Genomic DNA, 72,089 nt, shown 5'->3' with positions numbered 1-72,089 from the left:
TTGAGGGGGAACGATCCCAGCGCCTATGGCTGCAGCAAATCTAGCCATAATTCACAAAGAAGGTTGGGACTCGCTCCAGTGTTGCAGCTACTGCCCAATATCCTTACTAAGTACGGATATTAAGATCTATAGTGAAATCCTTGGAAATAGACTAAACACTATCTTGCCTAGATTGATCCATATAGACCAGGTAGGGTTTATCACGGGTAGGCAGGCCTTAGACAATACCCGGAAAATAATTGATATTATTGAGCATGTGCATCTCACCGGTACTAAGGCGGTCTTGTTGAGCCTTGATGCGGAGAAGGCATTCGATAGAATACATTTGCTATTTTTAGATAAAACAATACAAACATTTGGATTGGGGGGCCAATTCTTAGAGTGTGTCAGAGCCCTTTATCAGAGTCCTACAGCCTCAGTCAAATGCCTGGGAAACAACGGAGACTCAATAAAAATAAAAAATGGCACCAGACAGGGCTGCCCCCTTTCTCCCCTTCTCTTCGCGCAGTCAATAGAACCCCTTGCCTCAAATATTAGAAACAATCCAGACATCCAAGGTATTACCATAGGTGAAATAGATTACAAAATATCCCTATTTGCGGATGATATTATTTTATCAGTATCAAACCCCCAAATAACCTTACCCAACCTCCAATCCGTATTAGCAGAATTTGGCACAATCTCATAATATAAATTAAATAATGACAAATCTGAACTGAAGCCCTAAATTTGACCCTGCCGTCACAAGAAATTAAATGACTACAAACAAATGTTAAGTATAAATGGAGTAATTCTCATATAAAATACCTAGGAGTCAAGATATCCCAACACTATGGCTCCCTTTTCCAATGCAACTACCCTCCCCACACCCTATTTAATATGATTAGGAAAGACCTACACAGTTGGAACAAATACCAGTTCTCTTGGATTGGAAGGATAATATCAGTTAAAATAAACATTCTTCCTAGACTGTTATATCACTTCCAGACTCTTCCAATCCAAATCCCAAACCTAGAGTTTAAAAACCTGCAGAGGCTAATATTCCAATTTATATGGCAAAATAAAAGGCAGTGGAAGGCGAGATCAGTCATGTTGGCATCGAGAGCAAGGGTAGTCATGGGTGTCCCAGTTATACTAAAATACTATCAGGCTGCTCAGTTGAGACATATAGTGGTCTGGAATGCTGATCCGAGGCTGTTTTGCTGGCTGGGTATTGAATCCCATTATTCAGGGAGTACCCTGAATAAAACTCCCTGATGTCCCCCGGGGGACAGGACTCAGTGGCTAAAAGATTCAAATTGGGCTAGATAGGATGCACATGAACCATCTGGAATAGAACCAAAGGGAAATATAAACTCACCTCATCACCATCCCAATTTAACGCCTCTTTTCCATAACCAGGATATCCCACTGGGATGTGAACCACGACAGTATGACCATTATAATACAAAAAAAAAAGATACGTACAGTAGCAGACCTTCTGAGTAAAGGGAAGATTCTTAACTTTCAGAACTTATGCAGCAAGTATGAGGCCCCTGATCTGAATATATTCAAATACCTTCAATTACGACATTTTGTGAACAAAATATTACACAATACATCCTTTCGTGTGATCACCAGCCTTAAGTATACTGTCAAAGGGGAGTATATCAGAAAGGGCTGATTACGAAAAATTACCTCGGAATAGAGGCATCACGAAACACCCCTGACCATAATTACATGCTTAAATGGGCCGAAGATCTACAGGTCACCATAGACAGAGATGAATGGGAGGATATATGGGAGTACAGGGCTAAAACGTCAATCTGCACCACGACAAAGGAAAACATATATAAAATCCTTGAATACAAAATTACTATATCCCCGGCGCTTTTGATAAAGAAATACCACTTATCAATCGAAATGTCACTTGACTGTCCAAAAGCAATGTCCCAACAGTGTGGATTAACCCAGCAGAGTCCAAAATAGTAGGGTTCCTTGGGAGATTTCAGAAGCAATTATCCTCCTATTATAGAAGAAAAAAAACAGCAGAACATTGCGCAGCACTTGGGCTTGTTGTTGGTATATTCAAGAAAGGAAAATAAATTGCCTACTTACAAGATGTACAAAAAAGGGATCTAATATTTTGGTTGCGAATAGTGGGAATTTTTTAAGTAAACCAATTGGGAATTACCGTTGTGGTAAATGTGTTATGTGCAAATACATGTCACAGGATAAGATTTTTGCAGACCATTTTACAGGGCTACAACATACAATTATGCAATTTATCACATGTCAAACAAATTTTATAGTTTATGCTATTGATTGCCCATGTAAGAAGTGTTATGATGGGAAAACCATTTGACCTTTAAAGGTGCGAATTGGTGAACATGTGAATGGTATTAAAAATGCCAAACGCCTTGTAGAACAGGGACAGCAAATACACAATTTAGCACACCCTTTTTTGGAATATCACTACGGGGTTCCGGAAGGGTTACGCTTTAGAGGCCTTGAGGTGGTACCAAGGGATATTAGGGAGGGTGACAGGGAACTCAAACTGCTACAGAGAGAACAATATTGGATTTATACACTAAAAAGTAAAATAACAGAAGGATTAAATGACATGATAGAGCTTAACCCCTTTCTTAGATAACTTGATTTTTGGGGATTTTAAAATAAATAAAATAACACAACATTTAAAGGAATATTAAATAATTTGGTCTATCTAGATATCGAGAGGCTAATCAATAGCATTCAATTATATGTTTTTTTTCTTGTAACGCATATTTTAGTGGTGTATGGTGAGGTGGTAAGGTTAAGAAGAATTTTTGAGGGCAATCACTTGGATCATTTAGTTCCGTTCTAATGAGTATGTAGGTGTGTCATAGTTACATAGTAGATAAGGTTGAAAAAAGACATAGGTCCATCAAGTTCAACCTATGCTAAATTTAGACAACAGATACTTTATCCTATATCTATACTTACTTATTGATCAAGAGGAAGGCAAACAAAAAACCCCATAAAGGGGGAAAATTAATTAATTCCTGACTCCAAGAATTGGCAATTGGATTAATCCCTGGATCAACAACCTTCCCATATATACTTATTTGGTATATTCCTTATACCTTTCCCATCTAAAAAGATGTCCAACCTTTTTTTGAACAAATCTATTGTATCTGCCATCACAGTCTCCATGGGTAATGAATTCCACATTTTAACTGCCCTTACTGTAAAGAACCCTTTCCTTTGTTGCTGGTGATATTTCCTTTCCTCCAACTTAAGGGATGGCCCTGAGTCTTTAGTACTGCCCGTGGGATGAATAGTTATTTTAAAAGCACCTTATATTGTCCCAAATATATTTGTATATAGTTATCATATCCCCTCTTAGACGCCTCTTTTCTAATGTAAATAAATCTAATTTAGCTAGCCTCTCCTCATAATTTGGCAAGATCTATCCTTCATAAATCCATGCTGACTATTACTAATAATTTTGTTTTCCATTAGGTATTCCTGAATATTATCCCGTATTAAACCTTCAAGTAGTTTCCCTACTATTGAAGTCAGGCTTACAGGTCTGTAATTTCCCGGTTGTGATCTAGCTCCCTTTTTAAATATAGGCACCACATCTGCTTTACGCCAATCTTGTGGTACTGAGCCTGTGGAAATGGAGTCCTTTGAATATTAAATATATTGGTTTGGCTATTACTGAGCTTAACTCCTTGAGAAATCTTGAATGTATGCCATCGGGGCCAGGTGCCTTATTTACTTTAATTTTTTCAAGTTGCTTATGAACTTCTTCCTCAGTTAACCAAGTGTTTATTAATATGGAGGTTGTGGCTTCCTCCTGCAGCACTACTATTGAACTTGATTCTTCCCTGGTAAACACAGAGGCAAAGAATTTGTTTCATACCTCAGCTTTTTCCTTATCTCCAATAATCTGCCTACCCATCTCACACTGAAAGGGTCCTATATTTTCTTTTCTCATTTTTTTGTTATTAAGGTACTTAAAGAACTTTTTGGGGTTGACCTTACTTTCTATTGCAATCCTTTTTTCATTATCCATTTTTGCTAATTTGATTGCCCTTTTGCAATTTTTGTTACATTCCTTATAATTCTGATACGATGTCTCCGTCCCTTCTGACTTAAAGAATCGAAACACCTTCCTCTTCTTGTTCATTTCCTCCCCTACCTGTTTATTTAGCCACATTGGTTTTGACTTATTTCTTTTATACTTATTACCAAGGGTATTGTAATGCCTGCATGGCCGCAGACCTGGCCAGTCCCAAGTACTGAGGTGGGCAAGGGTATAACACGCACCCACAGCTGTGAGGGCGTGCCCGGAGTGTGGTAGTTTTGTTGCCGGGCCTGGTGAGTAAGGGTTAACGTTATACTTGCTGAGTCCGGGGCGCCAGAGATCGGCAGATATTGTCCAAGAGCCAGAGTCCAGGGATAGGAGAGAGCAGCGTAGTGATGTCTGAAAGCCAAGGTTCAAGGGCAGGAGAAGGCAGCGTAGTCAAAGTCCAAAGCAGAGTTCAAGTTCAAATCAAGGGAATCCAAACAAGGGCAGGGATCGGAACCAGAGCTGAAATAGACAAGGGAGCTGGGCATAGACACTGCACACACAGGAGCTACAAGAAAGCTATGCAGAGCAAGGAAAGAGAGGACAGACTGGGGTTATAAAGGAGGGAGGACAAATAGCAGGAAGGGGTGGAGCAGGGGTTTGTCTGGGAGCTTGCAGGTATAGGTGTGTGAGAGTAGGGGAGGAGACAGGGATGTAATCTAGGGTAATGGCCTGTAAGCTCCGGGGGGTGGAGCCAGTACCTGAGGAGGATTGGTAAGTAGAGCGGGTGCGCGCGCCCTCTGTAACATGGTCACGCGCGAGCGGTGCGCGAGCACTAGAGTGTGGGGGTAGCATCGTGGAGGAGGTGCTCGGCTGGAGGGTAAGAGAGGGGGAAGGAGCGGAGGAACAAGGTAAGGAGACAGAGGTATGCCGGTAGGCGTGAGCCCCTGACAGGAGTCCAGGGACCGGGAACGTGCACGCACAGTGAGAGGACCGCGCATGCGTGTGGGACGCGAACCGAAGCGCGCAGACCGCACCGAGAGGGAATGAGGCAGAGAACGGGAAGGTAAGGAAAGGGAAGGGTTAAATGGAGGAAACAAGGTGACGGGGACACGCTGGAAAGAGCGAGTCCCCCGATCCGTTACAGTATCCCCCCCTTGAGGATCGGACTCCGGACGATCCTGCCAAGGTTTATGAGGGAACTTCCGACGGAACTGTCTGAGGAGTTCTGGGGCATGAACATGGTGAGATGGTATCCAGGAGCGTTCCTCCGGACTGTTTCCCTTCCACTGTACGAGGAACTGAAGTCTGCCCCTGGACCAACGTGAATCGAGTAAGGATTGAATTTCAAATTCTTGCTGCCCTTGTATGATGACAGGATTAGGCCTCCGAGGACGGTCCGGAAAATGAATATTCTGGATCACAGGTTTCAGTAAAGATACGTGGAATACCGAAGGGATCTTCATGGTAGAAGGAAGTGCAAGTCAGTATGCGACCGGGTTGATCCTTTCGAGAATTTTAAAAGGACCTAAGAATCTTGTTGCCAGTTTCTGGGAAGGGTTCTTGAGTTTGATATTCTTGGAAGATAGCCAAACTCTGTCTCCGGGTTTGAACTCTGGGCCCACTTGACGTCGCCGATCCGCTTGCATCTTTTGTCTTTGAACGGATTTTTGCAAAGCTTTTATGATCCTTTTCCAGGAGTTTTGAAGACTGGATATATGAGAATCTGGTGCGGGATCACCAGAGGGGAGGGAGGAGAGGGGAATACTGCTGGGGTGGAATCCATAGTTAATGAAAAAAGGCGACTCTTGCGTGGATTCGTTTTTTAATGAGTTAATAGCAAACTCAGCCCAGGGTAATAGGTCCACCCAATTGTCTTGAGAATCGGACACAAAGCATCTGAGATACTGTTCCAGAGTCTGATTCATTCTCTCCGTCTGACCGTTGGTCTGTGGGTGATAACCCGAAGAAAATAAATGGAAAATGCCAAGTCTTTGAGAAAAAGCTCGCCAGAACTTAGAGATGAATTGAGTACCTCTGTCAGAAACAATGGAAATAGGTACACCGTGTAATCTGAAAATTTCCTTGGAAAAAACGTTGGCTAAAGTAGTTGAATTAGGAAGACCCTTGAGGGGAATAAAGTGTGTATGCTTAGAAAACCTATCTACTACCACAAGGATCGTATTCATCCCTTTAGAATTGGAAAGCTCCACAATAAGGTCCATGGAGATATGTTTCCAAGGTTGTTCCGGAATAGGAAGAGGTATGAGGAGACCAGAAGGTTTGTGATGAGCGGATTTGCTCTGGGCACAGACCGGACAAGCCCTGGTAAACTCGAAAATGTCCTTATTCATTTTAGCAATATCACATGAGAAGCTACACACCACAAAAAAACAATTAAGATACTTGCTGATACCGGTGCTCCTGGTTCAGGGATATCTGCCTAGAACATCCAGCATTGGAGAAAGTAGAAAGATCCAGGGCTACTTCGGATTTCTTTAGAAAAATTTATTCAGCACAAAAACACAATGTTTCATCCCTCCTATGGGACTTTATCAAGTGACTGGCTTGCAGAGACTACAAAAATGTCCAGTATAAATAGCCACAAACACCCAGGTGAAAACACTTAAAATACCACCAATTACCCCCCAGTAGTCACATGATTGTCAGCATCTTGATCCTCCATGCAATGTGTGCTCCGGTCCGGTCACGCTGACGTCATCAATTGGTTCCCACGCGTTGACGTCATCAGCATGTCCCTCCGCGATCCGGCTGCCTGAAAATGCATTGGTAGAGCAATAGTAGAGAAGTTACGGATGAATTTCCGATAGTAATTTGCAAAACCAAGGAAGCGCTGCACGGCCTTTAGAGAGTTCGGTAACGGCCAATCGAGTACAGACCTCAATTTCTCAGGGTTCATGGTAAAGCCTTTGTCAGAAATTATATAGCCCAAGAAGGCTGTGGAAGATTGATTGAACAAACATTTCTCCCTTTTCGCGTAGAGGCGATTAGCACGAAGCCGAGAGAGAACCAATTTGGTATGGCGAATGTGCTCCTTCAAGCTTTTGGAGAAAATGAGGATGTCGTCCAAATATACGATGACGAACGTACCCAACATGTTCCGGAAGATATCATTCATGAACTCTTGGGAAACAGCAGGGGCATTGCAAAGGCCGAACGGCATCACTAAGTACTCGTAATGTCCTGAACGCGTGTTAAACGCGGTTTTCCATTCGTCCCCCTCTCTTATACGAATGAGATTGTAGGCTCCTCTTAAATCGAGTTTGGAGAAAATGGAGGCTCCTTGTAAACGGTCGAAAAGTTCTGAAATCAGAGGAAGGGTGTACCGTTTTTTTACCATGATTTTGTTTAGCCCATGAAAGTCGATACAGGGTCTTAAAGAGCCATCCTTCTTCTTCACAAAGAAGAAGCCTGCCCCGGCGGGGGAGGTAGAATTCCGGATGAACCCTTTCTTAAGATTCTCCTGGATGTATGCTGTCATCGCTTCTGTCTCGGGCACAGATAAGGGATAAGATTTAGATTTGGGGAGAATGGTTCCAGGAATTCAATCAATGGGACAGTCATAAAGGGGATGAGGAGGTAATACTTCGGCCTGAGTTTTATTGAAGACATCTAAGTATTCATGGTATACCTTCGGCAAAGCAGAGAGAGAAGATGAGAAGGTGTCGAGGCCAGCTAGTACAGCAACAGAAGGAGAAACCGTCTTCTCTGGGGAGTCAGCCCATTGGATCGGCAAAACATTGGTCCAATCAATACGTGGGTTGTGAAGCTGCAGCCACGGCAATCCCAGTATAACCTGGACAGTAGGGGAATGGAAAACATCAAAGACTATTACCTCGGTATGACCATCCGCGGTGGTCAAGGTAAGTGGAATGGACTCCCAAATGATGAATGCTGGTTGAAACGGTCGACCGTCAATGGCCTCGAGGCCGATGGGTGACTTATTCTTGACTAGTGGAATCTGGCCTTTGCAAGTGAAGGCGTGATCAAGAAAGTTGCCACCAGTCGCTAATATCTTATGTGAATTTCTCTTCCACAGTATATACTTACTCTTGCTGCTGCTGCTGTTCTTGAACAACCACTGCGCGCGCAGTGAGAGGACCACGCATGCGTGCGGGACGCGAACCTGAGCGCACCGACCGCACCGCGAGGGAATGAGGCAGAGAACGGGAAGGTAAGGAAAGGGAAGGGTTAGTCGGAGGAACCAAGGTGACGGGGACACGCTGGGAATAGCGAGTCCCCAGATCCGTTACAGGTATACACTGATAAGTGTGCTTTTCTAACAATGTTTTAAACACTGCCCATTTATTTTCTACATTTTTCCCTGCAAAAACATCATCCCATTGTATTACTACTAGATTAGACCTCAGTTTATTAAAATCTGCCTTACTAAAGTTTAAGGTCTTCGTTGAACCCAGGAAATCTATTTTTTGATAATTTATTTCAAATGAGACCATGTTATGATCACTGTTACCTAAATGTTCCAGGACTTGAATATTTGTTATTACTTCTACATTGTTATGATATGATATGACTATTGTGTCAATAGAATTGCATATACAATATGTTGTTAATGTTTAAATAGATTATTATCTTAGAATGGGTTTTAAATATATATGTCCATTAATGTTTTAGAGTGTTTTAGAGTGTTTTAAATGGTATGTTTTAAATGTTTTAAATGTTTCTTTGTTTATATTACCATCAGAGTATGTTTTACATTTTTAGCATTAGGGGTATTTAGGGGGTGTTAGCCTATTTAAGGATACATCCCAACATGCCCCATCAACTCCTGATGAAGCGCTAATTAGCGCGAAATGCGTTGAGGGTTTTCAAGGTTCACACGTCCAGTCCAGGGTGTGATACCTGTTCGTTAGAGGAATCACTAACATAGATGGTCTTTTTAGGACTCACGCATTGAGTACTCAGCCCCAGCTAAGCTGTGCACTCTCGCGAGATAGCCCACCTATCCTCCAGTCACTCACTGGTTTCGCTTCCGGTTCCTGTATCCGGCGGTGATCCGCGGTGTATCGTGAGGAGGTCTGTGTAGTGGCAGCGTCGGATGGGTGTGGGGTCCCTATCGTACATGCAGGAGCTCTTGATTGTAAGTTTGTTAATGTGAAGTGTGTTATTAAAAGTGGATTGTTGCCTAACATCTTGTCCTCTCTTCGCTCCTACTTTTTTGTATTTTTTGAATGGTAATTGCCCGGCTGATCACCGGGAGCAGAGGAGCTGTGGGAGGAAGAAGTAAATCGGAAGTGAACAGACGAATGCAGCCTCAACATTTGTGGAACTGTGCTACTTACAAGATGATCTTTAGTACATTCAATGGAGAGAATCTGTACTTTAATTCCAGTATTTTTCTCCACTGACCCCACGTGGTGTTTTCAATCTTCTAAGACGCTGAACTCCACACTTTCTTAGGGCTCAGAATCAATAGAACATCCACCTCAAATATACCCATAAAGAAATGAGCAACAATAGTGCAATATAGCCACACACTTTACTAAAACAATTTAAAATGAAGGTAAGATACACTTACAATGTATCCCTCCTTACCATATAGTTACAATGTGCCGTCCGCCACTTGCATACAGAAGCACAGCTCACGTCATTTGCCAACTCATGGTACAAATAAGAATTAAAATATTATTATTTAATTCATTATTTTAATTGTTATTTGTACCATGAGTTGGCTAATGATATGACACTACAGATTTTCATTATTAAGGATCAGATAGACCCTTATATCCCTTTAAATTTTGTGGGGGTATACTGACCAATAAGGAAATGAGGGGGACAATTGATTTTGGATCCATGGGTATAAATAGTAAGCACGAACAGACAAGTTCCAAACCCCTGAGGAAGTGACAGGTGTGGAGCTAAACAGTGCCGACGTCAAGTGCCCATCCACCTGCAGCCTGGGGAGACAGAGAGACGCTGAAACTACATTGTTGTGAGCTGTGCTTGTGAGCGCAGGCGGGCTATCGAAGTTGCTTCTGTGTGAATAGCAGAGCAACCGATTTGATTTGATTTTGAGCCTGAAAAGCCTGTTCACCAGAGTCTAAGTCCAACTTTTGTGACCCAGTTTTCAGAAACGAACATAGCGGTTGCGGCTGGGATTTTATAACAATTTGAGTTCCATGAGATTTGGACTAGCTCGCGGTCAGGAGCGACCGAGTTCTCAGAAGAGAACGCAGCGATGGCGTATGGAATTTTATGCCGATTTGGGTTCCAGGAGATTCCGGGCTGTCCCATTCAGGGTAAAACTCTCCCATAGAGTTCTGCACCTAGGAAAGTCTAGTTTTCGAACCAGTCCCCAAGTAAGTGTGTCTTTTTGTCTGTATTTTGTGTTCCATTGTGTTAAGCGAATTTATGCCGAATAAATTACAATTTATTTAATTATCTTGTTTTGCTAAATGAATTATCCTGGTAAAAAAGTGTAAATAACCTGGTCTCACATGACACTTGGCTCATTGAAATCGCCTTTCCAAACACCAACTGATTCTTCGCTCCACCTTTGGAGTTTTTAAAAAGTGCATAGGAGCAGGGTTCGCTCTGTGTATGCGCTATACAAGACATTGAGATAGATAGAGATAGAATAACACCATGTAAACATGTTTGCACAGACTTTATCCTTTTGGGTCACAGGACATATAGTAATTCATTGTATGTGTTTTTTGATCCTCTGGGTGAAAACTGGAAAATATATTTCATACAGTATAACATTGGATACAGTACAGTATACAATATGCATTAATGTAATCCATTATATTTTATATATTTACATGAAAAATGTTCCCTAATACTATTTCTCCGGAACTGAATTTTACTGTAAGTGCTCTTCTTATGCCCAACAAGCTCATGGTCAGGGTCAATCTTGGGATGTATGTCCTTTGAAAGGTTATTAGTGACTACTATCTTGTGTGGAATACTGCAAGCCACTATGATACACTGGCGACACACTTTATTCGAGCTCGGCTAGTCCCACGAATTCGGGTATACCCGGGTGTATTGAGGTTTGTGACTGTTTTCTGCCCGAGTGCATTGAGTTATTTTCCAGGCAGGGATTGAAGCATTTTATTCCTGCTGGCTGCAATACTGCACAGTATATATATATATACTGCATTACAATTCATGAATCTATGCCATCTGGTAGATACGCGAAGCATTGCAGCCTATTAAATCCTAATCATTATCATTTAACAGATCAAGGCCCATCAGCCAGGCATGAACCCAGGCTGGGAAGGCAAATGCAACGGGGCTTGTCAGAGGTGAGGAGCAGCGCATTCCAGGTATCTGCCAGGTACATACTGGGTATTTGCTCGAATAAAGTGTGTCGCAGCAGTATCATAGACTTTCCCAGTTGAAAATTGGGAAAACGGCTTCAACTATCCAAATGGTTTCTGAATGACTGAATAAGTAGGCTTCATATAACCTGTGGTCTGCTGGACCAACATGATTAGCAACTGGTATTAGATGCCAGATCATGCTTCCATACAATGCGTAACCTCAATACTTGTTCTTTTAACAACACATATCAAGAAATGTTTAATTCAATTGAATGTGAATTAACTTAGCTACAGTATGGCAAAAATGCCTCTGATGAAAGTTCCATATGGGAACTGAAACATTGACTTTCCACTGTTCTTGGCTGTCACATTAAATGTGAATTTCATTATGAACTTTGTATCGCTATCTTTGAGGAAACATGCACTTTGAAGAAATTGTTTGTCTGTGTTGTGTTGGCTGCACACACAGGTTTCTCCTCTTTCCCCATACTGTTGGAATTGTGCTTCCATTTCCTTAGTCAGCTATAGATGAAATCTCAAACAGTCCCAAGATACTACTAGAGCTCTATCCGTACCTTATAGGACCTCCTGTTCAGGAGGCATAGGAGGTTTTGGTGGGGGCGGTAAACCCGCCAGTCTCACAAGCCTCCTCCTACTCCTTGGTCCATCAATCTCCTGCTGCTGTGGCATCCTCTTCCTGTCTCTCTGACTCACTATGTATCTCTCACTCTCTCTGTTTACATTATTGTTTATATCTCTCTCACTCTCAAATGGAACCATTTCATCAACTCTCATATTAATACAATGTCTCTCGCTTTCTCTCTCATTCTCTCTCTCTCTCTCCCCCATCCTCACGGCCTCTTTAATCACCATTTTTGCTCACAGACATGCTCTTTTTCCTCATATGCATCTTCCTAACAATCCTTGATTTCTTAATTTTTAGCAAATGCATTGTGGGATACAGTATGCATACCATATAAAGGCTCTCTAATTGATGTGTGCAATGAATCTCTTGTTTTAAATTATCTATTTGGATGGCATTGCATTACTATGCCCCTGGTTATTTTCCTTAGTGACATTATAAGTTATTGTCAATGACTGTCAGCTATTTTAGTTGCTTCTCAGTTCTCTTTGGCTATTTTTTTTAATTAATTTAATTTAATTTTTTAATAGTTTGCTTAGGTGACTCAGGTGAAACATAAGCATGATTTGCCCATATTTTGATTTAAAAACAAAAGTATTTTTGCAGACAGTTGAGTTCTGTGTGCATTTTCTAATTGACCATAATTCCGGGACTTTTTATTTGGTTGGATGTCTTCAGTGATCCATTTACCATAGTATATTAAATTAGGAGAAGACAGCTTCATGCTTTCACATTTCTGCTTGGTTGATAAATTGAAACATTTAAGGTTAATGTGTCTTTTCCAAGACTTTATCCCAAACTATAGCAACACAATCAGATAACATGACATGAATTTCAAAAGCATGCCATAAGGTACTATTGTTTTACTTGACAGATAAAATACATTGAAGTAAAGCACAAAATAAGATCTACAGTATAAAAGAAGTGTCTATAGGTGGATGATGTTTGACGTATATATTGATGTTATAGACTGAAAATAAACCTTATATCATCACCACTATACAGTTCTTGGTAGTAGGGAAGAGTGGAATTGTCAAAATCCATTCCATGGAATTTTCTGGGTTTTCCCTGCACAATCCGATCTGTGGTGTAAAATCAATCGACAGATTGTTCCAGTTTTAATCCGTATTGATTAATCCAAAACCGCTATTGGATACAATCCAGACGGATTCTTAAGGATCCAATCTGCGGATTCCACAATCAATTACGGGATTGTTAAATCAGACTTTGGATTATTAATCTATTATCAATGATAAAAATAATCCGGAAAAGACAAATCACCCAATTTGAGACTGATCCGCTGAAATCTGCTGACCAAAGGAACCGTCCTGTGAGATGTGGATCAAAATTCGCGAATTTTTTTTGCCCATCTCTACTTAGTAATTTCTTTATTATAAAGGGCACTCAGGGGCGCAATCAGAAAATATAATTGGGGGGGTTCAGTCATGGCATCATAAAGTAGTGATGCGACGCGTGGCCATGACAATGCACCATTATGTGACATAGCAACGTCATGTGGAGACACTTTGTCATGGCAACATGTCACTGTGTGATGCTGTGGTCATAGAAACATGTTACCATGTAATGCCAAGTTGTCATGGCAATGCATCACCACGTGATGTGTCTACGTCATGGCAATGCAGCATCACCTGACGCCACAATGCGGATTGAAAAGGGCTGCTTTCTTACAGAGGCCCCACTCTTTCCCATGGAGGAGTGCGGGACCTCTAAGAGTGAAAGCAATTCTTGGGGGGTGCAAATGCACCCTTGCACCCCCCTTGATTTAGGACACCAATAGCATAAATCCAGCATTGGATTACCAACATATTTTTCTGTAATTACTTTAAAACATAAACCCTGTTTAATCTCTGCCATTTTACCTTTTTATGGACTGTTCCTATATTCACTTGTATATGTAGTTTTTATGACACTCCACATACGTCCATATAACTGCCCTTGGTTACATATAGGTCATTACATTTGTTATGGGAACACATAGAAAAGAAATAGTCACTTATCTAGATAGCGAGAAGGAGCAGCTCAGTGATTAAAGACACTGACTCTGGCACTGAGGGGAACCTGGTTCCATTCCTGGTGTTAGCTCCTTGTGAACTTGGGTAAGTCACTTTATCTCCCTGTAGGTCTACAGAGCAGGAACTGCAAAATGTCTCAAGCACTATGTAAAACTAGCAGTACTATACAAGAGCAAATTATTATTATTATTATTATTATTATTATTATTATTATTATTATTATTATTATGTTCTATGTGAATACCAAAACTTTAAATCCCCTCCAAAATAATTTCTTACACTGGTTTATACCTAATGAATGAGTGTTGTCTTCTCATGTATCTATTGGTATCTATTTGTCATAAAGTAATCAATCAATCGTCCCTAGAATAGAATCTAACACATTGTTAAAAAGACTGTCCTTTTTCCCAAATTATGTCAGAAATTTCTTCTTTGGAGCCTTTGCTAAGAAATATATTTAGAAGCTCAGAGGAAATTCAATCTGTAGTTAGTCTTTCTTTCTTTAGAGTTAAAAACCTTTCCTGGAAACTTTATTCTCAGTCAAATATTTTAATCAACTATTCTGACTATGAAACTGGAATTGCATTAATAGGGAGAGACACATTTAGAGAAGCTTGAAACAGTAAACGATTATTTGCATCATAACATTAAGAATGGGAATGTAATGCAAATTAAAGCATGGTTTGATTCTATTCATTTCTACAATTTTGTTAAAAGTTTATATTTTAGTAATATATGTTATTAACAGAACATGTTAAGACCTCAGAAGGTCTGAAATGGTCAATAAATTAAGTACTGTACTTTCATGGAATAATTTTCTATTATCTGTAGTATATATATATATATATATATATATATATATATATATATATATATATATATATATATACACATACAGTACGAGCTTCTAATTATATTGCAACAGAAAAATCTTATACATGTATAACTAGACAATTGATTTAATCCAAGCTTGTAGAAAGTCTAACAAATTGTAAGTCCTGCTAATGAATAGAGCTATTTCTTGTATGTACTGTATTACTTTTTTTTGCATATGCAAGTGCCATAGCTGCAGTACAGAAAAAATAGTTATGCAGATACAGATGTGTTTTTCCTTCCAATGGTCTTCTGCTAATATAGCCTTCTTTTCTTGGAATTGCCATGGACAAATAGAAGTACAGTTGAACCCCATTATAACACGGTGCTTGGGGTCAACATAATGCGACTGTGTTATAACCTGGATAGTGGGGAAAAAATGTCCGCCATGATCAGGGGTTCCGTGTCTGCCAGAGGGGGAGATCTGGGATAACTCTCCCAGCTGTCCCAGATCACCCACGTTTCCCCCATTAGGTCTCACTCTCTCTTGCCCCTATATCGCCCCGCCACCCCCCTGGTCTCCCTGCTGGAGCCTGCAGCCTGAGATCTCACCTGAGTTGGACTGTCATGCGCTTTGTGGCCGTGTCTTACATAGCAGCTCAGCCTGGCTTACCTGGGGGGAGGGTGAGTTAGCAGGACAAGGCTGCGGCTCCTGTGGGAGAGAGAGACAGGAAGTGCTGGGTCCTAAAGACAAGTCGGAGCCGCGGGGAGTGGAGTGGGGGTGTCTCCCTGTGTGTGTCTTAGCAATAAAGCATTGAATATTTGTATTTAAAAAGGTGGATAATAGCCTGTAGGGGTTCCCTCTTGTTACACTTATTATATATGTAGGGGGTGGGATAATACCTTGTAGGGTTTCCTTCTTGTTACACTGTATTATATATTGAGGAGAGGGGGATAATACATTGTAGGGTTTTCCCCCCTTGTCACACTGTATATTACTGGGCCGTTATTTCATTAATTATATGAGCACTCATTTTTTTTTTTTTTTTTTTTTTTTATTGACATCAATAAAGTTATTTCCTTTGTACTACTACTACTACTAATTATTATTATTATTATTATTATTATTATTATTATTATTATTATTATTATAGTCACTTCTCAGTATATTCTCCATAGCACTTTCCCTGGGTCAGTTTTGTGGCAACATATTACCCCATTACCCCATTATCACATCCTCCTTATAATGATAAAAAAAATCCTAGCCTGCAGGTGTGTGCTGCTCCTCCTTAGCCACCTGCCAGCTCAGGTTCTCTGATGTGTTTGTATTTTTGGACGGGAGGAGTATACAGCTAGAAAGTCTCACACTGAGAGAGTGCTGCATGGAGGAGACGTATAGATAGGTATATCCTGTTAACAAACAGGTATGCATATTCCATATGATATATACATATGTATTTTTATTTAATTTGTAATATATGATTACCATTAGAGACACATCCCCCCTCTATACAGTGTGTGTCTTTCTCCCCATGTGTATCTCCCCGTGTGTATCTGTTAGCAATAAAGCATTGAATATTAGTATTTTTTTTTAAAATGCAGCTTAGCTTTTAAAAACAGGAGCCACGCTCAGAACGTGTTAAATGTGGATCCGCGTTGTAGCGGATCATGCTATAATGGGGTTGAGCTGTATTTACTGTATAAAGGAAGATACATATCTTATCTTAAAATTATAACTTGACCAAGAACACTATTTGGTGGGTGTCTAAAATGGCAAGATCCATTTAATGCTGAGACTATAAATATGGTATAAACACCATGTTTCGCTCATTATCTGGTGATATTCACTGATGAAGTTGCCAAAAGCGAAAGGCACAGATTTCAGTCGAACCTTGCAGAGGGACTGTGATGGGCTGGCCTTGTAGTGAGGTTAGTTAGGAGTCTTTGCCAACGTAAAGAACTTTATTTGAAGAACTGGAAAAACAATTTATCAAGGCACTTAGATATGCACTGCAGTGCAAAATAAACAGTCTATTAAAGTGTTTATCTTGGTATCACGTAAGGGTCTCAGCTATCTCCAGCCAACCTTCTGTTGCAGGCTGTGAAGTCCTGATGTTCACAGGAAATCCCACTGGGCAACTACTGTTATTTTTCCTTGCAGGCTTCTCTGTGATGTGGGTTTTGAGTTCCTGCTATCCCCAGGTAAGCCCCTCTGGGAACAAGAAGCCTGGGTCCCTGAAAACTTGGAGCGTGGTTATGGGTTTCAAAATCAACTGTTTAGAGCTTGGATCGTTTGAGTCTCATAAGTACCAGCAAGAGGATTCACATGAAAGGAAAAAAAGTAACGCGTGGAACTTGCTGCTCTCTTTCTATTGCATGTTGAGTGCCAGCATATTTTTATGTACTGTATCATGTACATTTTTGTTGTTCTTTTTTTATTTTTATAAAGGGCTACGGGATACTCAAAATAACCACAATTTATATATGCGTATAGGTGTCAAAGAGGAGTGCTACTGAGCATGGCAATATATATTTAAAACCAGAGACAGAACATGAAACACAGACAGAGCTCAGTGCTACATCCATTAACACAGATACACGGTACAGTGCCTATATATTCTTAATAACCTGTACATTACCAGGAAGAATGATTTATAATAAATCTGTCAAAATTAGTTGCATAGTTCTAAGTCTGATTGAAGCTCTTATTAACCTGTACATTACAAGGAAAAGCACTCTGTATTAGATTTGTCACAATCAAACTGTATGCAGGTTCCCATGAGTGTGGAGGTGAAGTGGAGTGAGCTTTTAACCATTTAAAAGTGGGAGGGAGTGAGCTTCAAAACTGGGAAGGAGGTGCCACCCTCCAAATCAGCCAGGACCAGCTGAACAGAACTGCAACACATACAGAACCCCAATAAGCTCATATTGAACCCCCAAAATAAACACAATATATATGCGTATAGGTGTCAAAGAGGACTGACTAATTTTGACAGATTTATTATAAATCATTCTTCCTGGTAATGTACAGGTTATTAAGAATTTATTTGAGTGTTAGGACCCTTGAGACGTGGTCTCCCTTGGAGGGGCTCAAGGGCTTACAACACTTTGGCCAAAGGGTTAAACTAAAAGACCATTTTATTCAAAAGATATCTTTATATATATACAGGTAAACCCCGTTATAACGCGGTCCTCGGGGTCCACCCAGAGACCACCGCGTTAGTAACGGGGTCGCGCCAATTTAAAAAAAAAAATGGCCGCCGCATTAACACATATTCACCCCGCGGGACAGGAGATGGGAGGGGGGATGTCCCTCCGGTCCCAGCTTCCCCCTGTCACCGCGGGACAGGAGATGGGAGGGGTGATGCCCCTCCGGTCCCGACACGGTCACCGCTTGCTCATCCTCCTCCTCCGCCGCCCGCTACAACCCACAACAACACCCACCGGCCGGTCTCCAATGCGGAAGCGCAACCTCTGGCCGCTCTCCCTCCTCTCCTCCGCTGCCGGGGAGCCGTTGACAGACGTAACTGCCCCTCTCAGTCACGCCTCCGTTCCCTCCTACTGTCGCGGCAACGTATTGCAGAGGTATGATGGGAGTTGTAGTCCTTAGGCGCGGTGACACGATCTAGGGAGGGCAGCTGATGGACTACAAGTCCCTGGTTGCATGGCGGCGCAAACCCGGAAGCAGCGGTGAAGCCTTTTTAGCTCACAATGCACTGCTAGGAGCTGTGTGTTGTGGTTCATTGGGAGGTGGATGGGAGGTGGATGGGCAGTTTGACAGCTGGAGGGAGGCGCCTGCGTTCTTCCTGTTTTCTTCTGTATTAGGCTGTGTCATCTACAGGTGCTTTATTCGGGAATGAAGGATCCTGTTATGCAGAGGATGGCTACTTCCAGTTTAACTTTATTATTTATAGAGAGGGGTAGAAGGGTGGGGAGCTGTATTGGTCGTTTTATTATTATTATTATCATTATTGACAGGAACCCCAGATAATATATACATATATTTTTTTTGATACATCAGGTTTTGCATTAGAGCAGGGGTAACGTGTTATTTCAGTGCCTATTGACCTGGCATAGATTAACCCTGCAGTGCATGTCTGCAACACAAGGGGTTATAGAAGAAACAAGCAGATGTCTAATATATATATATATATATATGCCCCAAACCAGACGTCAATACTTCCATACCCTATTTCCTGAGGAAAAGAGACATAAACAGAAAACACGCAATATCCCTGTATGTAAAAATACTGTAGGCCTTTGGCTTCTTATTAACAAATTATGAATTTAATCTGTAATTGGGTTTTTTGGCTTGTCACACTTTTTTTTTAACACAAGGAGTTTATAATAAAATAAAAACGAAGTGTGTGTGTGTGTGTGCAGTGTGCAGTGTGTGTCAGTGTGAGCAGTGTGTGTGCAGTGTGCAGTGTGAGCAATGAGCAGTGTGTCAGTGTGTGCAGTGTGAGCAATGAGCAGTGTGTGTGCAGTGTGTCAGTGTGAGCAGTGTGTGTGCAGTGTGCAGTGTGTGTCAGTGTGAGCAATGAGCAGTGTGTATGCAGTGTTTGTCAGTGTGTGTCAGTGTGAGCAGTGTGTGTGCAGTGTGCAGTGTGTGCAGTGTGAGCAATGAGCAGTGTGTCAGTGAGTGCAGTGTGAGCAATGAGCAGTGTGTGTGCAGTGTGTGCAGTGTGAGCAGTGTGTGCAGTGTGAGCAATGAGCAGTGTGTGTGCAGTGTGTGCAGTGAGAGTGTGTGCAGTGTGTGCAGTGTGCAAAAAAAAAACGGGAGCCACGGGAAAACCGCGTTATAACCGAATCGCGGTATAACGAGGCGCGTTATAACGGGGTTTACCTGTATATCTTATACTATATTAGTGAAAGCACTGTATGCCTGTCTGGATGTCCTGTGTCCCTAGGGGAAATCTCATTGGTCCCTTGGGCCACCCGCCCCCGCACACCTCTCATTGGCCTGAGGCGGAGTGACGGGCCACACACACACACACACACACACACACACACACACACACACACACACACACACACACACACACACACACACACACACACACACACACACACACACACACACACACACACACACACACACACACACACACACACTAGGTAGGGGGGGATTAGCTTCGGGCGCGCGATTATGTAGGGGGGGCGCGAGCAGCTTGCAGGGAAACCTGAGGGCGCTCCGTGCTTCTGCTTCTATGTCTGTGTCTTGCAGAGGGGGCGGGGCCAGAAGATCCGTGCTGCTGCTTCTATGTCTGTGTCTTGCAGAGGGGGCGGGGCCAGCAGATCCGTGCTGCTGCTTCTATGTCTGTGTCTTGCAGAGGGGGCAGGGCCAGAAGATCCGTGCTGCTGCTTCTATGTCTGTGTCTTGCAGAGGGGGCGGGGCCAGAAGATCCGTGCTGCTGCTTCTATGTCTGTGTCTTGCAGAGGGGGCGGGCCAGAAGCTCCGTGCTGCTGCTTCTATGTCTGTGTCTTGCAGAGGGGGCAGGGCCAGAAGATCTGTGCTGCTGCTTCTATAACTGTGTCTTGCAGAGGGGGCGGGGCTTCTCTCTGCACACAGACAAGCCCTCCTTCTCTTCCTGTCTGCTTCCCGTTTTCAGCAGCATGGGTGGTTGGGGGATCGGAGCATGTCGCCCCCCCAAGTGAAATTGTGGACTGATTAAGTGTGTGTTGGTGGTGGTGGTGGGGGGGGAGTGATTGAGTGTGTGTGGGGGGATTGAGTGTGTGTGTGTGGGGGGTGGGGGGGATTGTGTGTGTGCGTGCGTGCGTGCGTGCGTGCGTGTGTGTGTGTGTGTGTGTGTGTGTGTGTGAAGTGTGTGTGTGGGGGGGATTGTGTGTGTGTGTAGGGGGGGGATTGAGTGTGGGGATTGTGTGATTGTGTGTGGGGGGGGATTGTGTGTGTGTGTGGGGGGGGATTGTGTGTGTGTGTGGGGGGGGGTTGTGTGTGTGGGGGGGGGATTGACTCCCCCCCCTCCCTGCCCTTTGCCCCCCCTCCCTGCCCTTTGCCCCCCCTCCCTTCCCTTTTCCCCCTGCCCTTTGCCCCCCCTCCCTGCCCTTTGCCCCCCCTTCCCTGCCCTTTGCCCCCCCCTCCCTGCCCCTTGCCCACCCCTCCCTGCCCTTTGCCCCCCCCTTCCACTCCATGCCCCCTGCCCTTCCACGCTCGGGCAACGCCGGGTATATCAGCTAGTATATATATATATATATATATATATATATACATATATATATACATATATATATATATATATATATATATATATATATATATATAAGCACTGTACAGTGTATCTGTGTTAATGGATGTAGCAGTAACGCCTGTATGCCCGCAGACCTGGCCAGTCCCCAGTACTGAGGTAGGTAAGGGTATAACACGCACCAACAGCAGTGAGGGCATGCCCGGAGTGTGGTAATTGCGTTGCTGGGTCTGGTGAGTAAGAGTTAACGTTATACTTGCTGAGTCCGGGGCGCCAGAGGTCAGAAGGTATTTGTCCAGAGCCAGAGTCCAGGGATAGGAGAGAGAAGTGTAGTGATGTCCGAAAGCCAAGGTTCAAGGGCAGGAGAAGGCAGCGTAGTCAAAGTCCAAAGCAGAGTTCAAGTTCAAACCAAGGGAATCCAAACAAGGGCAGGGACAGGACCAGAGCTGAAATAGACATGGGAGCTAGGCATAGACACTGCATACACATGAGCTACAGGAAAGCTGTGCAGAGCAAGGAAAGAGAGGACAGACTGGGGTTATAAAGGAGGGAGGACAAATAGCAGGAAGGGCTGGGAGCTTGCAGGGATAGGTGTGTGAGAGCAGGGGAGGAGACAGGAATGTAATCTAATGTAATGGCTTGTAAGTTCCGAGGGGCGGAGCCAGTTGGGATAGGTGTGTGAGAGCAGGGGAGGAGACAGGGATGTAATCTAATGTAATGGCTTGTAAGCTCCGAGGGGCGGAGCCAGTACCAGGGGAGGATTAGTAAATAGAGCGGGTGCGCGCCCTCTGTAACGCGGTCACGTGCGCGCAATACACGAGTGCCAGAGCGTGGGGGAAGCATCGCGGAGGAGGTGTTCGGCTGAAGGGTAAGAGAGGGGGAAGTAGTGGAGGAACTGGGTAAGGGGACGGAGGTACGCCGAGGGGAGTGAGTCCCCTGACAGGAGACCAGAGAGCAGGAACGCGCATGCACAGTGAGAGGAGCACGCATGTGTGCGGACTGCGAACGGGAGCGCGTAGACCGCGCTGCAAGGGAGTGGGGCAGTGATCGGGAAGGCAAGGAAAGGGAAGGGATAGCCGGAGGAACCAAGGTGATGGGGACACGCTGGGAAGAGCGAGTCCCCCGATCCGTTACAGTATCCCCCCTTGAGGATCGGACTCCGGACGATCCTCTAAAGGTTTATGAGGGAACTTCCGATGGAACTGTCTGAGGTGTGTTGGGACATGGACGTGATGAGATATTATCCAGGAGCGTTCCTCCGGACCGTAACCCTTTGTGTGTACGAGGAACTGAAGTTTGCCCCAGGACCAACGAGAGTCGAGTAAGGACTGAATTTCAAATTCTTGCTGTCCTTGTATGACGACAGGGTTAGGCCTATGAGGACGGTCCGGAAAAGGAAGATTCTGGATCACAGGTTTCAGTAAAGATACGTGGAATACCAAAGGAATCTTCATGGTAGAAGGAAGTGCAAGTCGGTATGCGACCGGGTTGATCTTTTCGAGAATTTTGAAAAGACCTAAGAATCTTGGGGCCAGTTTCTGGGAAGGGGTCTTGAGTTTGATATTCCTGGAAGATAGCGAAACTCTGTCTCCGGGTTTAAACTCTGGGCCCACTTGGCGTCGCCGATCCGCTTGCTTCTTTTGTGTTTGACCAGAATTTTGCAAAGTTTTTATGATCCTTTTCCAGGAATTTTGAAGACTGGATATGTGAGAATCTGCAGCGGGAACACCAGAGGGAATGGAGGAGAGGGGACTACTGCTGGGGTGGAATCCATAGTTAATGAAAAATGGCGACTCTTGCGTGGATTCTTTTTTTAATGAGTTGATAGCAAACTCAGCCCAGGGTAATAGGTCCACCCAATTGTCTTGAGAATCGGACACAAAGCATCTGAGATACTGTTCCAGAGTCTGATTCATTCTATCCGTCTGACCGTTGGTCTGTGGGTGATAACCCGAGGAAAATAGAAGGGAAATGCCAAGTCTTTGAGAAAAAGCTCGCCAGAACTTAGCGATAAATTGAGTACCTCTGTCAGAAACAATGGAAACAGGTACACCATGTAATCTGAAAATTTCCTTGAAAAAAACGTCGGCTAAAGTAGCTGAATTAGGAAGACCTTTGAGGGGTATAAAGTGTGTATGCTTAGAAAACCTATCTACTACCACAAGGATCATATTTATCCATTTGAATTGGGAAGCTCCACAATAAAGTCCATGGAGATATGTTTCCAAGGTTGTTCCGGAATAGGAAGAGGCATGAGGAGACCAGAAGGTTTGTGATGGGCAGATTTGCTCTGGGCGCAGACTGGACAAGCCCTGGTGAACTCGAAAATGTTCTTATTCATTTTAGGCCACCAAAAGGTCCGTTTGATGAGATCTACAGTTCTCTTGTATCCTGGATGACCAGCAGCTCTAGACGAATGTCCCTATAGAAGAATTTTATGGCGAAAACGCAGGGCAGCGTATAACCGTCCCTCTGGCACCTTGAATCTCCTAGAATATGAGCCTGGGCTTTATTGATTTCGTCCAAGATATCAAAATTGTTGGCGGCAATAATACACTTAGCAGGAAGAATCGATTCCGAGGATTCGTTAGATTCGTTCTCGGTGGAGAACTGACGAGATAGAGCGTCGGCCTTGATATTCTTGGTGCCCGGAATGTAAGAAATTGTGTAATTGAACCTAGAAAAGAACAAAGCCCAACGAGCTTGATGGGATCCCAAACGACGAGCCCCCTCGATGTACAATAAGTTTTTGTGATCAGTGAGGATGGGTACTGGCTCTTTGGTACCTTCGAGGAGATGTCTCCATTCTAGGAGAGCCAATTTGATGGCCAGCAGCTCGCAGTTCCCGACATCATAATTTCTCTCGGCCGAAGAAAATTTTCTGGAAAAGAATCCACACGGATAGAGTTTTCCTGTGGGGAGGATCTCTGAGAAAGCACTGCGCCGGCTCCCACATCCGAGGCGTGTACTTCGAGAGTGAAAGGAAGGGAAGTATCCGGATGCTGAAGGATAGGGGCTGACACAAAGGACCTTTTGAGAAAGTCGAAGGCTTTGATGGCTTCAGGGGACAAGACAGTCGGATCAGCACCTTTTTTGGTGAGAGCAGTGATTGGTTGAGCAATAGTAGAGAAGTTACGGAGGAATTTCCGATAGTAATTGGCAAAGCCAAGGAAGCGCTGCACGGCCTTGAGAGAGTTCGGTAACGGCCAATCGAGTACAGACTTCAATTTTACGGGGTCCATGGTAAAGCCTTTGTCAGAAATTATATAGCCCAAGAAGGCTGTGGAAGATTGATGGAACAAACATTTCTCCATTTTCGCGTAGAGGCGATTAGCACGAAACCGAGAGAGAACCAATTTCGTATGGTGAATGTGCTCCTCCAAGCTTTTGGAGAAAATGAGAATGTCGTCCAAATATACGATGACGAACGTACCCAACATGTCCCGGAAGATATCGTTCATGAACTCTTGGAATACAGCAGGGGCATTGCAAAGGCCGAACGGCATCACTAAGTACTTGTAATGTCCTGAACGCGTGTTAAACGCGGTTTTCCATTCGTCCCCTTCTCTTATACGAATGAGATTGTAGGCTCCTCTTAAATCGAGTTTGGAGAAAATGGAGGCTCCTTGAAAACGGTCGAAAAGTTCTGAAATCAAAGGAAGGGGGTATCGGTTCTTTACGGTGATTTTGTTTAGCCCACGAAAGTCAATACAGAATCTTAAAGAGCCATCCTTCTTCTTCACGAAGAAGAAGCCTGCCCCAGCGGGGGAGGTAGAATTCCGGATGAACCCTTTCTTAAGATTCTCCTGGATGTAGGCTGTCATCGCTTCCGTCTCAGGCACCGATAAGGGATAAGATTTAGATTTGGGGAGAATGGTTCCAGGAATTAAATCAATGGACAGCCTTAAAGGCGATGAGGGGGTAGTACTTCGGCCTGGGTTTTATTGAAGACATCTAAGTATTCATGGTATACCTTCGGCAAAGTAGGGTGAGAAGATGAGGTGGTGTCGAGGCCCGCTAGCACGGCAACAGAAGGAGAAACTGTCTTCTCTGGAGAATCAGCCCATTGGATTGGCAAAACATTGGTCAAATCAATACGCGGATTGTGAAGCTGCAGCCACGGCAATCCCAGTATAACCTGCACTGTAGGGGAATGGAAAACATCAAAGACTATTACCTCGGTATGACCATCCGCGGTGGTCAAGGGAATGGACTCCCAAATGATGAATGCTGGTTGAAGCGGTCGACCGTCAATGGCCTCAAGGCCGATGGGTGAGTTCTTTTTGACTAGTGGAATCTGGTTAATGCAAGCGAAGGCGTGATCGAGAAAGTTGCCACCAGATCCGGAGTCGATGAAGGCTTTAACATCTATTTGGAGATCAGGACCCACAAGGGTTATGGGGAGGAATATCTTCTTCGGTAGTTCCTTAGGGAGAGAGGGGCAAGGAGAAATAGTACCCAGTAGAAGCCCCTCTACCTTTACTGGGCATTCCCGTTTCTTGGTCTCAAGCGGCATTGACGAAGTTGGTGTTCTGGAGAACCGCAGTAATAGCAGAGACCCTTCTCCCGACGGCATGCTATCTCAGCGGCCCGAAGCTGTTGGCTACCAATTTGCATCGGTTCGGGAGCGTCCAATGCAGGAAAGGGCAGTGGAGGATACCTAAGGGAAACAGGCAAGGATGAGAGAGAACGAGAACGGTGACGCTCGTGGCGTCGTTCTTGAGTGCGCTGATCCATCCGGATTCTGAGAGTGATGAGTTCCTCGAGAGATGTAGGCCGGGCGTGAGCTGCAAGGTGATCCTTGAGAGATTCGGACAAACCATGCCAGTATGCATCAGTGAGAGCTTCATCGTTCCACTGGGTCTCTGCAGCGATGGTGCAGAACCCCCCCGCGTATCTTGCAGCTGAAATACGAGCCTGAGAAAGATGAAATAAAGAGAAGGCAGCAGTCTCCCTACGTGCCGGTGTATCAAACACTTGTTGGAACTCATGCCAGAATTTGAGATAATCTTGAGTTAGGTCTGATCTGCATTCCCAGAGGGGAGAAGCCCAAGTGAGGGCGTCGCCAGTGAGTAGGGCATATACGTAGGACACCTTGGAACGACCAGTAGGGAAGTGGGACGGGGACATTTTGAATTGGACCTCACACTGGTTCAGGAATCCTCGACATGCGAGGGGGTCCCCGTCATACCATTTGGGGGGTGGAATACGTGGTCCCAGATTGCCCAGAGGTATTGGGGCTGGGGTAGGTGATGTCTCAGGAGATTCCCGAAGAGACAGGTTAGAAAGTTTCTCAGTGGCATCAGTGAGTTGGTTGCTTAGGAATTGCCAATGTTCCATAGTAACACCTTGGCCCACCTCAGGGGGGTCTGCATTTGTTGGGCTCTGCATAATGTAACACCTGTATGCCCGCAGACCTGGACAGTCCCCAGTACTGAGGTGGGTAAAGGTATAACAAGCACCCACAGCAGTGAGGGCATGCCCGGAGTGTGGTAATTGCGTTGCCGGGTCTGGTGAGTAAGGGTTAACGTTATACTTGCTGAGTCCAGGGCGCCAGAGGTCGGAAGGTATTTGTCCAAGAGCCAGAGTCCAGGGATAGGAGAGAGCAGTGTAGTGATGTCCGAAAGCCAAGGTTCAAGGGCAGGAGAAGGCAGTGTAGTCAAAGTCCAAAGCAGAGTTCAAGTTCAAACCAAGGTAATCCAAACAAGGGCAGGGACAGGAACCAGAGCTGAAATAGACAAGGGAGCTAGGCATAGACACTGCATACACAGGAGCTACAGGAAAGCTATGCAGAGCAAGGAAAAAGAGGACAGACTGGGGTTATAAAGGAGGGAGGACAAATAGCAGGAAGGGGTGGAGCAGGGGTTTGGCTGGGAGCTTGCAGGAATAGGTGTGTGAGAGCAAGGGGGGAGACAAGGAGGTAATCTAATGTAATGGCTTGTAAGCTCCGAGGGGCGGAGCCAGTACCAGGGGAGGATTAGTAAATAGAGCGGGTGCGCGCGCCCTCTGTAACGCGGTCACGTGCGCGCAATACACGAGTGCCAGAGCGTGGGGAAGCATCGCGGAGGAGGTGTTTGGCTGAAGCGTAAGAGAGGGGGAAGGAGTGGAGCAACTGGGTAAGGGGACGGAGGTACGCCGAGGGGCGGGAGTCCCCTGACGGAAGACCAGAGAGCGGGAAAGCACGCGCACAGTGAGAGGAGTTCGCATGTGTGCGCACTGCGAACAGGAGCACGTCGACCGCGCCGCAAGTTAGTGGGGCAGTGATCGGTAAGGAAAGGGAAGGGTTAGTCGGAGGGACCGAGGTGACGGGGACAAGCTGGGAAGAGCGAGTCCTCCGATCCGTTACAGTAGCACTGAGCTCTGTCTGTGTTTCATGTTCTGTCTCTGGTTTTAAATATATATTGCCATGCTAAGTAGCACTCCTCTTTGACACCTATACGCATATATATATATATATATATATATATATATATATATATATATATATATATTGTGGTTATTTTGGGGGTTCAATATAAGCTTATTGGGGTTCTGTATGTTTTGCAGTTCTGTTAAGATGGTCCTGGCTGATTTGGAGGGTGGCTCCTCCTTCCCAGTTTTGAAGCTCACTCCCTCCCACTTTTAAATTGTTAAAAGCTCACTCCACTTCACCTCCACACTCATGGGAACCTGCATACAGTTTGATTGTGACAAATCTAATACAGAGTGATTTTCCTGGTAATGTACAGGTTAATAAGAGCTTCAATCAGACTTAGAACTATGCAACTAATTTTGACAGATTTATTATAAATCATTCTTCCTGGTAATGTACAGGTTTTTAAGAATTTATTTGAGTTTAGGACCCTTGAGATGTGGTCTGCCTTGGAGGGGCTCAAGGGCTTACAACACTTTGGCCAAATGGTTAAACTAAAAGACCATTTTATTCAAAATATATCTTTATATATACATGTACATATATATACACACACACACACTCTCCCATGCACACACACACTGTCCCATGCACACACTGTCCCATGCACACACACACACACACACACACACACACACACACACACACACACACACACACACACACACACACACACACACACACACACACACACACACACACACACACACACACACACACACACACACACACACACACACACACACTCCCATGCACACACACTCTCCCATGCACACACACACACACACACACACACACACACACACACACACACACACACACACACACACACACACACACACACACACACACACACACACACACACACACACACACACACACACACACACACACACACACACACACACTCCCATGCACACACACACATACTCCCATGCACACACACACACTCTCCCATGCACACCCACACACACACACTCTCCCATGCACACGCACACTCTCCCATGCACACACACACACACACACACTCTCCCATGCACACACACACAAGCACGCACGCGCACGCACACGCACACACACACACACACACACACACACACTCTCTCTCTCCCATGCACACACACACTCCCATGCACACACACACTCCCATGCACACACACACTCCGATGCACACACACACACACACACCCATACGACAGAGGGTAGAAGAGGAAAGGCCGCGCGACCGAGCACCACCGCTACTGCCCCGCTAACCCCCCCGCGACCATCTCCCGCCCTGCACGGGCAGCCACGGGACCGCGGGGAAGCGGAGACCAAGGAGGTAAGGGGTGAACACCCCCACTACCATCACCCGCCCCGCGGCGTGGGTATCGGGGGAACCAGGAAGTGGCGCGGGGACTGGGGAGAGAAGTGAGGGAATACCCCCACTACCATCACCCGCCCCACGGCACGGGTATAGGGAGAAGCGGGAAGTGGCGCGGGGACCGGGGAGAGAAGGGGGGAAACACCCCCACTAAAACCACCCACCCCACGGCGCGGGTATCGGGCGAAGCGGGAAGTGACGCGGGGACCGGGGAGAGAATGGGGGGAACACCCCCACTACCATCACCTGCCCCACGGCGCGGGTATCGGGGAAGCGGCACGGGAAGCCGGGGAGAGAAGGGGGGAACACCCCCACTACCATCACCCGCCCCACGGAGCGGGTATCGGGGGGGGGGGGAAGAGGGGAAACACCTTGGCTTGCAGGGAAGGAGCAGAGGGGCCACAGGATGGAGGATTAGAGTACTTACTCTCCAACATGTCTCCGGCCAGAAAGAATGGCCGCTCGTTGGGGGCGGGCTCATATGGAGCCTGGCTGGCCGCCCGCCCACAAAGCCTGGAAGCGTGCGCAAATCAGCTGTCAGGTAGAGGGAGTTTTTTTTTTTTTTCAGGCAGCGCGAGCAGGGAAAATTAAAAAAAACAAACACGTGTGCTGCTTGGGCCAATATTTACTCGCCCGGAGGTTAAATCCACTCGCCCGGGCATGTAAATTTATAGGATTGTCGAACACTGTATATAAATATATATATATATATACATATACAGGCGGACCTCGGTTATTCGACGCAATGCATTACTCAAAATGGCGTTGAATAGCGAAGCATCATAAAGCGAAACCTGTTTTCCCATAGGAACACTGTTTAAATCAAACGTTCCATTCCTGAAGGCATTTTTAATGTTAAAATACACAGAAATTGTTACTCAAGCAATTAGATATGCAGCACACACATAGATTATGATGGAAACATTATATTTATTGGTTCCAGAACTGTAAAATAAAACTATAAAAATAAAACTATGCTGTATTCTGTACAGAAATGTACATGAGCAAAAAAAAACATCAATTATTGGAGGAAGATGATTGGGGGGGGATCTTCAACAGACAATGGACTTTTTGGAGGTGATGTAGGTGGACTTGAAGGTTTTGGCCTCTTGAAGAATCTCTTCATTGAAGTCTGGATAGATCCTTTCCTTTTCTGCGTGAGATCTCCCTATAGCAGCTGATTTGGTTAGACACCCCACGACTGACTGTTGAACTCCGTTCAATGTTAGGGTCATTGTCCTCAAATATGGCCAGTGCGCTATCAATGTGCTTGAATGCCGCAGTAAACATTTTGTTGACAATGATTTACGTGGCTGTGGCTTTGCCACATCAGCAGATTGGTGGGCCTCCTCTTCAGCAATTTTTTGCTCTTCTAATTGCATGAGGTCTTCATTGCTCAACTCGTTAGAATGTGAGGTGAGCAACTCCTCAATATCAATGGGTGTGAGCTCTGATTGATATGGCAGGGGCAATAGGGAGAGGATATCTAAAGAATTAAGGCAGGTTGTGCCATACATAAGTGAAACATTATAAAACCAGGGACATATATATCAAACACTGAAAGTCAATTAACCAATCACCATCACTCAATTAAAATAACACAAGAAACTCAGAGCTCACACCCATTGATAACCATGACAATGGATGATACACAGCTGAGTGATTAGCAGTATGGAGGTATCTTATGTAAGCTTAATCAACATATGACATCAGAGCTGCAGGTTTCTTGTGTTAATTTAATTGGGTGATGGTGATTGGTTAATTGACTTTCAGTGTTTGATGTATAAATATGTGGTGAACTGTGTCATCCTCCCTTTGTATCCCCCTGAGGAAGGTCCCATTCTGTAGGACCGAAACGTTGGGTTTCTGGATGTATTTTTGCTTTCACTAATACACTTTGATCTTCAACATTGAGTGCTGTCTCTTGTTTACCAATCCTTGGAACGGTAACGTATAACTACATTCTCTATATGGGACGTGCACCTGTGGCTTAACAGCACCTATTGGAGTGCCAACTGCCTTATCTGACTATTACTCTCTTATGAGTTGAGCACCCAGGATTATTATTTTTGCTCCTCTACAGCATATTGAGTAGAGCAGTTTTGGATATTTTTTGCATTTCATATCACACTCTTCCTATTGCTTTAGGGATTTACACATTGGATCATGGAGGAATTTGCTGATACTGCAGGACTCTTCTCCTCTATCTCTGACACGCTTACCTATAGCGAGGCTGAAATAGCATCCATCAGATATACTGAAAAATTTGATGAGGTACTTGGACCTGAAAAACCATCAGAAATTTATAATGATCTGGTGAAGTTAAAGAAGAGGGAAGTTGACTATTACCTGCATGGGGTGACACTCTCTCACTACCATCGAGAGGGGTTGCTACCCAGAGGGTTCAGGATTAAGAACCAACCAACCATAGGTAGGAACGATCCCGAATTCTGCAGAAAATGGATTGGGATACTCAATAAGTGCTCATTTGACCTTACCATACTGGTAATCGAACAGTCCAGTAAGGAACTGGGGAAAATTAAAAAAGAGATCGATACTATCTATTCCAAACATGGTGATACCCTCAGTGCTGATACCAACACTAACTGGACTGACAAACTGCAGACCACCATAGATGCGTACCGTGAGGGGCTGGTCAAATACAAGCGGGACAAGCTGAAACAGGTTAAGATGGACTACAAAGATCGACGTGTTTATAAGTGGCTTCTGGGGATTGGAGATAGCACACAGAGCTCCTCCAGGGCAGACGCCACTATACACATACCAGGAAGGCAGCAGTATCTGGTGCAGCATACAATACAAGTGATACAGACTTTTCTGATTCACAAGAAGGCACGTCTGCGGATCCTTTTTTAGGAATAGGTACGACAGGACAAAAAAAAACCCCCTTACCCGACTCCGATACAGGCGGCAGACCAGGAGAGGTGGGTGGAAACCACCGATACCCACTACGGGACTCCAGAAAGGAGAGAGGAGAGAGGGGGGAGAGAGGAAGATGGAGAAGACGGTAGTCTACAACATCTCTGGTCATGCATTGACTACAACAGAAATTGATGTCCTCCAGAAAGGGTTATCGTATGTACCTACACACAAACAGGATCCGTTCCTATGGGAGTTTGATCTTTTCAAGCTCAATAGACAATTGCGTCTAAAAGATTTTTATAGCAAACCTACAGGGGATACATCAACAAGCACCCTCAGGGACCCAATTACTGGGGGCCGTTTCAAGACTAGGAGTTCATTCGATCCTGTGGTCGTGAACCATAACATCACCACATTTATGAGTCTTGTGGAGAGAGATACTAGACAACGTATCAGCCAATACAGAACTAGTTTCCGTAACATGACCAGGGAAGAACATGAAGCACTGAAGTCACTACGGGCAAATACAAATATCATCATACGCGCAGCAGACAAGGGTGGCGGAATTGTAGTCATGGCATACTCTGACTACAAAAAGGAAATCTCCAACCAGCTTGGAGACGATACTAACTACAAGCGTCTGAAATCAGACCCAACAATGCCGTTCAAGAAGGAGATTGACTCTATCATACAGCTAGGACTCAATAATTCGTGGATTGCGGAGGAAACAGCCAAGTTCCTGATGCAAACATACCCCATTACACCGGCCATTTATATACTCCCTAAAATACACAAATCTCTGACCAAGCCTCCGGGGAGACCAATCATCTCGGCACGAGGGTCCTTGTGTCATCCATTATCACAGTTCTTGGATTTCTACCTTCAACCCATGGTGATGCGGATGGCCTCATTTGTCAAAGATACAACTGACTTCATCCACAAATTGGAAGGCATTTCGCCGGTTACTGCAGATACTATACTGGTAACCATGGACGTGGGCAGTCTATATACTAACATCCCACACCAGGAGGGCATTGAAGCGATCCGTGACCACTTCAGTAAGTTTGCAGAGCACAAGGGGCCGCCTCCAGAATACTTGTTATTGCTGCTGGAGGTGATACTCCATAAGAACTACTTCAGGTTTGAGAAAACCTTTTATCTGCAACTAACAGGCACCGCTATGGGGTCAAACATGGCACCGGCGTATGCCAACCTGTTCATGGATACCTACGAGAACACCCATTTGCTTACCGATGCCCCATTTGCGGACCGTATATCTAACTACTATCGCTACATTGATGATGTGTTCCTGGTCTGGCGAGGACTGGAAACAGAGCTTCTATCATTTACTGAGTATCTAAACAAAATTCCATGCACAATTAGGTTCACAGCTAGCTACAGTACCATTGAAGTTCCTTTTCTTGATACCATTGTTTATAAGGACAATGGAAAACTCTGCACACGTCTATTCCAGAAGCCCACAGATAGGAACACATTATTACATGCAACCAGCCATCATCCTCCACCATTAAAAGCAGGTCTCCCTTTCTCACAACTACTACGTGTCCGGAGAATTGTGAGTGACCCCAAACTAGTGGAGTGTGCACTTCTGGAGATGGCCTCTCGCTTTCTAGAGAGGGGATATGATCCCAAAGAAGTCAATAAGGCACTCATCAAAGCCAGGATCCCAGAGAGGGAGGAGCTGCTGTCACCAACAATGAGGACCACTGATTCTGATCGCTGTAAAGTGGTCAGCACTTACAGCACTGCATCTGGACATATCAAAAGGTCTATACAACAACATTGGCATATATTGGCTAATGATCGCAGGATTGGGAAAGACTTTAATGCTCCACCCCTTTTTTGTTATAAAAGAGGCAGAAATCTGGGAGATCTGCTTACACATTCTGATCCCGTTGACAAATACATGCCAGCAAAGACCTGGCTGGCGAGAAAACCGGGGTCATACAGATGCCATGGCTGTACCAACTGCCAGTTTATGCAAACAGGGAGTACTTTTGCTCACCCTCAGACTGGCAAATCTACAAAAATTAAACAATATTTAAACTGTGAGTCTAAATATGTAGTGTACTTCATCAAGTGCCCATGTGGGCTCTACTACGTTGGAAAGATGATGAGAATGTTAAAGGAACGTATCAGTATTCATCGATGTGCAATCAGGAAGGCACTTCTGGGTGCTGAAGATGACGATGATTTGAAACACCAACCGGTGGCACGACACTTCAGGAAACACAGACACAGTTTAGCAACTCTAAGATGCATGCCTATTATACAGGCTCGTGCCCCTACCAGGGGTGGCGACAGGAATAAACTACTATTACAGCTGGAAGCTAAAGCTATCTTTGATTTAAGTACAATGACCCCAAAAGGGCTTAACGAGGATTTTAAGCTAAGTTGTTTTCTTTAGGTCAGATCCTGATGATACCTATGGACATGTGCGTGTGTGGACAATCACATTAATTTCACTGATGTGTTTCATGGTATAATATCCTCTGTTGCTCTCCTTTGGTTAGAAGTCTATACATATTTATTCATCATTTGTTTACATGCAAGGTCTACTTATTGTGGTATTCCCATATGCACTTATGGTTCATATGACATAGTCTGGCTCTGCCCTCTAGTTATGTCAGTACATTCCATCATGATCCCCACCACTCCCCCACACTCCCCCACACCTATATGTCCCTGGTTTTATTATGTTTCACTTATGTATGGCACTACCTGCTTTACTTCCTTGAAAAACCCTCTCCCTGCTGCCCCTGACATATCAATCAGAGCTCAGACCCATTGGTAACCATGACAATGGATGCAATACACAGCTGGGTGATTAGCAGTATGGAGGTATCTTATGTAAGCTTAATCAACACATGACATCAGAGCTGCAGGTTTCTTGTGTTATTTTAATTGAGTGATGGTGATTGGTTAATTGACTTTCAGTGTTTGATATATATGTCCCTGGTTTTATAATGTTTCACTTATGTATGGCACAACCTGCCTTAATTCTTTAGATATCCTCTCCCTATTGCCCCTGCCATATCAATCAGAGCTCACACCCATTGATAACCATGACAATGGATGATACACAGCTGAGTGATTAGCAGTATGGAGGTATCTTATGTAAGCTTAATCAACATATGACATCAGAGCTGCAGGTTTCTTGTGTTAATTTAATTGGGTGATGGTGATTGGTTAATTGACTTTCAGTGTTTGATGTATAAATATGTGGTGAACTGTGTCATTCTCCCTTTGTATCCCCCTGAGGAAGGTCCCATTCTGTAGGACCGAAACGTTGGGTTTCTGGATGTATTTTTGCTTTCACTAATACACTTTGATCTTCAACATTGAGTGCTGTCTCTTGTTTACCAATCCTTGGAACGGTAACGTATAACTACATTCTCTATATGGGACGTGCACCTGTGGCTTAACAGCACCTATTGGAGTGCCAACTGCCTTATCTGACTATATATATATATATATATATATATATATATATATATATATATATATATATATATATATATTTTTTTCAGCCTAGAGTACATGTAATATCCATACACTTTGACTTGAACAGTAGTGTAAATTTATTTAATTTATAGTTGCTCATTTTGTATGTGTATATTATTTTGTTTATATGTGCATGTTGTATTGATGAGTTTTTGTAGTTCTTACTGCTTTATTGCTTAACATATGATTATTGGATCTCAATTTAATTCCACCCCCGTATATTTTATGTGTTTGATTTAATTCAATTTATAATTTTTTACATATTCTTTTATACTATATTTAGTATACACCAGGGGATAATTTTAATTTTAATTCTATTTTTCCGTTTAATTAATTGGTTCAGATCATTAATTTGAATCATTTTTAAATGATTTTAAATACTATCAGTAATGAATTTGAGTATCCATTGTGTTAAATATATGTGTAAAATGTTTTCTTAGATCCTTCCTACAATATGTGTTTATATTTCATCCACAACCTGTTATTTAGCCAGTTAGTCATTTATTCATGTATTTATTTATTGTGTAGTATACATAGTTACGGCCAGCTTTACCAGCATATGGGTTAAACAATTATTTTATTTCGGGTTGCTAAGCGACGGACTGGCTATAAATATACAGGCCTCCATTCCGTTCACTATCAGCCCTTTGAGAAAGTCGCCCAGCGGTGACGAAACGCGTCAGGGACTCTGATAGCGCGATAACGTCACTACAATGCTGCGCACGCGCACGAGGCCACATCCAGCGTGGGATTCATATGGCGGCCATTCTTAGTGGAGAGTCAAGTCCTTGGACTCCGGTGGACTGAATTCAGACGGCAAACGGCACCCCAGGAATCCGGTGAGCTGTGACTTCCACAGGCAGCCTTGAGGGAGCCCACAAAGACGGACATTCTGCAGCACAGAACCGGATGGTGGTGATATAATCACAAATTGCCTTTTTATCATTTTACTCTTGTGAGTGTGTTTCTTCCCCCCCCCTTCCCTTTTTCATATTAAAAACACAGTTTTATGCTATGGGGCGTGTGCTCTCTCTCTTTTTCTGTTTATATATATATATATATATATATATATATATATATATATAGAGGCACTGTACCATGTATCTGTGTTAATGGATGCAGCACTGAGCTTTGTCTGTGTTTCATGTTCTGTCTCTGGTTTTAACTACAGGATACTCACCTGTTTCCTTGCTTCCTGATTTTAAATTGTTGTTCTTGGATGTTCCCCATTGATCGTGGAGAGAAGAGGCATGGCAGGATCATTTTAGAGGTTGTCCTCGAGTGAGGATCAGCGTGCTAGAATGTGTATATACAGTACGAAGGATATTCTACTGATAATGTACAGGCAGTCCTCGGTTCTCCAACGGAATCCGTTCTGGAAGTAGTATAGGATTGCGAAACCATTGTAAAGTGAGTCCCAAGTTAATCAGTGGTGGTGAGAGTTGGATAACGCATTCAGGCGTTGGATAACGCATTACGGTGTTGAAAAACAGCCCTTAGGGTTATGGACGTCCGCAGAAATGTTTTCAGGGGGGGGGCATAATTTTAACTAGACAGTGAGAGAGACTCTGTCTGACTGACACTTGGGTGACTTACTGACACTTGGGTGGGTGACTGACTGACTGTGGGTTGGTGTCTGTATTCATTCACAGACAGACAGACACAAACACACACACCCTCCCTCTCAGACTCTCCCTCTCAGTCTCTCCCTCTCAGACTCTCCCTCTCAGTCTCTCCCTCTCAGTCTCTCCCTCTCAGTCTCTCCCTCTCAGTCTTTCCCTCTCAGACTCTCCCTCTCAGATTCTCCCTCTCAGGCTCTCCCTCTCAGACTCTCCCCCTCAGACTCTCCCCCTCAGACTCTCCCCCCCCTCAGACACTCTCTCCCTCTCAGACTCTCCCTCTCAGACTCTCCCTCTCAGACACTCACTCTCAGACTCTCTCAGACTCTCCCTCTCAGACTCTCTCAGACTCCCCCCCTCAGACACTCTCTCTCCGACTCTCCCTCTCAGACCTGACTCTCTCAGACTCTCCCTCTCAGACTCTCTCAGACTCTCCCTCTCAGACTCTCCCTCTCAGAGTTCCCCCCCTCAGACACTCTCTCCCACTCAGACTCTCTCAGCCTCTCTCCCCTTCAGACTCTCTCAGACTTTCTCCCCCTCAGACTCTCAGACTCTCTCCCCCCTCAGACTCTCTCCCCCTTAGACTCTCTCCCCCTCAGACTCTCTCCCCCTCAGACTCTATCCCCCTCAGACTCTCTCAGACTTTCCCCCCCTCAGACTCTCTCCCCCTCAGACTCTCTCCCCCTCAGACTCTCTCAGACTCCCCCCCTTCAGACACACACACACACACACACACACACACACACACACACACACACACACACACACACACACACACACACACACACACACACACACACACACACACACACACACACACACACACACACACCTTGTCTGGTGCCACTCTAATGCAGATAGTCCCAAGGTGTAGCCCCATTTCTTTCTTGCCCCCTCTCTTCTTCATTCACTCTTCCCCCTCACCCCTCTCTTCCTCACTTCCTCCCTGATCTCACACACACACACACACACACAGACTCTCACTCACACACACACACACACACACACACTCACACACACTCACACAGACTCATACACACACACACACACTCACACACAAACTCAGACACTCGCAACAAGGGGGAATCGGAGCAGGGGGGGAAACGGAACGGGGGGGAATTGGAGCAGTGGGGGAATCAGAACGGGGGGGGACCAGAGCAGGGGGGGGATCCGAACGGGGGGGGACCGGAACGGGGGGGAACCGGAGCAGGGGGGAATCGGAATGGGAAGGGGGGAATCGGAATGGGAAGGGGGACTGGAGCAGGGGGGTAGAATCAGAATGGCGGGGGACCAGAGCAGGGGGAAGATTTTGGAACGGGGGGATCGGAGCAGCGGGGAGGGAATCAGAGCAGGAGGACAAGGGGGAAGCGAGAGTGGCATGGAGCAGTAGTCACCTGACTTGCTCCATGCAGGTAAGGGCGGGCCTCGCTATGCAAGCTCAGATAGAGCTAGCGAGGGCAAAAAAAAAAACCTGGCAGCGTGCCAAAACGCGCCAGCCAATCAGGAGACAAGGGAGGTTTTTTTTGCAGAGACGAGCGTGCTTCCTTGCACATCGTGAGCGCGCTAAATTCTGTCATGCCAGTGCCTTCTGTCCCCCGCTGTTAGCGGCCGTGAATCCAGGGGGGGGCAAGCGCCCCCTCTTGCCCCCTTCTGCGGACGCCTATGCTTAGGGTTCCATTGTAAAGCGTTGGATATGCCATTCGTTGTAAAGTGAAACGCTGGATAACGAGGACTACCTGTATTAATTTGGCACCATTCTTAGCTCTTTCAGGCTTGGTAAAACATTTAGTAGAGAATCGCCTTTTGGAAAAAATCTTTTGTGAATGCAATTTGGACAGTTTCACATATCTCTAATCATGAAGACTGGAAAAGAAGTAAAAGATACAGTAATTGGAGATCTTATGAAGATCATCTTTAGGATTTAGACGTATCCCTTTGTTACTTAAGTTTACAAAACCTAACAATGGAATATACCAAAATGCAGATTTATATTGAATAATCTCTAAACAAAGAAAAACTCATGGGGTTTGAAAATCCTGCTCCATATTAAGGGTGGAAGTTAGTTAAATAAATAATTAATCTAGAACCTTAAGGGTGGTGCTAGCTGGGAATTAAACTTGAATGAACAATAGGAGACAAATGGGGAAATTTTCCCTTGTAGCAGCACTCAAATTCCAAATAAAATAAAATGAAGCTGATGAGTGAAACATACGTTGGGTACATCTGATATCACGCCTATGTGATGTCAGCTTTGGAGGGGTGTGTTCAAGGTATGCGAGCCAGAGTACTTTGCAGACCGCATTCTTGGGCAGCACGGCACTCTATCTACGAAGGGAGGGATATATTACATTGTGGGTACTTCATTGCCTTTACTAATTAGCCAGAAAAGAAAGAAAAAACGGAGCACTACATCCACTACATCCTTTACTAATTAGTCATTATTAGATTTAAGAGAGTCAGACTCTTCAAATGTACCTCATAGACAGCCTATTACAACCGGCTGAGCACCTATAAGACCTGTCTTACAGTTTAGCTGTTACTCAAGGCAATACTACAGGAGACACTGGGTATACTAGAGAAAGTCTCTCAGCTAACTTAACTGTTGATACAGGTCTAGGTGAGCTTGTTATCAGGGTTTTCTTACCTGGTTACAGAGAAGGATATTTACTATTCAGCAATCCACACATAGCTCGCTGTGCACCACAGGGAAAACACCCCCTATCCACTATCCACTTAAGCTATTACCCTTTCCAGCAACGGTAAAATGCACCAGGAAAAGGCTTTTTCCTACTTGGTTAAGCATCTACTGTATCTGATTAGATTACTCAGGCTCCAGTGACACCCACGCATGTTCCACTGTCTCATGGCTGACCTTTCAGACTGACCACCGCTTAGCATTTAGGTTTACTGCCGATTTATTAAAATTCAAGATACTGTACTATTCTATAAATAGTGGCTGCAGCTTTTTGCCCACGGCTCAACCTGAGAGCACACACCTACCTCCATCCATTCTTAATTGCTTTTAAGTTTTTGTTTGTCTTATTTAGCATTTCATGTATAATTAATAAAGTGTATATTTTATTTTATTTGGAGTTTCAGAGCAGTTATAAGGGAATCTTTCCCCCTTTGTCTCCTATTGTTCATAGAATAATCCCTACCAGAATAAAGAGGACCAATACTCCTACTTTAAAACTACTTCTTCAGTTAAGTCCACAAAAACCTAGAAACCTCTGTGTAGGTATTCCATCATTTACGATGTTAACACAACTTTGCAAATTTGATTGCCCCAGGCAAATATGACACTGTATTAAGCACCCAAAAGCTGAGATATCACAACTTGGAAAGATGATTTGGTATCAGAAAAATGTCAATGGCATTTTTATGTTTGCAATTAGGTTTTTACAAATATTTTGGTAATTTATCAAAATTGGATAGAGCGTCTCTATGCAAGAAAAGCTTTTTAAATTTGGTGAAAATGAAGAAATATTACCATTCTTTGTTTCTGTGTTTACCAGGGAAGAATACATTTCAATAGTAGTGCTGCAGGAGGAAACCACAACCTCCATATTAAAGAACACTTGGTTAACTGAGGAAGAAGTTCATACGCGGCTTGAAACAAATAAAGTAAATAAGGCAACTGGCCCTGATGGCATACATACAAGAGTTCTCATGTAGTTAAGTTCAGTAATAGCCAAACCATTGCATTTAATATTCAAGGACTCTATTTCCACAGGATCAGTACCACAAGATTGAAGTAAAGCAGCTGTGGTGCCTATATTTAAAAAGGGAGCTAGATCACAACCAGGGAATTACAGACCTGTAAGCCTGACTTCAATAGTGGGGAAACTACTAATATTCAGGAATACTTAACGGGAATTTTTTTTATTAGTAATTGTCAGCATGGATTTATGAAGGATAGATCATGCCAAACTATCCTTATTTGTTTCTTTGAGGAAGTAAGTAGGAATTTAGATCAGGGTAATGCAGTTGATGTGGTCTACTTAGATTTTGATATGGTTCCACACAAGAGGTTGGGGTACAAAATAAAGCAAATTGGACTCAGTAAAAATATATGAACCTGGATTGAAAACTGGTTGAAGGACAAACAACAGAGGGTTTTCATAAATGGAACTTTTTCAGCTTGGGCTAAGGTCGTGAGAGGAGTACCTCAGGGATCGGTACAGGGACCACTGCTTTTTAACATGTTTATTAATGACCTTGAGGTTGGCATCGAGAGCAAAGTTTCCATCTTTGCTGACGATACTAAATTGTGTAAGGTAGTAGAATCAGAACAGGATATTATGTCTCTCCAGAAGGGCTTGGAGAGACTGGAAACTTGGACAGGTAAATGGCAGATGAGGTTTAATACAGATAAAAGTAAGATTATGCATTTAGGAGGCAAGAATAAACAGGCAATTTACAAATTAAATGGGGAGAAATTGGGGGAATTCTTGATGGAGAAGGATTTAGGAGTGCTTGTAGACAGCAGGCTTGGCAATAGTGCCCAAAGTCATGCAGTAGTTGCAAAGGCAAACACGATTTTATCTTGCATTAAACGGGCAATGGATGGAAGCAAAGTAAACATAATTATGCCCCTTTACAAAGCATTAGTAAGACCACGCCTTGAATATAGAGTACAATTTTGGGCACCACTCCTTAGAAAAGATATTATGGAACTAGAGAGAGGGCAGAGAAGAGCCACCAAATAAATAAAGGGGATGGACAATCAAATTTATGAGCAGAGGCTAGCTAAATTAGATTTATTTCCATTGAAAAGAGGCGTCTAAGAGGGTATATGTTAACTATATACCAATATATTCAGGGACAGTACAAGGAGCTCTCAAAAGAACTATTCATCCCAAAGGCAGTATAAAGGACTCGGGCCATCCCTTAAGGTTGGAGGAAAGGAGATTTCACCTGCAGCAAAGGAAAGAGTTCTTTACACTAGGGTTGTTAAAAAGTGGAATTCATTACCCATGGGACTGTGATGGCAGATACAATAGATTTGTTCAAAAAAAGGTTTGGCATCTTTTTAGAAAGGAAAGGTATACATGGATATACCAAAAATGTAAACATGGGAAGGATGTTGATCCAGGGTGTAATCCGACAGCCAATTCTTGGAGCCAGGAAGGTATTTATTTTTCCCCTTATGAAATATCATTGGATGATATGTCACTGGGGTTTTTTGTTTGCCTTCCTCTGGATCAATAAGTAATTATACTGTAGATATAGGATAAAGTATCTGTTGTCTAAATTTAGCATAGGTTGAACTTAATGGACACTTTAATGGTCTTTTTTCCATCTACTACTGTATGTAACTATGTTATTTGCATTAAACACAAGGTCAAATAACCAATGGAAATTGCACAATAATATAAATGTATCATTTATTTTGTGAACTTTTTGGGGGCGAATTATATTAATTTCTTTTTAACATTTTTCAGAATTCGCAAAAATATCACACGTCTAGTCAGGACCCAACATATTGATTCACAACATGATCAACAACAATGAGCTGAGCCATTTTACACTCTTGTCAAGAGCTTGAAAGATAATAAATGACAAGACAAATAATTAAAATGAAGTGTATGGAATGTAGTGTACCAAGGGAGATCGTCATACAAACTAAGAGCACACAGGAGGATTATATACAAGAATGTGCTTACATTTTTGATTGACTGTATAAATATTTATGAATTTTAATGTTTTTAGGTGAATAGGAGAATCTGTCTGTACATAAATGTTTCATGTTTTTTATTCATTGTATTATTTATGTAAATGACGGTACATTTTGTGGCACACAGTTTTAAAGAAATGGACCAGTGTGAAGATTACATTTCTGCTCTGCTCTTTACTAAAACGAAATATGGTAAACAGTTCTGGCACAGGGTTCATACTATTGTATGAGCATTGTATGGTTGTATGGAATGTAAATAAATAATAGTGAAAAGGTTATGTGGTTATATATATCCACACTATACTATGTATGCAGATGTAGCCAGACTAGGGGGCCTATGCTAGTAGCCTTCATAAAAAAATTGCTGGGCCGTTTACGCCGCCAGTATTTTTTAGCATTGTTATCACAGTATTCAGAAAGCCTCAATTACCTGTGATAGCAAAATTCCCAAAATGGGCGAGTAGTCTGCGACGTGATGATCGCCTCTCTCAAAAGGGCTTAGCCGGCGATTTATTTCAGCTGCAGAGAGAGCTGCACAGAGAGAGCCGCCTCTCCCTGCTCATAACTCGCTAGCGATCAAAAGATTTTAATATAAATTTTAATACTAGTATAGATGAGGAGGGGGTCTCTGGAGCAGAACCTTGTAGATGAAAAAAAAAAAGAGGTGGGCACAAGATACAGCGTCCAATAGGATTGGAGCTGTACCATCTGACCCTAAAATGTGACATCACAGGCCCCATATAAAGCCTGTTCTGTCTCATTTTACCTTAAGAAGACGATGAGACAACATTCGTTTGGGATTTAACATGGGACACATTGGATTGACAGATGAAGAAAGAACGTTACAGAAAAGAAGAAAATAATTACAGATGAAGATAGAAGACTGTGAGAAGATAATAGAAAGAAGTTGTTTTTTTTTACCTGATTCTGGTCTTCAAGGTGGATGACGTTGGATTGTGGGTGATGACATCACGGCACCAGAGGTTCCAGATACACCGAGAATCGGAGGGGAAAGACGTCTAAACGTAAGATTAATATTGAATGTATATAATTGTCTTTTTTCAGGTTTTTTCATTGTATTCATTTTTATGTTTGTGATTTTCCATTGACTGATACTGGCAATAAATGGATATATTTTTTTCATAAGACAATCAACCTAAAAATGCTTAACCTTTCAACATTTCCTCGTTATTATTTTATTTTGGCAGTACCTCACCACAGCATTAGAAAAAAGCACAACCACAGCGCTATACCCCTAAAATGTGCTACAAACGCGCATATAATACAACACAATTATAGTGATTTCAAATCAACATCAATGTTGGACCAATAAAACCAGCAAATATAAATAGTTTTATATATCAGTATTGATTTTAATACTGTACCATACATATAATAATGTATTTTTGCTACGTTGACATGGATACTTGATAGTTAAACTAACATGCATTTCTGTTTACAGTAAACATGACGCTATACAGCAATACACACACAATATCATATTTACAGAGAAATGCTATCCCTCATTTTCAATAATTCATTGCTATATCACCTTGTGATCATACATTATGTAGTCATCTCTCACAGGTAACACTACTTATAAGTAGGGAAGGAGAGCCTGCGGTGTGCAAAGCTTTGCCAGGTATAGTTATGAAAACATTTGTGATTCTTTCAAAAAAGGAAAAATTTATTGAAGTGAAAAATTGGCAGTCTTTCTCAGCCTGAAAAGAAGATTGATGTTCGTAAGGCTGTTCTTACTAGCCTTATAATGTACACAAAACTGTTGCACATGCTGTTGAATTACTGTACCACATCGAAATTCATAGCTATCCTTAGAACTCCTGTTGGGAAACAGCCCTGCATCTACTTTCATTTTAAATATTATGAGTTTTATTATCAGGTCAATTCTAAAGTACCCTCACCCAGACCGTAGATCAAGTTGCGACACAGACTCCTCAGATCTAAATGAGAGACCATCAGTGTCCTTTTCCACTCAGGACAAACAACCCCACAAAACATCTGAGGGTGGGTACTTTGATAGAACCTATATGGCCAGTCAGAAAGAAGAAAGGCCTCGGCCTACTTTTTCTCACGTGGACAATCCTCAATCAAAAAATACAAAAAATGTAGAAGGGGGAAAAAAAACAGAAAACAAAAGGAAAAAATACTCATAGAATCTACAGAAGACAACGTTATTAACATTTCGGACATTATGTTGACACCCCCCCAAATTTCTTTGCTTAACAAGGGTCTGAATTTCGCTCCTCAGGAGAATTTTGATTTATTTGACACTATAATAGATCTTCAGAAGTATACCAGAAAGTGGGCGTTGAAGAAATTGTTTGCCAAGAATACTACAAGTCAAATATCAATGAATAGTACAAATCAATCAAATGTGCAATCTAATCTTGATGTTGAAAATTTTATTTCTTTTGCAGAACAAGCTTGTGAAACTGACATGTTATCATTGTTTGAGGAGGGATGTACAGAGACCACTATTGACCCCCCTTTCTTTGGCCATACAGATTCACTTCTAAAGAAGCGATCTACATTTATTCCTTACAATACCAAGGGATCATGCATTTCCACATTTGAGAAACTTGTGGACAGGGATTTGAGACTACTGGCTGAGGGCTATCTTTTCTCTCATCCCTGCCACAGTCATGACAATCTTACCAAACAAGAAAGACATGATTTAGATTTATTGAAAAATGATAAATCAATTGTCATAAAAAATGCTGACAAAGGGGGCGCAATAGTGGTCCAATCCTCCGTACAGTACCAAGAGGAAGCCCTCAGATTACTGAGTGACACCAATTTCTATGCTAAGTAACATTTCGATCCTACACCGAAGTTCCTTAAAGAACTTAATGAACTTCTAGAACTAGGTGATGCATTATATGTACTGAGTAAAAAAGAAAGGGATTTTTTGAGGTGTGAATTTCCAATTGTACCAGTGTTCCACCATCTCCCAAAGATCCATAAATCACTATACCATCCTCCTGATCGACCTATTGTCGCCAGTATTGGATCTTTGGGAGATGGTGTTTCACGTTATGTAGACAAATTTCTGCAACCCATTGTACGCAATTTACCGTCATTCATTGAAGATACGACGGCCCTGTTGAGGGCCTTACAAAATATTGAATGGAAAACAGGATACAGATGGGTCACCATGGATGTCACATCTCTATATACTATCATTAAACACGAGCACGGTCTTCGGGCCATTTTTCACTACCTTGAATCCTCAACACTTTCACCAGCACAAATCACTTTTATCAATGATTCTATTTTATTTCTATTAACTCACAACTATTTTTTGTTTGATTCACAATATTTTCTTCAAAAACAGGGCACCGCTATGGGGACTTCCTTTGCACCCTCATATGCGAATCTTTTTATGGGCTTATGGGAACTCACTTATATCTACAGTAGCACTAATCCATTTCGTTCACATATTGTGTTTTACAAAAGATTTATCGACGATCTGATTTTCATTTGGGATGGGGACCTATCCACTTTCAACAATTTTTTTGATTACGTTAGTTGTAATGATATCAATCTTCAATTCACCTTTATTACAGACACTAATAGTATTAACTATCTAGATGTGACAATCCATGGTGACCCTATCTCAGGTATCCAAACTGATATCTACACTAAACCTCATGCAAAGAATCCCTATCTACACGCGACCAGCTGTCACCCTAAGACACTTATTCGAGGTATACCAAAGGGCCAATTTCTGCGGTATAAACGCATCTGTTCCGATCAAGATACTTTCTTGATGCACTCCGAAACATTAAAGACTAAGTTTTTGTCTAGGGGATATTGTGATAAGGACGTCAGTCTGGCATTTGAGAACGCCAATCTCTCAGACCGTGATATTCTGATTAAACATAAGACACAACATAAAGGACAGGAATTTACAAACAATCCATTGTTTATTACAAAATATAGTAAGCAAGCATCCCAAATCAGAAAGATAATATCTAAACATTGGGAGGTTCTCAAACTAGATCCGGACCTAAGAGCTTACACTAGTTCTGGACCTAAGTTCGCCTTTAAGAAAGCTAACACACTTGCTTCAAGTATATCTAAGAGCCTTTTTCAGTCCGCCAGACTATCTCACTTACAAAATATACCCAAAGGTTTCCACAAATGTGGCCTTTGTAAATGTTGCAAATATGCATTACCCATGAAACGCATACAAACCATTTTTCCCAAGAGAAAACACAGGATAAATACGTTTATTAACTGCCATACAAGCTATGTTATTTACGTTATCATTTGTGGTTGCAACAGCAAATATGTTGGCAGAACAATCAGACCCTTACATATCAGAATCTCTGAACATTTGAGACTCATTACCAAAAAAGACCTACTCCATCCAGTATCGAAACATTTCTGTACATGTCCGAAAGGTGGACTAAAAAACTTTAAATTCCATGGAGTAGAGCATATTCCCATGCATGCTAGAGGAGGCAATAGGCTTAATAGTCTTAATAGAAAAGAAATGTCATGGATTTTTTGTCTCAATACATTACAACCCCATGGGCTAAATATTGAATGGGAATTAAAACATTTAGATGTTTAAGGATTTTCTTTTGTCTTTTACTGTTTGCCTCCTTGTTCCCCCCTTCTCTCCCCCCCCCCTTCTTCACTCTGCTCCCCCTTTCCCCCCTCCCCCTCCCTCCTATTCCCTCCCCCTTCCCCCCTCCCCCCCCCCCATTCCCCCCCCTCTCCCCTTCCGCCCCCTTTCCCTCTTCTCTACCCTGCCCCCCTCCCCCCTCCCCCCCCTTTTTCCTTCCCCTTCCTCCCCTTTTTCTTCTCTTTCTTATCCATTTGCTCTTTAGGTGTATTCAACATTATATTTGTACCTGTTATAGACGTATTTCAACACGTGCTTTGTTTTTAATTATGCATTTGACATGAGAATTGTATGACAGATCACATTACTTATAAAATCTTATAATGATATCTATGCCTGTATATGCAATTATACTGTATGTTATTGTTTATTGCATGAAATCTGATGTGCTTATTTCTGTCATGCTATTGTATTGTGTTTTTAACCTTTTGTGTTCCTTGTGGTGATTGTGTTAATCAGGTAACCTGCTGTCCACCTGTTTGGGGGTGGTTAGACAGGTGTACCAGTTTGCACTCACTATTTAAGGAGGATCTTTTCAGCTGCCAGGTCACTCTTTGATAAAGGTCCCACGGACCGAAATGCATCAGAGGACCTGTCAGCACGATGTCTGATTAAAGTCTATTTTTATACCTAGCCAAGCCTCTCTCCTTCTATTGCTGTGCTGCTGTCTACCTGTCCCGTTGGGGGAAGATATTCTCGAGTTTTATTATCAGTAGATAGAATTTTACCTACATTGAGAGAAAGGAAATGCACTTTGGGTGTTACCTTGCTGTGGTATGCTAAAACCACTCGAACGATACATGTAAAGAAATGCAAGCAGACTGCATTTATTAAAATAAATGTAAGTTTTATCTACAATCGGCTCGCCTGGGGCGTGCAGATGTATAGGTTTGTCGAACACTGTATATATATATATATATATATATATATATATATATATATATATATATATATATATATAAACCTTCTGAACTGCAATCTTCAGATACAGCTCGGGCGGCTGAAACAGGAGAGGTGCTGACAGTGCAATGTATCGCTTTGATTTGCTCCATGTCCCACAGACTACTGAGTTCATCTGGAGCGTTAACTAAATACCACAGTAAGTACACTCTACTGTGAACTAACTACACATTCACCTAAGTATATAAGAATATAAGTGTATTTTGTTGTATCTGCAGTGAACTGTGCTAACCTCATACTGAGGGAAGCACTCAGTAAACCCCACGGTGAGTGGAATATACGCTCACTATAGGAGTAGCCCTGAAAGTATATATATATATATATACACACCAAACTTATTAAGGTTATGGTGGGTAAAAAAAGTGACAAAATCCCTCCCCAGTAAAGCATATAGCAAATGAAATTATTACTGTATGTTCATTTGCATGTCAGACAGGTCTGCTCTGCAATCCTGTCTTTCACCATTATTGCCGAGCACACAGCACTTCTACTGCAGCAAGGGATTCCGGGAAATGGGAATGGGACTCCATAAGAAACCTTGCAGCCAATCAGGACATCAGATTCCAAGCACCAAACCCTCCGCGACAAATTCAAAGATGCTCTGTGCTGAATAGACTGCAAAGATTTTGACTGAAATGTCAAAGACACAAAAACTGATGCCTAGACACATGGAAAATCCACCGATCTGAGTGGTGGATGTACCATGTGTCTGTCAAATGTGACAGAGGATGAGACACGCACTCAATATCAATGGTAATAGAGGTGGGGTACTTAGCTACCGGTGCGCTGGTCCTGGGTAGCTCCTGTAGTCCCAAATGTTCCAGTACAAAGAAGAAGAAGCAGGCACACGGTCTTACTCAAAAGGAGGTTTAATATGCCATAAAGTCCAACGTTTCGGCAGTATTTGACTGCCGAAACGTTGAACTTTATGGCATATTAAACCTCCTTTTGAGTAAGACCGTGTGCCTGCTTCTTCTTCTGTCAAATGTGACGTCACATGCCTTTTATAAGGCCTGTCACGTCTCATTTGAGTGGAAGAAGACGGTGAGTCAACATCTCCTGGAGAGAAGAAAGAAGAAAACAAAGAAGAAAAGAAAGAAGATCTACACACCAGGGATTCCTCCTCAAGCAACTGAGGATCATGGACTTCTGCGTATCATGCAGTACTTCAAGATGAGGATCATTGCTTCGTAGATCAAGAAATGTTTGCAGTTGGATGAGGAGGATGAGCCTTCATCCAAGCAAGGGTAAGAAACACTTTCCTTTTATTTAATTGTATATTTTTTTAGGATGCCTTATTCTTTGGCAATATGACTACCTATGCCCTATTGAGGGCATAGACAACCACAGTGACAATCAATGGATTAAATGGCTATTGTGTTTTTTTATACTATTATATTTTGTATTGTAATGTATCTTATTGCACTGCATTGTTTATTTCAATAGACAAACACGCTTTTATCCATATTTGACAAATGGCACTTTTTATATTGCTGTGTGGTGGTGTTGGTGGTAGAAAGGGTGGGTGAAGGTTATAGTTGCCTCAGGGCAGGTTATTAGGCCTCATGCCCCTGGGGCAACTATAACCCACCCCCGCTACCACCAATAAACCAGGTCCAGTTATTTCACCCCTTCATTACCTTAGCGGTTAGCCACTAAGGTAAGAAAACTCTGTTTTTATTTTTTATTTTAATGACTTAGTATTGAAACAGGTGGTCTCTGGACCTGAACTGCAATAGTTTCAGGTCAGGGGACCCCCTGCTTCCCAAGGTACAGGCCCCAGTATGGGTGGCCGGTATCTCCGGCAAGTTTAATTCTCACACGTCACTGGAAGCAGAGGGTCCCCCGACCTGAAACTATTTTGGTTCAGCTCTGGAAACCCCCTGCTTCAATACTATGTTAATAAAATATAAATAAAAACAGGATGATCGCCTGTAATAGCAGTGCAGGGAGATGTAGTTTCTCTCTGCACAGCTCTTCGAGACTTGAGTGAAATCAAACCACACGGGCATATCGCGTGAAAAGCAAATTCCAGCTTGTGCAGTACAGACGAGACATCGCGTATTCTAAGGCTTGCCATAAACTAGCCTGGTTACATGCTGGGTACATGCTGGGTGTAACCTTGCTAGTTTAGGGCAAGTTTAAGGCATTTCTGCTTTGACTAATGACCCATCGGATTAACACATCAGGGGTCCCTGGCAGTCCCATTCAGTTTGAATGGGACTGCCAGGGACCCCCGCTGTTATTCTGATGGGCCATTAGTCAATGCAGAAATGCCTTAAACTTGCCTTAAACATGACCCAGCATGTACCCAGCATGTACCTGAGTCTTTTTGGCGATTGCCACTGGTTTGTGTTAGAATAACCGTCGGCACTACAGCATGTCGTTTTTGTATCAAGCGGTATTTACCAAGTGATAAATCTTACTGAATAACACTTTTTCACAAAATTCATACACTTTGGTAGGAACATGCAAACACGTTCAATGTTGAAGTGATAACATCGAAGCTACCTGAATTGTCCCTTGAGTCTAATTTCAGTAACTAAGGATCCAACTGTAAACAGAAACTTTAAACTTTTTAAAACTGTAGTATTTTTGTACAGTAAAGCACTTTACCTTACACGTCCATAGGTCCAAAATGCATCTCATTTGTCTGATGTTGGTCTCACATACTGTACTGTAAAATCATGATTCTTCTGCAGAATATCCTGAACCTCAGGAGCTGAGCAGACATCATTTTCATTGCTGATCTCATAATATTAATAATAATAGCATGTTCTTGTATAGCGCTGCTAATTGTACGCAGCGCTTTACAGAGACATTTTGCAGGCGCAGCTTACAATCTATGTTTTTGGTGCCTGAGGCACAGGGAGATAAAGTGACTTGCCCAAGGTCACAAGGAGCCGACACCGGGAATTGAACCAGGCTCCCCTGCAGCAATCTCAGTGTCAGTCAGTGTCTTTACTCACTGAGCCGCTCCTTCTCCCATCTCATCCACCAGCTGCATCGCTTCCCTGTGAAAATAAGGAATATGATAAAGATTAAAAAAGTGCAGATAGGCATTCTGTGCTTCTGTGTGAAGAAACATATTAGAAGCAGAAGTACTGTACTTACTTGGTTCTGACCCAGTGGACGCTTCTACGAATATTAGTCTCCCCATGGGCATGATACCGAACACAGTTTAGATGCCAGCATCCTCTAGCCACCATTGTGTGTACAGTATGTTGCTTTGTATCCCTTCTTGTACATGTGCATTTTAGCCGTGCTACAGAATATTCATTGGGATTGTTTTTGGTCACTGCTACTTTTTAGAAGGAATTAAACACTAATCAATGTGATTTCAATGTGTATTCAATGTGAATTGCATCTTCGTTATACATTATCCTGTAATTCAAATATAAAGCAATAGGTACAGGTATACACCTACTATTGACACCTTACAATGTAGTCCCACAATACACTGAATGCTGCCCCTGTGACATCAGCAGTATTGTACATAAAAGCTCACAGAAATTGCATAGCCACACTCACTGATCCTGTACTCTTGTGTTTTCAGATGCTTGAACAATGGATTGATCATCTTCTTTGAATGTAAGAACCTGTTTGCTGCCGCTGTCCCAACCAAAATCCTGAGAAAGCAAAGGATGGCAGTTGTACCTGAGACCCCCAAAACCAAAAAGATTAAAGTGAGGAAAGAAAACTGAGCAGCAATCAGAACTCCTAAGGTGAAGAATCCTAGACCGATGTGGAGAATAATGAAGATGGCTAAAAGCTTTCCACTCAAGTTTTTTGGGGTGGGGTACCTGATGCTGCACCAAGCAACCCCATCCCCATTGCTCCCAGATCTGGACAATACTCATTTCATCCTGGATCCAGCACAGACCAACCTGACCCCTGCTCATGTCACCCTTGATCCAGCAAAGCTCAACCCAATCCCTGCTCACCTTACTCTGGATGCAGCACAGCCCAAGCCAGTCCCACCAGTCCCACTTCACCTCTCACCAGATCATGCTTGGTCAGATACATATTGGAACTGTCAGGTGAGTTTGGAACACCTGTCCCAAAGCAGCTATAAAAGGACAGACTGGAAGCTAAGTTGGACCTCATTTTGGAGAGAATGGAGAGGATGGGAGGGACATCATGGGTCTCTAGTCTTTTCTAGCCCCAAAGCAGCAGGAGAGCAAGATATATGGAGACACCTTCCACCCCAGGAGGCACCCTCACCAAAGAGGCACCCTGTTTCCAAGCTGTACACTGATTTTACAGAATATCACAGACATGGACAAATGGTGGCTACGAGCCCCCTGAAGGAAAACATAATCCCAGAGCAGTTAGCTATGCCTGCTTTCCAAAGTAAACCTGCAGCACCACAGAATTAAACCACAGATGATACGTGGGTATGCAGTAGGTGACATGCCACTTTTCGTTGTACCAACGGAAAATCTGTCAAGATATGCACGAAACTGTGCAGGACAGTGGCAGCGATTTGTGGTGCTAATTTTCAACCTCCATGTAAGTTTTAAGCAGTATTCCTTGTGGTTAAAACAAATAAACTTTGATGGCTCGGGGTGGGGGATATGGGCAATTTCCACCAATTTGAGGAGAGCCATTACAGAGAGAACTAAAGAAGCAGTTTAAAATGAGCATTGCGCAATTCAGTATCAAAGCAATTTTGCGGCTTCAGTGGGTTCTGGGCTAGTGTGTGAAGAAATCGACTTTAGGTACTAAATAAATAATGTGTTGCATAAAATATTTTTAATCTATTGAATGCAGTTTTACTGAATTTTTTTTAAAATTTAGGGCCTCATGCAGAGAGCATCGTTATTTCAAATCTCGCCATTTTTTGTAGAATTTCGCGCAGAAAACTGCAGAAAATGGCGAGTTACGGAAAACGCGCCATTTTTTTTTCCTATTTCAAAATCTCGCCGCGCGGCTGGCGAGAACCTTCATCTCGCCAGTTTTAAAATTCTCCGAATGCAGAGAGGTACGAACGGCATGTAGCGGCTGTTCGCGCCAAGAAAATGGTGCGATTTTCTCATTTTTGCCGCGCCAGGAAAAGTTGGCAAGAAGATGGCGCTCGCCGCCTATAGTAAAGGGGACAAAAAATGCGCGATTTTTTGTTTACACATTTCTGAAGCGCGCATCTTTCCCATTTAAACTCGCCACACGCATCCATGTTAAACATAGCAGAATTCGAACATTTCTGCATATGGAGAATAAAACTCTCCAAAAAAGCTACTTTTTATGAAATTCGCCAATTTGAAAATTCGATGCTCTCTGCATGAGGCCCTAAGTACTTTATTGTAGTTATTGTTTAGTCCTTTTGTTCATTCTTGTTTTTTAGGTTTGGCGGGCTGCTGACAACACCATGTTTGGGCAAGAAACACATCGAGTGATACTGCCAGGTAATGTACTGTATTGTAATTCATGCAACTATAGTATTTTCTTCTCTAAAAAATAATCTCACAATTATTTGACATTTGAAGTTGTCAGTGGCGGTTGATTTATATTATTGTAATATTCCAAAAATATCTAAAAATTTAAATTGTACAGTAGTCAGTTAATTCTTGAGTTCATTCCTGTTTTGCAGGTTTAGCAGGCCAATTACAACACTGTGTTTGTGCAGATACACTGTCCTCCAGAGACACTGTCATGTAATGTACAGTACTGTACTGTAATTCCTGCATGTACAGTAATATGTTAATTGTGGTTGAGGGATATTATCCCAATGTTAGAGGCTCAGCTGTACTATGAACATATACAGACAGCAAGATAGCAGTATTGTGTAACCAAGGTGTCAGAGCATATATATATCAACGCTGCTGGAGACTCACACATAATAAGGACTTCCAAGTGTACTAGTAATACTGAAGAACAGACACAGATCTCTATATATACCATAAAAGTCTAGTATGCATTCCCAGTAAAACAAAGGTACATAGGGCCTCATGCAGTAAGCGTCGATTATGTGAAATCGGCAATCTTACCGATTAGTCATGTTATTGGCGTTTTTTCCTCTCCGTATGCAGTAAGTGCCGAATACATTCAAAATCAACCCGAAAACAAATCCGCCCACTCTCACGATGATTAGCCGATCACACACAGGTGTATCGGCGTGCGTGGCGCGGTGCTGATAGGTTGCCCAATCACAAATCTTGCTGAATCAGGCAAAACAAGCATGTTTTGGATTGCGCGCCATATTTAAAGGCAACGTGTACTGCTAATCATTCTCTGTGTTGTTGGGAGTGAGAGAGAGAGAGACGCACAGAGCTGGACGATTGAACATTTGCATATTGACGGAGAGACTTGTTGTGTATTGGGTGAGCTTTGTCCATTGTTGTTTTGTTTACATCTTTGTCTTGTTTTATATGTGGAAGTGTTTCGTGTGATTGGCTGTACATTTATTGTCTGTTTTTTGTGAGTGCTGGAAGTATGCCCGCAAAGCGTGGGAAGAGTGATGCTGGTGGGAGTGGGAGTGCTACTCGTGGGAGTACGCGTCGGAGTGAACGTACTGTTCAGGGGAGTGATGTTGCTGAGAGTGAGAGTGGTGTTGCAGGGAGTGGGAGTGCTGGTGCTGCGAGTGGTGTTGCTGGGAGTGGGAGTGCTGTTGCTGGGAGTGGGAGTGCTGTTGCTGGGAGTGGGAGTGCTGTTGCTGGGAGTGGGAGTGCTGTTGCTGGGAGTGGGAGTGCTGTTGCTGGGAGTGGGAGTGCTTGTGCTGGGAGTGGGAGTGCTGTTGCTGGGAGTGGGAGTGCTGTTGCTGGGAGTGGGAGTGCTGGTGCTGGGAGTGGGAGTGCTGTTGCTGGGAGTGGGAGTGCTGGTGCTGGGAGTGCTGGTGCTAGGAGTGTGAGTGCTGGTGCTAGGAGTGTGAGTGCTGGTGCTAGGAGTGTGAGTGCTGGTGCTAGGAGTGGGAGTGCTGGTGCTAGGAGTGGGAGTGCTGGTGCTGGGAGTGCTGCTGGTGGCGCAGTTGCTGATGGGGTGGATGGTGGTGGCGTGCTTGCTGGTGGGCAGCTTTTGGAGGCTCTTCCATTGGAAGAAGGAGAGTCCAGTCAGCACCAGCCAAGCTCTGACCCTAAACCTGCTCGGAAGAAACGTGTGGAGAAGCCACGTAATCCTCGCTTCAATGACCAGGAAAATACAGCTCTTGTCACTGGCATTCTGGAGCACTATGACAGTATATATGGACATTTACTAGGTAAGTGTACATTTACATTTATTATTCAAATACATGTGATCCTAGGTCATCTGAGTTTTGTTCATATGCAAATATGGCTTCACAATATCTTTCTATGTTAATTAGTCTGGAAACACAGCTTTTTAGCATGCCTTACAAGGACAACTAAACACAGGCGGTCAATTTGCCATAACTGCATACAATATGAATGCAACCTTGCTTACATGTATAGGTTTAGTAGTGAATGCTCATGTGCTTCACATATTACACATAAAACAGCATGTTTGCTATCTCTTGGAACAGCTAGCAGTGTAGGAAACTGGTGCTTATATTATTATTCATTTACCTCATATATTTTATATGTTTTTCAAGGGCGGACAAGTTCAGCAAGCAGAAAAGAAATGTGGGACACAATAGTCATTGGTGTCAATGCGTGTGGGAATCATGTGAGGGACAAGCGGAATTGTCACAAGAGATTTGATGATATTAGGTCCAAATTGAAAAAGAAAATACAACACCAACACGTGCATGCTACTGGCACTGGAGGTGGGCCCACACCACAACGTCTCATATTAAGTCCATTGGAGGAGCTGCTTCGGGCAAAATTACTTCCCGTCGTCGTGGAAGGCTTACCTGGTGACCGTGATATAGGAATTTACCCCTCACAATTTCCACCAGGTGAGAAATATTACTGTACTAGGCGTGTCGTTGCTTACAGTTATTTTGCATAGTTACACTGCTTTTTATACTGTCTTCACAATATAAGCATACCTGCATCTATATATGTATATGTCTGATTCTGTATATATATATATATCTAAATAGACATATATGTTGTAGTCCTACTAAAAGCAGTAACTAATATAGCACGTGCCATTGCGTGCTCATTTACATGTGAATTCCCAAAATGCATTGCTGCAGTGGAAGCAATTGATGGTGGGCGAAGATGGGGAACAACAGGGTAGTACACATGTGTAACACATGTTAATCAGAAATTATTACTAGCTACAGGTACAGAACAGAAATATGTAGAATATTATTGTGTATTTATTTATTTTACTCCGACAAACATGACATTACTGCCTATTTTAAGCATGCATCAAATATATTGCATGCAACGGCCTACAAACATCACTTGCACTAACACATCTATAGTTGTTTATGAAAAGGTCCATTTTTGCTTTAAGTCATATACAGACAGCATAATGAGGCACACGTATCATATTTTATGTCATTGTTTTCATAACTTCAAAACTGCACACGACTATTTAGCTCATCTACCATTGTGTTAAAGCAGCTGCAATTAATATCTCATCACAGCATACACTTCAACAGAGGGGGTGGGGTTCAGCACACACACTAATTACAGCCTCATTTTAGGGGCAACTTAGTTCACACCATTTTCACCTGTTTCAAGTAATTGAAAGGTGTGGCTCATTAGGCTTTTTGGGGAAGGGAATACCGTTCTTACAACCTGACTAGCACAACTGAAGTTAATCACACTCATTTGAAAGCTTCACTTTAGCTACTAAATGCCCCAAAAACTCATTACTTATCAAACCGTACGTCACACATTAGTTCACTCATATCTATAGTTGAACTACTATCAACGACACATTATCACACACTGCATGTGTTGTCTTGTTTAGTCACAGCCACATTCATGTGTGCCACATCTTATATTAATGTACCACACATATCCTCTACCAAAAGCAACACTTTTTGCAATATGACCACCTTCATGATAACCATTGTGAATGGTCATCTCATGATAGTTATGTACATTATGATACTGATATCACTACACAACATATGATTTTTATGTACAAATTTTATCTATTTATCCTCACGCATTACTGCAGAACCATAGTATGTTGTATGTTAGGGAACTCAAAACTTCTAAGTACACAGGCATGTACATTGTTATTACAACTATTTATGTTCACTTTCACACACACATTTTGGGTTAAGGAAATGATGCTGTTAGGTACTCAGAAATACAGAACATACAATAACTGTTTGTTCAATATTTACACATGTAAATGTAAAACTTATGTTATTGTTATATATAGTTGCCCCTGAAGGACATGTGTCACCTGAGACTGAACAAGTGTCTTCACCTGGGTCAGCCAGCTCAACACACCTAGAAGGTGAGTGTATCAGTTGGTGGCCATATAATATGTGCTCTTCTATATGTTATGTTGTCATGTTCATTATTTGTTTTGCACATCTTCTTTAAATAGGATTACTTAGTGTCAGTGAAAATGAAGTGTAAGGCAACTTGTATTGTGTTAGTGATGTTAACTATCATGTAGGAGTTGGGAGTTTACAGCAAGTTTTCATTCACTCATATTTCATTCTGAGTCCAAACATTATTCTTAAGTCAAGGTAGTTTTTAATGTGAGGTTATAAAACGTATGGAAACATGTTAGTTGTTACTTATGACACAGTACAATTACATAGTAACACAGCAGAGATTAACATGACATTTAATAATTTGTACATTTATTTGTAGAACATGATGAAGAGGATTATGATGATGATGATGATGACGCCACCGCCATACACACACAAATAGAAGCAAGTGACCATGAAGACGTTCCAATTGAAACTGTTTTACCGGCAAATCGTCCAGCAAATACGACATACGATGCAATTGTAGCTTCTGAGGGAAAAATTGTGGAAGCAGAAAATCGTCGCCATTCTGACTTCATGACAGTGCTGGAAAGGATGATTGCACTGCAGGAAGAAACAGTTTCACAATTGGCACATCTCCACAGAGTCTTCATTGAAGTGCCGAAACAGTTGCAAAAAATCAACACCTCATTCGAAGCATTAGTTGTTCAGCAAACACAAGCTAATTACTGGAGAATGACTAATGTACCACAATTCAACACCTCCCAGCCAGGATCTGTTCATGCAGGTCAGTTTTCACCACATTCATCTGATATTCATTCACCAGGCCCAAATGTTACCGGTCAAGTAGCAGAGATTGCTGTGCAGGTTCCTGACGACATACTACCACTGCCATCTGTACAAAATCAGCAGCTGACACCTACAAAGGAGCCCACAAAAACAAAATACAAGCAGTTACTACTGACCAGTTTTTGGTCAAAAACAACAAAAGACACACATGAAACAGACCAACCATCACTTGTGCAGTGTCTACCAACTTGCTCACAGTCACTACCCAAAAGCCCTGTAGGTGAATCACTGCCCAAAAGCCCTGTAGGTGAATCACTGCCCAAAAGCCCTGTAGGTGAATCACTGCCCAAAAGCCCTGTAGGTGAATCACTGCCCAAAAGCCCTGTAGGTGAATCACTGGCCACAAGCCCTGTAGGTGAGTCACTGGCCACAAGCCCCGTAGGTGAACAGTCACTGCCCAAAAGCCCTGTAGGTGAGTCACTGCCCACAAGCCCTGCCCGTGAAGTGCCAGAGGCCACTCAAAGTGGCTCTGCTGTGCCTAAAGTTGGTGGCAAAAGAAAAAGGAAAATTCAAGAGACAACAAGCAGGCCTGTTACTCGCTCGCAAAAGGAACAAAAAAAATAAATGTTATAATTCAGAAAATATGTATTTGGCCTTGTTTTGTTGACTTCACATTATCTAATTACTATTGTATGTATGCTGAAGACTGTGTTGTTTCCAAACTTTCAAGTATGTTCTTGTACACGTGAAGTTTTGGAAATGTTAACACTCAATTAATGAATAGTGTTATAAATATTTATGTATTAATCGTCTGTTCAGTAATGGTCCACCTGGAACCAGTTGCAAAGTTTAGAGAAGCTGCCATTGACTTTGCAGCAAAACATTGCATTTGGGTGTGTTAATTGATGTAAGAATTGCATATGCATATTAGTCACATGCATTTATAAAAACACCTAAGTAACTGCAAACATCTTTCTTGTACGTGTACAGCAGGATTATGTGTAAATTATTAATTACCTTTGCCTTGCTTGGGCATTCTAATTTTGTCCTTTAATCATTTGTGTGTTCTTGTTTCAATAACATCTCAGAATGTATAAAAATATATATACACACACACTCACTGAGTGTGTGTGTGTGTGTGTGTGTGAGTGTGAGTGTGAGTGTGAGTGTGAGTGTGAGTGTGAGTGTGAGTGTGAGTGTGTGTGTGTATATATATATATATATATATATATATATATATATATATATATATAGTACTATATAAACTGGTATACATGTATTTTACAAACTAATGCACTTCATGCTTCCTTGTGAAAGCACACTATTTTAATAATACAGGCATAATGTTTGAGAAATATCCTAAGTATGAGACTCTAACAGTATTGTGCTTAAACAAATGTTTATTACTTCATTCAATCATGTTTCTCACCATTTAAATAGGTTTCATACAAGGTATACTTACTGCCATCAATGTTGTGTGTACTCCTGCAATATTAAAAAAAATAAAATATAATATATAAATATATATATTTTTATAAGAGAGATATATTTAGATATATATATATACACACGTATTTAAACTCATGCAGACAGGGAGTTAACCAGACTTTCACATACACACAGAAATGTAAGCGGGGAAAAAACATTTCTTTTTTCAGGTGTGTGTTTGTACTGATATGCCTGGCTAAGAAATATTTTCACACAGTGTTCTTTGTTAGTTGTCAAAAAAACACTATGTGAACGCATTGAAAGTCTAGGGATGTTTTTCACAAACGAGATAAAAGAAGGAGAAATGTTTCTCCCACAGTCCCATATCACGAACCACAACTGTTAACCCAATTAGACAAACAAATCCAATTGGCGTTTGAAATAAGGAGTCAAAGTAGTTAGTTTTGTTGACCTTGACAAGGAAAAACAGGAGTTTGTTAGCCATTCAGCACATTCATTTTGATGAGCAAATAACACAGACCTGCACACAGCTTTTGTGCTACTCAGACATGGCTGATGAATTCGTTACCAATATTAATCCCCTTTTAGGGTATAAGTACATGATCTGTGAAGCCATCTTGAACAGTCGCGGACAGAAAGCAAGCACACGCCAAATCGATGATTTCATTCGAGCAAAATATCCTTATTACCAAGACCGTAAGCATGCACGGAATTTTAATTCCTCAATAAGATTCACTTTATCAAGTAATGACTTTTTTGAACGTGACCAGGATAAGCTACAACACACCTATGGTTTCTGGAAGATTGCCCCGGAAAAACAATTTCTCCTGAAAGACGGCACTTATATTGTCGTGAAAGGCATATTTATTCCTAATGGCAATAGCAATGTATCCGCTACTACTGATCCGTTTGAATCGATACGTGCTGCAATATCTGCAGCCTCCATTCCTGAAACCCACATTGTACAAGAACAAAAGTACTATGATTATGTACCAAGCCTTTCAGCTGAAAAGGCATTGGAATGGGAACCCGAAGAAATGAACCTACCTCCCGACCAATTATTTGAAGAAAGCAGTGGCGATTCCTATGAGCGCATCCTGGAGGAGATATGTGTCATACTGGATTCAGCGGTTGGGTCAAGCGTGGATGAAAATGCCTTGCATTTCTGGAGCGACCAGTTGCAGCCAGGCGAAGAGTTAATTCTAGAAGAATGGTAAATATAACAATCGTTATGCGTTGACTCTGCGTTTAAATTTTTTTTTTTTTTGTAACCACCATTTTCACTTTCAATGCGTGGATACAGCGTAACATTGCAGACTGCATAACATGTAGCGATCACAAACAAATTGTTTCCTAATACAATATAGTAGAACCTGAAAGAGTAGTACACATTGCTGACGGTATACATATACGTACTTTCCTATCCCTTTAAACATATTAGCAACATTTTTCCATAACTCTAACACATACCTGTTTTGTTATCATGCAACATCTACAACATTGAAAACCGGGTCCACCACGTATGACGTGGGACCCTTGTCATGGGCCAAGGCGTCCTTAAAAAGGATTACGGATGTAAGTCCCGCCCCCAAGCGACGTGCGCGCCTCAAAGCCTATTGGCTGTCATGTTTTGTTATAGTAACGGTAACTGCAGTGTGTGATGCGTGCGGCTCAGTGTTTGTAGGCGTACCCTGGGCGTTAGCCGAATGTTAATTGAGTGGGAGGAGTGTTAGCGTGCGTTTCACGCTGGTTTAACATGACGTCACACGTATTGCATTTGCGCATTGTGTTATCGGACGTCCTTTCTGTCCAAACACGTCTGTTTAAAAAGAATACAGATGTACTCGTTTAGAACGAATGTAGTTTCGTATTCATTGTATTTGAAATAAAGATTGTATGTTTAATCATATTTTCAACCTGTATTGAACGCACAACGTACGCTTTGTTTTGCGCATGCGCAAACAGTTAGTGCAGCCAAGCCTGAAGTGCGTGCGCACACTAAGATGTGCGCGCACATTTTTCAGTATACAGGCAACGTTCACATCATATACATAGTTATGCCTGCTACAAATTTAAGGAAACATTACATACTGATGTACACTTGTACTTCTAAAATATAAGTGAGTGACGTGTGTATGTACACAATCATATAGAGCTGTGTAACGCGTTGTCACGGATACATATATAGTAAGGTGCCATCTTTGACCATCATGTGTTTGCTGTATTTCAGAGATGTTGGGGAAGATACAATCGGATCAATGTATGATTTCAGAAGAGTCTACCTTTATATGAGATGATTGTGAGGAGGAGCCACCGACTACTATACTACATATGGAACTAATTTTATATTGCTTGCAGCGCTTATTAACAAACAATTAAAAATGTGATACACTTATGCCTATATTGCATAAGCACTTAATTAACATAATGATGTTGCAAAATAGTGCCTCATGAATTTTTATTGAGTGTTCTTTAATGACTACTATCATTTTATGGCATGGTGTGTTTTATATATAACAACCATTCCCACTCTGCTAACACATTTGTGTATTCTATTGTGTAATGGAACGTATGACTGTCGAAACTATGTAACAATAATAATAAGAATAATAAGAATAATTATAATATGAGCATGTTCATGTATAGCGCTGCTAGTTGTACACAGCGCTTTACAGACACATTTTTCAGGCTCAGGTCCCTGGCCCGTGGAACTTACAATTTATTTTTGGCCGCCTGAGGCACAGGGAGATAAAGTGATTTGGCCAAGATCACAAGGAGCCGACACCGGGAATTGAACCAGACTCCCCTGCTTCAAACTCTCAGTGCCAGTGTGTGTCTTTACTCACTGAGCCACTCCTTCTCCCAATGTAAAGGACACTTACAACCAACTAGCCCTTTATTGTTAAAAATCTCTTGTTACATGGGTATGTTGATAAAATGGTTTGGGACTGTAGCAATTAATGTTATTGGCCAGATGTTGTGGTCCCCTACAATGCATGATGTTCTGAATATGACATCAACATCATTTAATGAAGTACGTTTCTGTGTATATTTCATTAACCTAACTAACTATAGTTTACTGTGTTTATTAAACTTTCTAAAAATACATCGTATAGTCAATATGATGATATAAGCTACCATAATAAAGCTGGTGTTATCATTTGTCGGTGTTATACATGGATCCTACACAAATTGATTCAGACACAAACAGTTGTCTTAAAAAGTGTGTCTATGCTAATGTGCACGTGATTGACGTTACAATTGTGAGAATACTTGATAATTATCATCATGATAATGATGAAGTGACGTGAATTATATAGCAAAAATATTACCAACATTGTCATATAGGTAAATTAGAAATGCTAAATGACAGTAACATTTGCAACAAAATAGTGTTTTCTGTTCACAGTTTTACACTTGGTACATGTAGGACACATCCACACACGTGTGACTTATACATACACATGTCACAAATTTAAATTCATGTTGACTATTAATTCCTAGCATTAAAAAACACCTACATTGCTAAATATAAGATGTAGTACGCATTGTTGTGATTACAGGCATTCATGCATGGAGTGTTATGATCAGTCAATTTCATCCGTGATGAATGAGCTCCCGTAAGTAAACAAATAAGTACAGTTATCCCCTTTTCTCCAAACAGCTCTATATTACATGAATGGAATTTATAAGGAAACATACATAAAATGTGATAAAATGTGAGTAATCATTTTCTAATACAATGCACATGAAAGCTCAAGAGTAGCTAAATGCATATACATGATACAGAAAGTACATGTATGTTACATTTGTCTTTAAAACAATATGTTGTGTTTTTAGTTCAAATAATTATAGGAAGATTGAGGTAGGCACATCTTATGAGAGATGTCAGCAAATATACATACCATGATCAGTCATACTGGAGATATACCTATAATGCAAAGGAACAATATATAAATTGCAAACATTGACATGCCATCTTCAGTACCGTAAACAACACAGCAAAGTGTGTATTTGGTGTTAAATGTGCAACACCATGTATATTTAATCACATTCAAAATGTAAATGAGCCTGGTGTACACATCATATGGATGTACATGTTACACTGCACCAATAACATTGTATGTAAGCATACTAGAAGCATGAATGAGTATGGGCATAATATGTGTATTGTGTTAGCATAAGGAACAACACAATGCTAAAATATTAGTGCTTTGTTACCCCAGTTGTATTCACATACACACAACTAAAGTACAATTGAAGAGGGATTATATAACCTGTGCAACAATAACATACCGGTGCCACATCCCTTTGTGCACACAGCAGAGAAAAGAAAGGTGTGCAACCCATATTCATCTGTGTCCTAACAGAAGGTTATATAAAAAAAAATTATTGTTAAGATAACATAATGTAAGTATAAAAGTAGAACTTGGAACATATCTGTTTTTACTTACAAGAAAAAAATGAATTGATGAGATTCTGGCGTGTCTGGCCACCACTGGCTGTTTGTTCATTTTCAGCAGCTACATGGGTGGGATGCTCGTCTACCAAAGGCTCAGCTAGGTCTGATTGTACATTGTGCCTGAGTGCAACATTGTGCAAAATGCAACAGGCAAGGATAATATCAGAGACTTTTTGAGGCTTGTATAGAAGAGCCCCACCAGTTCTGTCCAGACACCTAAATCTGGTCTTGAGTAGGCCAAATGTCCTCTCTATAACAGATCTTGTAGATATATGGGCTGCATTGTACCTCTCCTCTGCTTCAGTTTGAGGGTTTAGCACCGGAGTCAAGAGCCACGGCCTAATTCCGTATCCTGAGTCACCTATAATGAATGGAGCACACATAAGCTGACATTAGTGATCAAATGGTACAATGCCAACATTCCTAAATAAAAATGTGTTTTGTGTTATAACATGTAAATGTGTACTCACCCAGCAGCCAACCATATTCAAAATGTCCCTCTTCGAACGCATGGAAGACTGAAGAGTTCCTCAGGATAGAGGAATCGTGACTGGAACCAGGGAATTTGGGTACCACATGCATTATCCTCATCGTGGCATCACATACCACCTGTACATTGAGTGAATGGTAGTGCTTCCGATTGCGGTACACATGCTCACTCTGACTAGGTGCAATCAAAGCAACATGTGTGCAATCGATTGCACCCAGCACACATGGTATCCCTGCTATATTATAAAAGCCAGTCCTGACTTCCAGCCACTCTGTCGCCTCTGTAGGAAAATGAATATAATTCCTAGCGCGTCTATTGAGTGCATAGAGAAACTGGGTCAAGGCCCGCGAGAATGTAGATTGCGAGACCCCGCCCACTATGCCCACAGTTGTCTGGTATGACGCGGAAGCAAGATAATGTAATGAGCACAGCATTTTAACAAGCCCAGGGACTGCACGACCTCTGGCTGTGAAAAAATCTAAATCTCCCCTTATCTCCTGATAAAGAGCTAAGATTGCTGCTGAACTCAAACGATAGCGACTTACAATCTCCTCCTCACTCATCCCATCTAACAGGGTTCTCTCCCTGTACAGACGCGGACGAGGCACAACTTGTCTCCTCTGTCTTCTCCTCTGATCTCCTGTCCCTCTCCCTGTCCCTCGGCCTGTCCCTCTCCCTGTCCCTGTCGTATCCGCGTCACTGTCCCTGTCACTGTCCCTCGGTGTGTCCCTCCCTTGCCCTATATGATTGTCTTCATCATCAAGCATGTCATAGAAAAGAATGTTCCTCCGTCTCCTAAACAATCTCAACATTTTGAAATGAGTAGCTGTGAATGAGCAGGTAATGGGCGTCCTTTAAATAGGTATAATGATGTCAGGTGACATAGTAAAATGCAAGGTTTTACATGAACATAATAAAGTACTTGTGTGGCAAGCTGTGTGCAGTTGTTGTGTGTATTCTGCAGGGAATGATGATATTTGCCAATGATGTGACTTGAACCTTTGTAGAAACATTGCTAGCAAATAAATAGTTGCATGTGCAATGCATGTAAAACTTGTGAACGCAAGAGTCAGTCATGTAATGAGACAAAAAGGCTGAGATTGATGTGGGAAAAGTTTTGTGTAACATGTGTAATTAGCCATGTTATTGTGACATGTTGCCAACAATGAATAGTCGTGTGCATATGCATGCATTTGTGTAATGAGGATAGTTGCTATAGAATGAGTTTACAAGGTGTCCCAATGATGAATTACTGTACATGTGCGTATAAGTTAGGTTGAAGTGCTTGTAATGCAACGGTTATAATGTAAATATGCAATGTGATTGCGCGTCCAATAAGTGACGTCATGAAAATAGGGAGGACCAAACGTAGATGTAAACATGAGAATTTAGATGTACATGAACGTTTAAAGATGCGTGACACATTACAAGCATTGTGTAATGTAGAGGAACATGAATATACAGTGTATGTGTGACATGTGTGACATGTGTAACATCATGTAAACAATTGTCGATCAATGCAGTAAAATGTGTGCTATGATGTGAGGTTCTCCTTTAAGAGTTGAGTATAGTATTTTCCCTTGCAACATCATCACATGATGAGTAATGTGACCCGCAAATGCTGCAAACATGTAAAAGTATAATGTTATGCAAATAATACACGTCAGCCGTGACACAATGCAGGGAATGCCCCCCACACTGTAATGCAAATGACGTTTGTATTGTGAGCATTGAAACGTAAACAGTACTATACTGTTATACGTCCCCGCTCCATTGACTCCATTGATGTACAGAAGATTTTTTTTTTCTAAGTGCCGTTCCGGCAGCCTTAGCGATCGTTCTCCCGTCCAAACTGCCAACTTTAGTTGGCGGGAGAAATCGGCCATAACATCTCAATTTCGTAGTGCCGATCAGCCCCGATAAGCTGTTTTTTTTTGTTGAATCCAGCCGATTTAAAAAAGTGGCGATCAGTGTCGAAAACAGGCTTATCGGCAGCCGACTGGCCATAACAAAATAATCGGCTCCGAAACCTGGCGAAATCAAGCACTTATCGGCGCTTACTGAATCTCAAACCCAATTTTGGCTATAAAATGGTGATAATTCCCTTATCAACGCTTACTGCATGAGGCCCATAGTCATGATATAGAATCACAGTGAGAACTCACTTGAAAACAGCAGCTCAGTCCATTGGTAACAGGATTTCCCCGAGTCTATTTGATCCCAATAAAGAGATAGGCAAGCCCAAAATCAAAGGTTTCTTCCATTGCGGTACAGTAATTGTAATATGTGTAAATATGCCTCCCCCTTGAAACATGTAAAAAATGTATATACAAAGAAGAACTACAGTTTGTGTACCCTGATGACGTGTAATACTAAATTCGTTGTATATGTACTTAGATGTAATTGTGGCAGCTCATATGTGGGCAGGACAATTCGGCCACTTAGAGAGAGAATCTCAGAACACGTCAGAACGATCAAAAATAGAGACGAAAGATATCCAGTAGCACGTCATTTCTCAATATGTCAGTTAGGGTCTACTCAGAATTTTAGCTTTAGTGCGATTGAGCACATACGTGTCCATGTCCGAGGAGGTGACAGAGAGTCTCTTCTAAACCAAAGAGAGATGTACTGGATTTATGCCCTTGTGACATTGGCACCCAGGGGCATGAATCTAGACTGGGAACTTAAGCATTTCCTTACATGAATAGCTTAGATACCACATATTGTTCGATCCACTACACTCTCTCTTATGAAGAATATATAGAGTGATTGTACATCTACAAGCTTAATTGCTTTCCATGTATGTATGGTTGCATACGTTTAGAACATATGTTCGAAATAGCACCCATTTATGACAACTGCAACATGGTCGATTTGGTTTTAACAAGTTTGCCTGATGCACTTACTGTGTGTAATAATCAACATCGAATACACATAGAATCCTGTATATATACATTTTTTTCGTTATACAATGTATTAACACCCTAGCACCTTAAAATGTTTGGATATCAACTATGTTGCACGGTCCCTTTATCTATTTGATACATGAGCCGATCATGATAAAATACTATGCAGTGTTTATTAAGTCAGATTGATATGTCTTATGTTATACTATGAGACTTATTATGTAAATATGGGACAGAATTATTTACTTATTTTTAGGATGTTTTGCATTTATTGTTATTCCAATATACATCTATGATTTATCAAAATACACTAAATTCCGTGTTACATACATGCATTGATATTGGGCAGACTATTTGAATCATTCAGGATATGATTTGTTTCTAATTATGTCAATCACCAAATGGTTCCATTCATTCATTTATTAGACATACTATATCATCATCTCCATGTTCATTGTTTGTATAATCTGTCTAAGATAACACAGTTTCACCATTTCTTGATAGTTCATTGTTCGTGTTTTTAACCCATTACTACTTCGTTGTTATGCATTTTTAACTATATCACAAGTGTTTTGTATATCTTTTCAGGCTCTCCCGTAACGCACGGCGCACCATGCCACGGCTCACAGGGGAGGCAAGTTCTCAGCTAGACTTCCCATTGGTTACTTGCTTGTCCTAAGGTTGGGTCTCTCTGACTAACTTGCGCAAGATTTCGGCCCCGTGACGTCACTGCTGGGGGCGGGGACTCCGGTGTATAACGGGGGAGTTTGTAGACGCAAATTTACTCTTTGATAAAGAGAAGCAGGTCCCGAAACGCGTCAGAGTGATTATGTACCTTGTTTGACCACCTAATAAATATTTTTTAGCATTGACTACTGGTTTGCAGCCCCCATTGTTTTTGTTGCTGTGCTCCGCCACTGGACCCTATGGGACATCTACTTCAGTAATATGTTAATACATATCAAATATGTTTCATAGAAACACACATGTGCAGAAATTCCATGACGATACTGTATGCGTTTCAATCAGGTTTTATAGAAACACGCATTCGCAGAAATTCAATGATGCACATACAGTATGCATATCAAACATGTCCCATAGACACACATGAGTACCACACAGTTATTCATGCACTACACTACTGTATTTCTTCTTGATTATTTATATACAACATATTCTCTTTACAGGTGAAAATGTCCAAGAGCCAGCCAGAAGCAGATGCCGGTTGAAGAAGATTGTACATTTGGAAGAAGAGCAATGTGTATTATTATTTTTTATAAAGTCATTTGCTGAAATCTTATAAAAAATATTTCATATTTTAAAATATGTTTTAGCCATCTGAAGTTTTTAGGGAATAAGTACTGAGTTTCATTTAAATACCATTACATATCATATCATATCGTATTGTACAAAATGAACGGGAATAAAGGATGGGTTACATAGCATTTAGATTTTGAAGACACACTAGCACACAAGCTCCTACTGGCATTTCTGCAGAGTATTGCAACCAATGCTAAAACTCAATTTTCCTGTCTGCGACTCATTTGCTTGCAAACGAAAAATGATCATGGCGCATACTCCACCGCAAGACAAATGTGCCAGTAAATGGCGTTATATCTGTTTAGGTGTTGAAATGACCTCTGGCTGATGATGTCGTGTCTTTGCGATGACAGCCAGATAGGATTTGTGCCAGGCGTGGTGATATGGTTTTCCCTTTAATCTGCTTATATTGCACTTTAATTTTAGCATTCTTATATGAAACTTTTTTTAAAGTGAAAATATATAAATATATTTTACTTATAATGTTGCCATTTGAACCATTTTGTAGGGAAAGTTCACACATTTTAACCAAATGTATGTGAATACAAGAGCAGGAACCAGTTAATTCTGCTGTTTGCGGTCCCATTGACTATGCAGGTTCGCTCACAGACACTGTAACACGTGGTGCGTGGGGTACCCTGTGCAAGTTCCCTTGTACAGGTTGTTGAACTGTTGTTGTTTTTACCAATGTCCCACTGTTATTCAATGATATACAGTTACTGTATGCACAGTGGTGCACAGGCCTTTAGGAGTGGGTGAAAATAGTCTGAGCCCTGTAGTGCAGCAGTCCATAGCCTGTTAGCCAGCAGGCTCCTTATTGTCACTGTTTAAAGTCATTCGCTCAATAAATCATTCATCATAACTACTTGATTCAATTAGTCATCACTTGTTTTCTGTCAGTCAGCATGATTCATCTGAAATCATATCACACTACAGTACCATGACGGTGACAATGTGGTAGGACTGAAATATTGAAAAAGTGGTATTTTATTTGCTGTACACTGTGCGGTGGAGGGTTTTTGTAACTTTTTTTTAACCCCCCAATAACTTATTTAATGTGCGGTTAAAACCACTTCCAGCTTCACATTGCAAAATCAGTATAACCATCCTCACACTGATGAGACCCACAAGGTCAAAACAGATGTCTGTGAGTAGGTTTACTGACTACGCACTTCTTTAACAAAGGCTGTGCTGAAAAAGCTGTATAATATGGAAGGCATAAGGTTATAAGGGGTGTATGTTAAAATGGTCAAGAAGCAAAAGGTGTCACACTGATTGCTCATTTGCATGGCATTGCCCAGATACCCAGGTTGCAGTGGAAACGTTATATGCTAAGCCAGCGGTGCACAAACTGGGGGGCGTGACCCCCAAGGGGCACAAGATTTTCTAGGGGGCGCAACAGTTACATAGGTCCCGCGCCATTCCCCAAGGCATTTAAATTAAATGCCAGGGGAGGTGTGAGGTCTTTGTAATGTCCCTTACCTGCTGCCAGCCACGTCGCCATGGCAGCATGGCATCAAATAACGCCATGAGGTCATGTGACGTGATGCGTCACCATGACAACACGTGACAAATGACGCTGCGGGGTCATGCGACATGAAGTCACATGACCTGCGACGTCATTTGAAGCTAGGTTCTAAGCTGGGGGCGTGAATGCTGGGTCTCCCAGGCAGGGGGGCACACTCCAAAAACTTTGCGCACCCCTGTGCTAAGCGATAATGGTGAATGGCATTGTTACAGACCTGTTTGAGACATGTTAATGTGCTCACAGGTAGTATTTCTTTTTGCTGTAAGAATATTAATAAAACCTTTCACTATTGTGTAAATCCGAGTGAGGTCCTGCATAATTGTCTTCATTTTGTTTATTTCTGATATATGGAGCACCTGATGATAGCTTTCCCAACACTGTATATGGCCTTTAAAGAAGAAAGATATATAATGGACCAAGCTGAAATATAGCAGAAAATAGCTAGTCTTAGCTAGGGGGAGTAGTTTTAGAGTTGATGATAAATAGCAGAATCTCTGGTAGATAATTAGGGACAACTCAAGCTAACAAGCTGGAGAGTCTAGTGCAGTGCTCCTGACAGCCAGCAAAGCCACAAACAAAGAGATCTAACCACTATAACATGAGGAGTACGACACAGGGGGAATATCATGAGTAGAAGAGACCCTGAGAATACTGGCGCCTCCTTCCCTTAAATAAAGAAGGATAACCTTAGTCTGATCCATGGGCTACAGTTCCACTAAACAATCTTTCAACATCCTGTAGACTGTTTCCCTTAAGAGCCAGATCTGGAACTTAACTGACCACGCTAACATGACATTATTTACGCTGTTAACCCTGTTACCCAGAATGCAAATCATTCCTGTGGCTGCTCTGCTTGAAAACCACTATTGAGTAGCCAAGTGAGCACCACAACCCACTATCAAGGCTAGACATATTTATGTATGCAAAAGAATAACAGACTTTTTTGGGGGGAAAGTCCCTAGGTATCCCCTCTTAAGGTCTGTCCTGAGAACACTTCCCAATAAAATGTAACCCTTACCCTTCCTCGTGAACTGGTGGAAGGCAGCCTTAGTGCGGGTGCTTTCTAACAAATGATTTCTTAATGATTCCCATGCATGTAAAAATATATTCTTCAAACATAAAATCTTTTTATACAAGGCCGACTAAGTACTGTAAATGTTTTTTTTTTTTTTTATTTCATCAAAAATGTTTGTGAATGGATGTGATTTCCTGCAATTCTACAGATGTAACAAGAGAGACTGTTTCCAGCCACCAGGGAAAGCGTTGATCCCCGGCGCCAGATGATTAATGCTGTGAGTTGTCTGATCCGGAACCATGAACCAGCCACTGTGGGACCACGGCAGATTGTCTCCCGAGCCCCAGCATTTTGCTTTTACTGCCACGGCTCAGGAGACAATAAGTATTTCTGTATCTGTATCTCCAAAGTTATTGTCAAAAGAATAGCTAAAATTCTGAGGGTTTTATTTGTACATAAACTTGTCTGGTTTGTGGTCACCTTTAATAAATACACATTTTCAGTTGTAATGTTTTGGTCATTGTGAAATACATTTCTCTACAAAAAAATGAAAGCAGTCTGTTGGGTCATTCTACTGCCAGATGTATAGCTAGAATGTTGCCTCTAATTACACACATGCTGTACTCTAATAATTTTAAGACACTTAATTAGTACCAAAAAAAATTATATTAAATCTCTGGACAACA

This window comes from Ascaphus truei, chromosome 5 (assembly GCF_040206685.1).
Source record: "Ascaphus truei isolate aAscTru1 chromosome 5, aAscTru1.hap1, whole genome shotgun sequence".
Classification (NCBI taxonomy): Eukaryota; Metazoa; Chordata; class Amphibia; order Anura; family Ascaphidae; genus Ascaphus; species Ascaphus truei.
Note: the sequence above shows the minus strand (reverse complement) of the source record.